General features: G+C 31.9%; 2 protein-coding genes across 2 annotated transcripts; one reads left to right on the forward strand and one right to left on the reverse strand.

The window, feature by feature from the left end:
- The first annotated feature begins 20,560 nt into the window (after window positions 1-20,560).
- Window positions 20,561-32,488, forward strand: LOC134724876 (uncharacterized). The gene is made up of 6 exons (XM_063588184.1): window positions 20,561-20,678; window positions 23,064-23,153; window positions 27,274-27,456; window positions 29,308-29,409; window positions 31,465-31,615; window positions 32,294-32,488. The coding sequence occupies exons 2-6, from the start codon at window positions 23,076-23,078 to the stop codon at window positions 32,446-32,448; spliced, it is 669 nt and encodes a 222-aa protein (XP_063444254.1). The 5' UTR covers window positions 20,561-20,678; window positions 23,064-23,075; the 3' UTR covers window positions 32,449-32,488.
- Window positions 32,489-55,103: 22,615 nt separating this feature from the next.
- Window positions 55,104-56,882, reverse strand: LOC134726941 (uncharacterized). Its single transcript, XM_063591338.1, has one exon. It carries the CDS (start codon window positions 56,864-56,866, stop codon window positions 55,397-55,399), a length of 1,470 nt encoding a protein of 489 aa, XP_063447408.1. The 5' UTR covers window positions 56,867-56,882; the 3' UTR covers window positions 55,104-55,396.
- Window positions 56,883-72,089: the final 15,207 nt, after the last annotated feature.

A 72,089-nucleotide genomic window follows, 5' to 3' on the forward strand; every position in this document is an offset into this window, starting at 1 on the left:
TAAAATATATGATGCGTTTCCCTCAGTTTAAGTTTGTTACCCGGATTTGTTTTTTTCCCAATCGATTTGTGAATTCGAACAGCGGTATACTACTGTTGCCTTTATTTAGACAAAAAACAAATTGAGTTTTGACGTCTATAAGCTCGTTGTATTTTTTATTCGTATTATTTGGCTGCACGAACCTGAAGTATGTTTTCCCAAAACAATTTACGACTTAAATTAATCGTGAAGAATATTGAAGTCGACATGACTTATGAATATTTTTACTGGTTATATTGTTTTTGAAATAAGCCTCTATTCTATTTCATCGTTTAATAACACTATTTATGATTTATTTTGAACATTTGTGTTATCATTTAGAAGTTTTGGAAATTGGGAATGTGTCAAAGAGACAACAACCCGACCAAAGGAAAAACAACAGCAGGTCTTCAATGAAGCGAGAAATTCCCGCACCCGGAGGCGTCCTTCAGCTGGTCCCTAAACATATATATACTAGTTCAGTAATAATGAACGCCATACTAATTTCCAAATTGTACACAAGAAACTAAAATTAGAATAATACAAGACTAACAAAGGCCAGAGGCTCCTGACTTGGAATAGGAGCAAAAATGCGGCGGGATTAAACATGTTTATGAGATCTCAACCCTCCCCCTATACCGCTAGTCAGTGTAGAAAAGTAAACGCATAACAATACGCACATTTAAAATTCAGTTCAAGAGAAGTCCGAGTCTAATGTCAGAAGATGTAACCAAAGAAAATAAACAAAATGACAATAATACATAGATAAAAACAGACTACTAGTAGTTATCTGACATGCCAGCTCCAGACTTCAATTAAACTGATTGAAAGATTATGATATCCTCATATGAATATCAGGCACAATCTTCCCGTTAGGGGTTTAGTATCATAACATCATAACATATATGAGAAGAACATAACCCGTGTCATGCCAACAACTGGTTTTTAAATAAATAAGTTCCGACGCAAAGACCCTATAAGTGAATCAATATTAACGCCAAAATATGCAATCTTGAATGACCTGACAACATTAGCGTAACTATATCCCTTCTAAATAAGTCTATTTAAAGGTTTTGTTAGTTTCTGAGGTGAATACTGACATTATTGTGCTTTATAAAGAATATTTCCATAAAAAAATTGGATGTGAAATATCTGAACGTAAAAAAAGTCTGCATATTGAGCTATATTTACGAATAATGTCCTTATACCGATGATAATATTTAGTAAATACTAGAAGTGTACAGTTCCCACTGAAAAATAAGTTTCTGCGACATTATACTTATTTTTTTCTAAATGGAAAATAGACACAAGGACGTATCAAGCATACTCAAAATTGCTTCCTTGGCATGGGCAGAAAAAGAAAAAAAACAGAAATGGAACAGTGCTTGTATTGCTTTTTTTGCATCTTTTTGTAGCTATTCTAGATACATGTAATCCAGTTTTTTTTCTGTGAGATTGGTTACCCTTTTTGTGTTATGTATCTTTTTTTTGGCATTTATAACGTTTTATATTTTGCTCTTGTTGAATGCTGGCAAGTTAGTCGTCCTCCAATGTGCGTATCATATAAAATATAAATTTTATTGTTTGTAGCCAGATTCCAGTGTGACATCATGCCTTATGACAAACAGTACACTTTTTACTCCAGAGAATTCATACAACTGGGGGAGAGCGAACATTGTTGTTACAAATGTAAGTTACTACACCAAATTATTCTATCATTTCTAGAATTATGAAATTTTCCAAATGAGAAGGTATAGGTAACGAAGACAGCACATTTTTAAACAACCATAAAATATTAATAACGGACAATATGTACAATGAAAATGTGATATTCAAATAATTTACGAAAACGTTAATGTTATAATTCAACATTAGTATTAAATCAAGAGATAATGAGATAAATGAGAAACGATCACCGAAATCATAGGAGAAAAACCGTGATCCATTATTAAAAATCCGAACTGCTCGCAAAACACATTTTTCAATACCCCCCCCCCCCCCCCCCCACAAACCCCCTCGTAAAGATAGATTTGGGAACTTATTTTTAACGACAAACGAAATACAATCTCTGAAACATATGATTAAAAAATATATCAATTATTTTTCGATAAATATTAAAATCAGTATTGGTAAATCTTTAAAAAATAAAAATAATTTCGCACAGTTCGAATCTATCAATTTTGTTCGTCAGCTGTGTTCTTAGTCGTTTTAATTAGAAAACCGTGTGTTCAATTTCAAAGTAAATAAAAATATCTTGGAACCAGGTTTGTTATTCCGTCGGAAGCGTGCTGTAAATCAAAAATGGCATTTATCCTATGTTAGTAACACAAGCAATTGTATTCAAAAAAATACTTATATCCTGTAAAATCACACATTATAATATTAATTATATAAGTACTTTTTCAATTAAAAGTGCCTGTGTCTCCGTACTCTTTTCTGTTCTGGAAGTTGTTTCATCAACCGATGAAATTTATGAAGATGTTAATCATTACGACAATACCTGCAATTCCAGAAAGGTCTCTTAAAACAGAAAGTAGAATAGAGCGTTGTAAAAGTGCCTGGACAAAGGATCTGTGTTTTAATAAGTTTGTAATAACTTATGAAGGGTATTTGAAACCAAATATTTGGAATCAGATTTTAGAAAACCAGCAATTTAACAGATATAACACCCCAAACACTCCAAAACCATCATTTTAACACCAGTGCAGCGTGGGGTATTCTTAAAATGTAACAAATTTTGCACCATTTTGTCAACTTATAATTTGTCAATATCAACATGATCAAAGTAAATTTCCAAAAAAAATGTCATTTTTTAGTGCGTCTTACATCTATGATTTTCTATAAATCTGAAAAGGGCAAAACAAGAAGATTATGCTAAAACTGAAAACGTAAGTCCAAGCAAATACATATAATTATGTAACTGTTTGATGTCAAACGATAAACTCATATGATAACTTTGGAAAACGAGGTTTTTAAGAATCATGGGAATAAATATACACCATTATGATGATAATTCATGCTGCCATTTGTTCATTGAATAGTAAAATTTGAATAATGTTATACTGATATATCTAAAAAGATTTGATTCAAAGATGGCTTTGCGTCTGTCTTATTTCAGCCAACGAACGGTTTAACAGATACATCGGCAAGTTACAACAATGGCATTCTGATGTGTTCGTTGACAAGAAGTACCACGAACTCTGACCCCAAGGTTTTTGATCTTACTCCTGACTACTATATACTGTTTGCAAAGGGGACAATCTCAGGAGGTACCTTACCATTTCTAGTTTATATTTCGTTTTTATATGTTTTTATTTATTTTTGTAAAGGTTGTGCGATGACTATAGCGTACATCTATGTTATGTATGCCCTGTATGCCAAATTTCCTATTGTTGATATAAATTACCACATAGGTAATAACTACTAGTATCACAAAACTGAAATTTGAGATTTGAAATTTACAAAATAAGTAATAACTCAGATCATATAACAAAGGCCATCGAAGTCAGTGTAAACCCGATTAATAACAGAACAACAGATTGTCAGTTATTATTTATATATAAATCATTAAACATGTTGAAAGTATGAGCGTCACTGATGAGTCTTATGTAGACAAAACGCGCGTCTGGCGTACTAAATTATAATCCTGGTACCTTTGATAACTAATTTCAGACGAATTCGATCGTAATCGCAAATGCTCAGATGACGAAAGGAGTTAGTACATGTAACATATATAGCTGTCGGAATACTTCTTTGAAAAAAGAAATTATTTTCTCCTATTTATAATGATTTTGGGTGAAAAATTAGAAGTAGGCATTATGCAATAATTTTGGTTTTCTGCATGTATTAATTAAGGATTTTCTTATCCAAGGAATAGTTTACCTTAGCCGTATTTGGCACAACCTTTTTGGAATTTTGGGTCCTAAATTCTTTTCAACTTTGTACTTCCTTGGCTTTTTAAACATTTTGATATGAGCGTCACTGATGAGTCTTAAGTAGACGAAACGTGCGTCTAGGGTATTAAATTATAACCCTGGTACCTTTGATTACTATCAATTGATATGTGGCTTATTGATTCTTTGCATTCTTTGTAAACAACAAGTAAATAGGATAGGTGAATTGGTGGATGATTATTTAATGATGGATTGAGAATGGCTGTTTAATTTCAAGCCAGCGGTCAATTAAATTAAAAAAATAGATTTTGTTTAGTGAAATGTTGTTGTCTTAGAACATAATTTATTTGAAAATTAAAAGGTAATTAAAAATTTTCACATACATAAGAAAAAAATTGAAATCAAATGGAATAAAAGGAATGTGGAATAAAAACTTTAAATTTAAAAAATAAAAATAAAAGAAATAAAAGATGCATCTATAGATATTTTCAAAATGACCGAAATGAACTGTCATTTAGAAAAAAAGTGATCTCTGTGAGATCTGACTAATTTTGAATACATGATTTATGTGTGATTGATGTTGATGCTGTTTGTTCTTTATCTTTATCTATATATGCTTGTCACCGTTATTATTGGTAAAAACTCAGTTCGTCCTAAAAATGCGTCAGTTTGTGCCCCAAGTTTTTAATGCGCGTCTGGAATTTCAGATCAAAGCATATGCGTTCACAGAGTTAAACGTTGCATTTTTATTAATCTTCCAACGAAAACAAAAGACTTTTCTAATTTTAAACAAACCGAGAAACATTTTTTTTATTCATTGCAAACAGAAAAATTGTAATATTACCTCAAAAGTTTATTAAAAGACTTTACTCACGTGCACAAATCACAATTACTGTTTAATTGACTACACTTAATTCTACTTACACTCTTTTTTATGGATTCTTACCTGTATTTTACCTATATTTTATCGGCAACTCAACGGATATTGACATGAAAGGAATAAACCACATAAACTTCTGACTCTGAGCCGATTAGTCGGGCTTTAATTATATAGAAAAAAAAGATGTGGTATGGGTGCCAATGACACAACTCTCTACCCAAGTCACAATTTGTAAATGTAGACCATCATAAATGTGGCCTTCCACGCGAAGCCTTGGTTAACATTGAACAGCAAGCTATAAAGGGCACCAGCAATGACTAGTGTTAAACCATTTAAACAGGACATCCAACGGTCTAATGGAGAACATTGAATGAACCACATCAACAAACGATAACCATTAAACATCATTGAACATCAGGTAACGGTATTGGACATGTGGAAACAAATACAACTGGTGTGATCGTTACATGAGGCGCCAACCTACACCCTTACCTGAGACAGTGGTGTAACAATACAACTTAAAAGGACACACTATAAAACATTAACTGAAAAAGGACTCAATTCATCAAAGTACGAATACTAACATATTTTACTTATAAGTTACAACATGAAAACCAAATTACCAAATAATTAGATTATAAGCTAAAACATATTAAAGCCAAACCAGTATGAATCAATTTAGCAAACAAACGGTCACTAATGAACCACTTAAAAAGAACATAATGAGAAGGATCTCTAACGTGCAAAGAGCGTTGTACGCCCTGAACACGGCAGCTCAGATTCAACGTACCTAAAGCCGTTTCACAGGCGAACAACTCATAATTGTAATATATAAGGTCATCTTTCTCTTATTTCGGTGATAAGGTCGTACGCGGAAATGCAGCATATATTAATTAAAGTTTGCTTGTGCTTCAAACCCAAAACCTCCCGCACGTCACGAGAACACAAAATCACGAGACCGCTGAGACAGTCGTTAAGTAAACAAATGAATTCGGTTTGGAATAGAGATATGTATTGAGTTTGTATTCTTATTCATGCTTTTTTTATTATTACATATCTGTTAATTACAAAGATTTTTTTATTTTGATACTGTTGTCTTAGTGCTGGTTAGATACTCGTGAAAATTGTCTTGTACAGCTGCTTGCAAGCATAGCTTTGAATATTTGTAAAAGTAATAAGTAAATTTTTTTTCTAATGATCACAATTCATATGTTTTACACTGCCAAAAAGTCTCTCTTTTGTACAAAAGGGCATAATATACTGGAATATAACTTGTTGTTTTTTTTTCTAAGTTGCAGGAAATTCCAAATCAAGGCATTCATTTACTGCAAAATCCAGTTCAGTTGTGGACTTACAGTCGACAAAGGATCTCAGTGGAGGTCCAGCTTCAGATGTGACGATGATAAAACCTTTCACATCAAGATTGGTCATGTTAAGCGTCACTGCAATTGTACTGTTCTCCATGTAAATACTATCATCGAATAGAAGAAGAGGGAAAATCAGTTTGCTCTTCAATATCACACCGAAATCAACCAGGGACACCAATATAGTCACAAGTGCTCTGCTCGAAGAAATATATTTTCTAATTGATTATATGGTGTGTGGTATTGACAAGGCCATATCATTTGCACTTTATAATAAACATGATTCTTAATTAGGTGATTTCGTTTTTCGTGGCATGACGTTATACAAAATTTCGGAGTTAAATAAAGTCTTATTTTATGATAGTATGATACTAAACCCCTAACGGGAGGGATTGTACCTGATATTCATATAATGAAGACATAATCTTTCAATCAGTTTAATTGAGGTCTGGAGCTGGCATGTCAGTTAACTGCTAGTAGTCTGTTGTTATTTATGTATTATTGTCATTTTATTTATTTTCTTTTGTTACATCTTTTGACATCGGACTCGGACTTCTCTTGCACTGAATTTTAATGTGCGTATTGTTATTCTTTTACTTTTCTACATTGGCTAGAGGTATAGGGGGAGGGTTGAGATCTCATTAACATGTTTAACCATGCCGCAATTTTGCGCCTGTCCCAAGTCAGGAGCCTCTGGCCTTTGTTAGTTTTGTATGATTTTATATTTTAGTTTCTTGTGTATAATTCGGAGTTTAGTATGACGTCAATTATCACTGTACTATTATGCATATTTTAGGGGCCAGCTGAAGGACACCTATGGGTGCGGGAATTCTCGCTACATTGAAGACCCATTGGTTGCCTTCGGCTGTTGTTTGCTCTTTGGTCGGGTGGTTGTCGCTTTGACATATTCACCATTTCCTTTCTCAATTCTATTTGAAACCGTCACTGATATAATAACATGATATAAACTCATCACAGATTCTTGAATTGAATATTTATATTTACGCGAGACGCACGTTTCGTATACAAAAGACTCATCAGTGACGCTCGAATTGAAAATTTAAAAAAAGAAGGCCAAATTAGTATACGAAGTTGAAGAGAATTGAGGACCCAACATTTCCAAAAGTTTTGCCAAATACAGTTAAGGTATTCCAGAGGAAGAAAAACCTTAGTATTTTAAAAATTCAAAGATTTGTTGACAGTTAATATATAATTATGAACATATCAATGATAACTTAAGTGCTCACTACTGGGCTGGTGATACCTTCGGGGAATTGAAACTTCACCAGCAATGGCATCGACCCAGTGGTTGTAAATAAACTCATCATATCAGACAGATTAGTGGTTTGATAGAGCTCTTGCAGTCGTGACTGATATTGATATCATCATGAATGGCTGATTCTTAAAGGTTGCCATGGACTGTACCGATACAATATATCTATATTTACTACTAGGTATATAATAGATAGTCGTAAACGTTGTTTTCAATCTTTGACCACGTTTTCTTTCTTTCACATTGATATATCATTTTTTATTGATATTTGAATTGAATAGATTTTTGTTTGTTTTTCTTGTTGTATATATATATATATATATATATATTATTATGTCATAAGTATACTCACAATTGTAAACGAGAAAGGTTTTATCTCAATAAAACGTTATACCATCTTGGATATTGTACATACTTTTTTTCAGAATATCATTATCATTATCAAGCTTTTTAAAATTTGGAAACATTGACAAACTATATAGAATCAATTCATTCCGTTAGATATGTTCAAAAAATGAGATGGAAATATAGCAGTATAGATTTATAGATATGTATGTACAAGTTTTAAGATCTATGATATCATATGTTTGATATATTTTAGAGGTATCTGCTACTTCTCAGTGTTAATCTGATGGCATTTAATTAACATCAAATTGATGTTTTCGTCATTTGAACAATATCTGAGTTTCAACTATTTTTCAAAGATCGGTGTATAGCTATTTTGTGATTAAAGCTATAGATGTAATAAATGTTATCCTGATTTAGAGTAATTTCTCGCAATTTGAGTGGCTGATATTGTCCTAATAAATTTCAGTACAATTTTTAATTACGTCAATAGGAATTATCTCCCTTATTTATTACGTCAATTGGGATTATCTCCCTTCTACCATGGACCTAATCATTTTTTTAAATGAGTTCCTTCATAGTCCTAATATTTTACTTTTTCACAGTTTTAGATTAAATATCTAAAATATATTTGGTTGATGTTGTCATTATACTGAATTTAAATATAATAATATGTAATATAAAAAAATCAGGATTAATTCGTTACACAGTGTTCAATTGTCCTAATACGGAATTTATCGCCTCACCCGATTTGAATTATATTGACCCGATAAATTCTCGTATTAGGACAATTACACACTGTGTAACTAATTTTATCAATAACGAAAAATCGTTGTCAGCATCAATAATCCAATTTGAATTGGAATATGAATAAACAGAAACATATACATATGACAGTTTTTATTCTAAAACCAGGTGTTGGCATAACACGGATTATCTTCTTCTCGTATATTTTATGATGGTATAACACAAAACCCCTAACAGCAGGGAATACATAATCTTCAAATCAGCATAATTGAGGTATGGAGCTGGCATGTCAGTTACTGCTGGTTGGCTGTTGTTATTTGTGTATTATTGCCATTTTGTTTATTTTCTTTTGTTTCATATTCTGACATCGAACTCGGACTTCCTTTAAACTGAGTTTTACTGTGCGTATTGTTGTGCGTTTGTTTTTCTACATTGGTTGAGATATAAAAAAAAACATGTTTGACCACGACGCAATTTTGCGCCTGGTCAAAGTCATGAGCCTCTGGCCTTTGTTAGTCTGGTATGATCTTTATTTTGAGTTCTTGTGTATAATTCAGAGTTTAGTATGACGTCCATCAGCACTGAACTATTTTGCATATTTATTTAGGGGCCAGCTGAAGGACTCTTCGAGGTGCGGGAGGTTCTCGCTACATTGAAGATCAATTTGTGGAATTTGACTGTTGTCTGCTCTGACACATTCCCCATTTCCATTCTAAATTTTATTTTATTTTGTTTCCACTCAGGATAATTTTCAAAATCGGAGATGTCGATATTCACATGCGAAATCTCATTTTTAAATTATATGTGTGCAGCAATTGTTTAGAATTAAAAAATTGTTTATCAAAATTAATTTATTTTAGAAAAAACCGGAATCATTAATGTGTATGTGTCTAATTAAAAAACAATTTGGGATGATTTTAAAACAAGATTTTCTTAAGATCATTTGCTAACATTAACGGACGACAATGACGGACGCTTAGTAATAACAATAGTTGACATGGTCTTTTGTCTCAGCTCAGTTAAAACAGCTAGCTATTATGCAGTGCAAAAACTACAACTGAAGATAAATGATGTATGGACCTATCAAAATATGTTTTCGACCTCACCTTTTTCCTGAACCAATATAGTCCCAACTGAATGATTTTTCCTTCTGATTTGTTACCAAGGCTTCAACTACGGAATATACGGTTTGCTTACTCGCCAAATCATTTCTTTGAAATTCTTTTGGTTGATGAAGAGCTAGAATGCATCATTTTGCCAAATATATAGTATTCATATAAATGCAGTTTTTCTTTTGATACTATGTCATTTGATTGGACAGTCAAACTCAAGATATAGAATAAACTGACAACTCAATGACTAGCACAGAAAAGGACCGACAGACAAATAATAATACGTGAGACACACCATAGAAAACTAATGAAAACTAAAGACAAAACAACATGAATCCCATAAAAGCTAGGATGATCTCATGTGCTCAAAATTAGTAAGGAGATGCTGCTCCACATGTAAATATTTGACAAATCTTGCAAGTCCGCGATGGGGATTCAAGTTTGTTAAACCACCTTATCAACGATGTAATTGGTTTAATGAGTCAATTTACTGTGAGAGTCCCTCAGACTTTGAAGGTAACTTATTCAGATGAAAACCACACGGTTTTATGTTTTTGATAACATCGGTGGCAGAGTGGTCTAAATAGTTACTATAGTAATCACTAGCCAATCAACACAGAGGTTGTGAGTTCGAGACCCGTTTTCTCCAGACAATCCGGCTTCCTCGACCAATAACAACTGACCGCTTCTAAATAGCATAAATGGGGTGCTTACAAGTGGCGTTAAAACACCAAAATTCAAATATCACGTTACTATTTGACGCCTGTAGTCATTCTGTTTTAGGTTGTTGTCTGCATCAGCTGACATTCAACAGCATTTGCTCTTGCTGTACTTGTAAAAGCATTTATTGTTTTACAGTAGTATATATATAATTATATTCAATTATGTATTATGAATTAGGCCGTTAGTTTTTTCTTGTGTTTTGATTTTATTTAGTTCCAACCGTACATGATCCTAATTGGTAGATAAGGCCAATACATCGTCCCCCCCCCCTTTCATCACATTGGTTTTTTGGTTCCTTATATAGCTGACTTCGCTGAATTGGTTTTAATCATTAGTGAAGGTTTTTTGGGGTCCTATAGTTATTCATTTCTGAATTATGTGGTCGCCTGTGGAGTTTTCTCATTGGCAATCATAACACATCTTCGTAATTTCGTATTAGTTTTTACGCTTGGTTTAGGTGCAATCATTCTAGTAATTCATTGGTCATATTTCTCTGTGGTCTATAATTAACTTCCCGACTTCTCTGGTTAACATTGCATTAAAGTTCAAGTCAGACAAATAATCAAATCATTCATTGTTCCTATTTCATATTAACTGTTAACATTGAAATTGTGGAAATAGTTTTTAAATTGGTGATTTTTTTTTATATATCTACCAACCATGTACTCAAGCTTTCGCAACAACTCATAAAGTCACCGTACGGATTCCAACAATTAGCAAAATTAAGATCCCCTGAATGGTTAGATAAAAAATATACTATTTGAACAAAATATGACGAAATGAAAAAGAAAAACGTTGAAGGTAACTACATAAATCAAAAGAAATTAATGAAATCTCAAAAGTAAAAAAAGAACAGTTACAATTCGTTTTTATCTATCATTGTTATTCATCTTATTTTTGAGTTGATCGGGCGCATATTGGCATTAGGGTCAGTTTCATCTTTGGCTTTTACAAGATATCTAGTTATCTTGTGGAAGCATGCTTGCCTCGAGTGCTGGGATATTGTTGTTTCTATCCCTGACCGGATTAGCTAAAACTTGAAACTTGTTGATGATTCGCAAAGCACACTGCATTCATGAATAAGAGCTGAAACTACCCGACCGGGATGTGTCAGGGTAAGTTAACTTGTCTTCCTGCTAACAATTAATATGTTTGTGACCTTGATGTATTATTTTTTTGGCCAATAAATTTCTATATCTATTAAGAACAGTAATATAAACGTTCATCTTGTAAACACCTTCTTTTACAATATACTGATTCATCAACTTTCTGTTCAGACATTTGATAAAGTCTGAGTAGAAGCTGCGAGCTCGCAAACACTCAATGAGTTAGGAAATGTATATCTAATATGCAGGTGAAGTTGGTATAATTATGTTAGGTATGTAGAAATTCATAATTTCAAAATTATAATCGTCCTGTTTGTAAAACAAAATTGATACTGAAATACACGCTTTTGTCAAATTCGAGGTATGATTTTAAAATGTTGCGGAGGAGTCCGTGTCTGTTTTAAATTTTTATTTTTCTAAATCTGGAAAATATATTAATGGAACCTTATAAAAAAAAAGATAATTTTCTTATTGGAAAGAACATCATCAATATATCTGAATGTGAAATTAAATATTCTGGCTTTTTGTAATATTCTAGTTTTTGACAAGTGTCTGAAGAGGTCGATAAGGAGAAATGCAAAGTTCGTTTTCATATAAAAGCCGACAATTTGTTAAAATTATCTACCACTAAATTCAACCAATATCCTTTCAATAAGAATTCAAAATACCGGTATATTGATCACGTGTTCCTCATTGTAGTATGTTTAACCTTTTTGTTAAAAAAAATGCCGTATGGTATCAAAAAGAAATAAATTTATAGCTTGTGCTGCCATTTTTATATCTTAAAGCATTGTTGATTATTTCTTCAGGATGATTTTTTAAATTTTGAAATATTGGATTAAATGGTTGAAATTCAGAGATTCTAATAGAATTAATTTCAGAGAAAGTTTGATATCTAAAATTATCTAGAAACCTAAAAAGCATATTTAACCAAATACATATAAAATGGTAATTTTTGAAATCTCAAGAAGACATTTTATATGAATTGATAGGGTTTAATATACATACTACAATCCACCACCACTCGCTGGAATAAATTCAGTTTTTTGTTCACATAATTGAAATTATTCAATTAAACGACAAATTAAAACTAAAGCTAGTGTATGTTACACAGGTAAACTATGAGGTAGGTGAGTACATCTCATGGATGTAATTTTTAATCACCTCGTTAATTGCGACGAGAACATGTTATAAAAGCTAACATATTCGAACTATGGCAATAACACTTCGCAAATGAAAATTTGCAGAGAGCTTCTGAAGGCTTCCTTTCACAGCTGATAAGAATTTTGTCTAGCTAATGGACAACTCCTTAGATCTGTGACGTATCGTTGTGTGAACGAGATTTTGAGAGTCTTATGTATCCAATACAAACATGAAAATTTATAAGATTTGCTGTTTTATATAATGTTCAATGAAGCCATTAAGAAATCAAGATTCGACAGAATCTCATCCCTGTCAAATGATTTTTCATTATGGATTAATGTTTGCAGAATTATCTAAATGCTCATTTATTCCAAATTCTTTTACAGACCAATAGTGGTAGTGCGATTTATATACACACACAATATTATCTGAAGATTTTTTAAATGGAATTATTGCTCTAGCTGCATTAGTTTATTGAGAGACCGCATTATTCATCTGCGTCTCATTTTTTTCTGTTCTTTTTTATATTTCTTTTTTTTTTGTGTTTTATTTTTATTCTCACGGGTTTATAGATGGATCCAAAGTAATCAAGAAATCATTTGAATGTTTTGTTATCGAAGTCTAATTTAAACATTGATCCATCTATTCAATAGATTTAAATAGACATTCAAAACCTTCCCGTCGTCTATTAATAGAAAAGGTCAAAAACAAGACGCATACTATTTTGAAATGTGTCAGTGATTAAGACTTGGGGAAATAACCGAGATACATCGAAATTAGGGTGTGATGATGAAAAGGCATTAAAGTAACTTATGAATAAGGATAATGAATTAAATAGTCTTGGTGACTGATTTTACATTTACCAAGTCGTTAGTTTATTTTATAACATTGAATTAAGAGATTTATTGATGAAAATGGTAACCCAAGTACTACTTAACGCTTTATAGAATTTAATATCAGTATCGACCAGAAATAAGTTAATTTTAAGAAGCTAATATGTAATTACTAATCGATTTACCTATGTAGTGTAGTAAATTTAAAAAATCTATATATAAACAAAAATATTTTGAAATAGCGTTTGAAGGTTGATTTGTATAATTATATTCACAAGTATGAGATTCCCACATATTTCCGACATGAATTCATATCGAAATTCTATTTTAATACTTATGCATTATATTTCGAATTTTTTTTATACAATTTAAGCTGCCTATAAAGACACATATTAAACGATCAAGATCAGGATTATTTATATTGTGTCACAAAATTGTATGAAAAGATAATGCATTTAAAAAAAAACTAAATTAGCGGGGAAAAAACCCTTTAAGGTCCAGAGGAAAGTCTTTACATTCATATGATAGTGAAATATGTTTAAGTCTATTTAAAGGTTCTATCAAATTAGATAATTTTTTTTGGTAAAATTTAAAAGATTTCTAATATTTCTGACAGTGAACTTGATTCGGCTGAAAATACACCAGCATCGTAAGGATTTGTCTTTTTCGAGATGAAGAGAAAAAGTGGATAGTGTTAACTATAAGACTACTCAAAGGATACCACTAGTGTTTTCATAGTACATGGATCTTAAAATGTTTTAATCCATCTAACATTTAACTTTTGATGCAAACTCTTGGTTGAAGTTTTTCACATAGTGAACCTGTACTCATTTCGTTCTCTTTCATTAGTTAAGTTAAAAAATAGAAAAGATATTACAACCTGGAACCTTTTTGGTCTGAAAATACGTCGGTACGATTAGTTTCATTTCAATGTAGAGATAATTATATATAGAACTACTGTACAAGTATTTGAAGAAGAGGGTAAACTAACAAAAAAGAAATGAAAAAGTATATGTTTCACCTATATTACTTGATAAAACTAATACTTTGAGTATATGTCTTCCTATCCACAGCAATTTTCTATGAGATATAAACGTACAAAGTAGGTGATTGCCACTTATATGGTGCACGAAACCTATAAAGTGTTCAATTCATTTTCATTGACATTTGAATTGACCAATATATTGAAAAAGTAAAAGTCACAGTGATCTATTTCATTGTTTTCACTTTAAATATATTTGGCCATGAATATGTTCACTCCTGTACAATAAATGGTTTTTTTTATGATTCCATTAGTCTTGACATAAAAAAATAACCTACTTTAAAGAAATTATTGAGAAGGTTGTGTGAAATATTTGCAATATTTTTCCGATCAACTATCAGGTATGACGGATTTAAATAACTACATGAAGTACACAAAGGTTATACAATATTTTGAAATAGCGTGTTAAAAGTTAATTAAACCTTAGATAGGGACTTATTAGTACTTATTTCACATTTTTCCTATTTAAATCCCTATCATTTTTTTTTATAAATATTTCGAAATACTAATTTTATATTTCTGACTTTCACAGTTGTAAACAAAAACAAATAAATTTAGTGCAATTGTGAGAAAAAAGATATTGCATTTTATTTTTTTTTAAATGGAGACAAACCCAGAAAAGGATTTTTGATTCAAGTTATAGTTCATCGATGTATCGAAGGAAAATTTAGTAGCATTTTTGTTATTATCAATTGGTATTTCTTAGTTCTTTCGAATGTTTCTGTCAGTTAACTCGATTGAGCTAAAAACCATACTATCATCGTTACATAGTGACTGTTTTCGAGATGTACAAAAAGATTGTGTCAAAACAAAACTGTAAACCAAATGATTTTCGCGGATTTTATAGTTCGCAATTCGCTCTTTAACTTCGCGGCGTTTCAATTTTACCATCACTAAATTTAAATGATAAAGTTCAATTAAAAAGATTCAAATTTAGCACATTCACCACGATATATGTTCGCGAAAATTAGTTAGTTTACTTTATTTAACGTTTATGAAGATACCATAATTGTTTTGGTAGTAATTTTATGTACTATCAAAACTATAAAGGTATCTTTCAAAATACTTTACATTCACATCGTAATATAATTTAAAAAAAACCAGAAGTGTATATCAAAGTAAGATATAAAAATACTAAAAGACATCAGGTACACTTAAACTACAAAATGTAATCAATGACGGAAAATTTTATTTGAAGATCGTCTCCTTTGTTTTATTTCTGCCTATTTCACTTTAGATCATTATGAAATGTAGAAAGATCAGAAAAAGAAAATATACTATTTTTCTTTTTTTTTCTTTTCGGGTAAATATGAATTAATGTGCATTTCATCCCGTCTTTGTGTTATTGTGCTATAGTTAATATTTGTACGCATTTTTGTGCCTCTTTAATTTGTTACATAATTGATAAGTGATTAAGATTATAACACAATTTTGACTGCTTTACCACTATTTGTGACATTTTCACCTATTTTGTCTGTTTGTTTTATTCACAAATCTTTGTCAATATAACGAAACTTGATACGACTGTCATACAAGTGACAGGTTTAGCTAGCTATAAAACCAGGAGTAATCCACTATTTACTACATAACAAAATTCCTGTACAAAGTCAGAAAATATGACAACTGTAATCCATTCGTTTCATGATTTCGAGCTTTTGATTATGGACTTTCCGTTTGGATTTTCCCTTGTGATTTTTCATTTTTAGATTAAACTGTATTTTTATTAGTGTCATTCTGATTTTGTATCGAAAATTCTGACATTGAGAATCTATAGCAACCGGCATGACGAATAACAACAACAAATGTTAAAGTTGAATGACATGCTTGACCTTTATCTCTACCCTTTCAAATGGTAAATTTACCGCTGAATTTAAAAAGACCTTCATATTAACCGCTTCATATTTTCGATATTATGAAATAAGTTCCATTTTTGAGATTAACATCTTTTAGTGATACTAATGTTCATAGAAAATAGTATTAAAAAAGTCAAAGAAAAAAACAAAACTTGTTTATTCTTATCATGGTGTGCTACCAAGTGTGACAGATTTTAATAACTAGTAAACAAATATTATAATGATATTTTGAAATGGCTTGTTTAATTAAGTTAATTTGACCTATAGGCACTCATTTGTAATGACACCAAATATTTCCACATAAATGAATTTCAAAACTTTATATATTTTCAAGTCCCGTCTCTAGTTTCAATCCCAAATTTTGTAAATGATTAAACTTAAAGTAATATATGACATAATGCTCATACTTGAGGAATTAACGGCAATCACAAAAATGGAAATTTTGATATCCCAAAAAATTTATGAAGCATTTTTTTCATTTGTCTTAGGATTTTAATTTAACTAAAACAAAATAATAAACGAAGTTCTCGTCATTAACTGGTTCAATATTTAAACACAGGCATTTATTTGTTTAACTTTCTTTTATCAGATAACAAGTTTTTTTGATAACTTACAAGGTATTAAAGAAGCATTGAAGGGAAAGAGAAAAAAACTGAATAAAAAAGTTTTGTTACATTTGATTTTTTCATACTTGTTTCATTTGTTCTTTCACATTAAACAACATTTTTTATTAGCCAAAAACCAAAATATTTTAAACGTTCCTGACAAGCAACTTGATTTAGTTAGATATACAATACCATAGTTAAAAAACCTGGTGTCAAAAGTATTAGACGTTTAAAAATATACCGGAGTTTTAATAGTACATGGATTTTTAAATACTTTACATCCGCTTTGTAATATCATATTCAACTACAGAAAAAAATGTAAATTTAAAGTAAAAGACTCACAAAACCAAAGGACATTTACATCAACAGTTATAAATAATAATAAAGAAACAACACGATCTCCACTAAAAATCGGGAGTGAAATCAGGTGCTTCGGAAGGGTAAGCATTTCCTGCACCGTATAAGGCACCCGTCGTGTTATTTCTTTGTTCAATTCGGTAATGATGGAGGGTTATTATGACGGAGGAAGAATATCAGATATGGTTTCTGACACACTTTTGTCATAATGGCCAATCAGCTCATGATGGCGACCGTAATAGTTCTTGAGTGATGACCTTAATTTGATTGATTCATAGCCCTGTCTTAGCAACTTTTGAGAAAGCAGTATATTCCTCGTTCAACAAAATCAACGTACTTTCTATAGTCAACTTTCCAATTTTTACATCTATATAATTTCGATTTTTTAAATTTAGTTGACATGATTTACAGTTTCAAATTTGAATAAAAAATAATATGCACAAAAACTCGCTTTTCTTCATTGTCGAAATGCGGCGAGATAAATGATGCATGACTGAAGTAGTAAACACTAAAAGGTTAGTCTAATTGCCATATCCTGCTTCCAGTTTCTTTTCACAAATTTTATCAAAGTGATATTTGAATTTTTAATCTTTTTGGGGATATCAAAAAAATACATCGAAATGGTATTTTTGATATTGCAGAAAATTTATAAAGTGTTGTTTTTTTTCGATTGCATTGACATTTTATATAAACAATAAGAAAGAATAACGAACAAAATTGAAACGATATTTACGACATTTATACTATGTTATCTATATATTTGTTTATTTTGAATATTTGTGATAAAAATGGCCACTACATGCTTTCTATGATTTTGATGTGTATCATAACATAATTTGCTGAAACTAATGTTAACAGAAAAGTGCATTAAAGAACGGAGTTGGGGGACAACTGTATTGTTAGTATACCTAACTAGCAGATGCAAATGATTTAAATTACTAGTAAACAAAGATAATGATTATATCTTTAAATAGGTTGTTTAATTTAAATTGGTTATCTATATATGGGCACTCAAATGTAATGACACCAAAACATTTCCATTCGAATGAATTTCGAAAGGCGTATACATACTTCAATAATCGTTAACAACAAACCACGCAATTTGAATCAAAAGATTAAGTTCTTTTGCGAAAAATAGAAGATAGTGCATTTCAGACAATTGAAACACCTACAAAAGAACAAAACACTTCAAGGTCTATTAATTAGTTCAAAGTTTTGGTTCATCTTGTTTTTTTTATTAATTGGGTTTGCATATCTTCTTTAAAATTACAATTTTTAAGTTTCATTTACAAGGGAACAATAGATCTTTCAAAAATGTGTTTAATTTGATTTTGATTGAGCTAAAAACACAAATCCATCGATTTTTTTCAATACGAATAAAAGAGGTGGCAAAATTGAAATGATTGCGATATAATATTCAAAATGCATAAATGTATACAATAATTACAAATACGATCCGGGTATATTCACCGATACTTAAAATAAACTTTTTCTAAAAGGTTACAAATTCAAAACTATGAGTATACATTTGAATATTGTGTTTTATTAAAATAAAAATTGTGATATCAGTAAGTGCATACCAAACTAAATAGTATTGCTATACAAACACACAAAAACATGACTACAATGTGTCGATACCTACATTTTTGCATTGCTAAGGTATGGAAAGGGTCAGCGCCTTCAAACATGCCTACCCCGCAACATTCTCTTAATGGCTGTTCCAATTAAGGAGCTTGTAATTCAGTTGTTTGCTGAATATTATAATTGTTTTTCGTTCATTTTTTGTATATTATTCAGACTGTTAGTTCTTTCTCTTATGAACTGTTTTTCATGTGTCATTTTGGGGTCTTTAAAAAGTGACTATGTAATAGGGGTTTTGTCATTGTTGAAGGCCGTATCGTAACTTCGTTGTCATTTCGTCTCTGGTGCAGAATTGTCTCATTATCAATCATGCCATATCTTCTTATTTCTATATTTACCTCGATCTTGCACCAAATACAGAAATGGATACAAAAGTTAAAAAATCTAAAATAACGAAATATAAACATCGTAAAAAGGCTGGATGGAAGATCGTTGCCATTTTATCGGGATATGCTAATTTCCATTTCACTAATAAATATAATCTTAAAAAGCAATATAAAAATAACTATATTTTTGGGAGGGGGATGTCAGTGTGAAAAAAACATCAAAACTTGATTCCTTTTGTGTCGGATTGAGATTAACATTTTCTTGTGTTTCATGCGATATTTGTTCCGGTACATATCCATCCTATCCTGTTTACCTTTATAAATTAGTTTGCTGAAATCATTAGATGATTTAGCCATTAACAATAAAAAGAGGATTTTAAATAAGTTAAACCGAATTGCCAATCAATTATTTTCAATGTGAGTTATAGTTAAACTAGACGGTGTACTTAAGGACCGTTTGTTTCGATAAGGCAAACTGTCGACCTGTCGATCTGATCACTGAGTCATTTTGTAAATTAAATTGGAATACGAAAATTCTCATTTTATACATTGAATACATTAACCTGTTACACGTCTAGCATAAACGAGGAAAATTATTTCAGAAACTGTTTCATTCGTGCAATAGAAAATATTTCAGATCACATAAATCGTTACAAAGCAACACAACATGTACAATGCTTAAAGTGCAATAATTTATTTTTTCATAAGGGAAAAGATATTTTTAAAACTATATCAAAAACAATATATATGGTATGTCATACGTCTAGGCACAAGATTTGAGCATAATTGCATACTTTCAGATACTTATTCAAGCAAACATGGTTTACTTAGTATTGCTGTTAAATCCAAAAGGTATTTTTGAATTTTACAACATATCATGTTAATTAATTATGAAAAATGCTGGATTTTTTTACGAGACAATCTAAAATGAATTTTGAGTCCACAAATCTGCTTCACATGAAGATAAAACCATATGTATTGATTTTTTCATTGAAGTGTTCAGCCAGATCTGGAACTTTGATTTACCTATGCATACACACCAGTCTTTGTTAGATTTATAAAATTTAAATATAGGTTAATGATGATTATCGACCGTATCATATGCATGTTTTGTATTTTTAATATTATAAACATAGATTATCAGAACAAACTGTTCAATACTAACGCACGCGCAAGCTAATATAATGGAATCATTTTTTTTCTGAAGTCGATCAATCTTTTCCGTAAGAACTATTATTAGTTTTGCTAAATATAAATAAAATGGAAGTTTGTTTTTGGCGTTTAAAAAATCAATGAACTGAAAACCATGGTATTTAAGAAATAAGAAATTTATTCAAACAATCATTCACCTGTATCTTTTGGTGAGCTCGTACATGCATCCTTAAACTGTTTAAAGAATTAACGTTAACAAATTAAGGTAAGTCACTTATTAACAACCAGCATTGACTTTAAAGCAATGCGGAGACGAGGCTTTGGCGTGATTAAATGTTTCAATACTTTTTGCAAATAACCCTGCCTGATATGCAGAACATAATTTCACTCAAAAAATTAATTGCTCTTCATTATTTTAAACACACAGCAAGTTCACATCATTTGTATGCAATGTTATTACCTCATAATTAAGTCAAAGATATGCTACAACGTGTTTGCTAATGAAATAAAATATATTAACTAGACAAAAAATGTCATACTTCAAATTAATTCAAAAGCGATACAGGTACAGTAACAAAATGTTCTGTTACATTTTAACAATAAGAAGACCGTTGTTTTTCTTTGAAATTATTATCATTATCAGTTAGGCATTAGATATTATAACAATGGAATTTTTACGGATGAAAAGAAATTGAACGAAAAAATTCATTGAAAAGACATTAAGAAATTTTACTAAATTATACACACAATGATGTCCAATAAATCAGTAAACGAAAAACATTAAACAAAATGTTCAAAATTTTGGTAGATATGTTTGCAGTCATAGTTTCAAACGAGTTGGTTGACCGTTATGGAATAACCGTTTCACAAATGATATCGGATATGTTCCTTACATCGTAACTACAATCCCCTTCCCTTTCATGAATTTGACCTACCAAATTAGACTTTTTACCGGATTTGTAATCACATAAGCAACACGACGGGTGCCGCATGTGGAGCAGGATCTGCTTACCCTTCCGGAGCACCTGAGATCACCCCTAGTTTTTGGTGGGGTTCGTGTTGTTTATTCTTTAGTTTTCTATGTTGTGTCATGTGTACTATTGTTTGTCTTTTTTCATTTTTAGCCATGGCGTTGTCAGTTTGTTTTAGATTTACGAGTTTGACTGTCCCTTTGGTATCTTTGGTCCCTCTTTCATAATTATGGGATTTTGGATCCTCAATTCTATTAAACTTTGTACTTGTTTGGCTTTAAAAATATTTTGGATAAGAGCGTCACTGATAAGTCTTATGTAGACGTAACCCGCGTCTGGCGTTCTTAATTATATTTCTGGTACCTTTGATAACTATTATTATCTACAGACGATTTGCAGAAAAATCATGTCAATACAGAAGGACTGTTTTTTTCTCGTCTGCTATAATTTATTGGAAGTGCCAGTCCACATGCAGCGGTACTGCAATATATAAATCCCGATTATACCGATTTTTCAGTCGTCCTATTATATAAGGATTATCTATGGTACATATGTGTACATTTGTATATTTTCTACCACTTTCATCTTGATCTTTTGAAATTTTTCATTCAATTTTAAAGACCTTAACATCTGACAAACATATTCTTTCGTAATCCATCGTTGTTTGGTAGACCATTATGGAATATCTAGATTGTAACCACAATAGCGTTGTCTTTCACTCGCTGATATGAGAGAAGCAAAATATATCAATAGTCATTCAAACTTAGTAAAAAAGAAACTGACAATACCATGGCAAACGAAAAAAAATAAAGACAAACAACTGTTCAAAAAATGCAACATAGAAAGTTAAAGACTGCGCAACACGAACCCAATCAAAACTTGGTTTAATCTCAGGTGGTCTGAAAGGAATGGCAGATATTGCTTCTCATGTAAATACCCATCCTTACAACATTAGAAAAAAACTCGGGTTTAAAAAAAAGCGCGTCTTGCGTTATAAATCATAAACCTGGAGTGGTTAATGAGTTTTATCACAAATTTTTACTGCACTGGCCAATGCGTAGCAAAGAGATTGCTTACAGTTCTGAAACATCTTAAATCAGTCCGATTGTCTAAAGGAATTCGTGTTGCTGTTTTTTTTATTAATCTGCTGTGCTGTATTTATCATAATCCTATTAAAGATTTTTTCTAGGCAACGGTCTTTTTATCTTTTTGTCAGGAGAAAAACAACGTTCAAATTATGTATTAGATCAATATTGCGACGAATACTTTAGAATTGCCCTGGTCAAAGGGTTTTACAACATACATTATTTGTCTATTCGTCTATTTCATTTATTTGCATATCTATTATATCTTCTCTAAGATCTTTAGTTGTCATTTTCCTTGTAGTATCTTTTCCTCTTTCTGTTTTGTATGAACAACATTTCTCCAATTGTTTGACAAATATTGTATAATATTTATGTTTTCAATTGTTAATAACAATCTTTAGTCTACAATGTTTAATTTAATGTTTGTTTCTACCTTTGACTAAAATTTCATAAGAACTTGTATGTTTACTGTTTTTATATCTTAACAAAAAAAAAATTCAAGTTATTTAAAAATGTGTATGATCGATCTGACCGACTTTTATTTAATTAACTAGTGACAATTACATTATTTGAATGAAACCTTGTTTATTTTAGATAGAAGTCATTATGACAGCAATCAAAACAACTTCTGCTGTCCTTGTAAAATGTTTATTATGTTTGCTCATTACTGTCAATCTTGTAAATGTAAGTAAATAATCAGTTATAGTTTACGCTTTGTTAGAATATAGGTTATTTAGTTTTCAAATCTTTAGTCCATAAAAAACCCACTGTTGATCGCGTTTATTTGTGTTGTAGCTCAAGATGAGCGATATTATATCTTACTAGATGTAATTATTTTTATAACAAAGAAACAAAAAAACACGTCAAATTATTGATATGTTCATAATTATAAATTAACTGTTAACATACATTTGATTTTTTTTAATACTAAGGCTTTTCTACCTCAGGTATAGATTGCTGTCGGTGTTGACATGAATATCAATTATATGGTAATTTTTATAAATTTTCTGTTTACAAAACTTTGAATTTTTCGAAAAACTAAGGATTTTCTTACCCCAGGAGTAGATTACCGTAGCCATATTTGACACAACTTTTTGGAATTTTGGATCCTCAATGCTCTTCAACTTTGTATTTATTTGGCTTTTTAACTATTTTGATCTGAGCGTCACTGATGAGTCTTATGCAGACGAAACGCGCGTCTGGCGTATAAAATTATAATCCTGTTACTTTTGATAACTATATAGATTACCCTAGATGTATTTGGCAAAACTTTGAGGAATGTTTGGTCCTAAATTCTCTTCAACTTCTTACTTTCTTTAGCCTTTTAACAATTTTTGATTCGATCATCACTGATTAGTCTTTTGTAGACTAAACGCGCGTCAGGCGTAAACATAAATTTTGAATCCTAGAGTATATGATGAGTTTATTAATGTGCTGAAATTTTTTGAAATATTTTGGTCATCAGTTATAATGTTGAGACATTATAATTATCGCCAACCTTTTTTTTAAGTCGTTTACATGTTTTAGGAGATGGGGCAATTACAGATTAATTTTAGATGTAGCGCCGAGCGAAGCTAGGTTACATATTCTTATTTCTAGACATGTATGAATATATCGAGGGGAAAACATGACATTAAAAAAAAATTGCAATCAAATGGAGAAGAATACACTCTCATCTCCCCTCATATCCGACAATGGTAAAAAAAAGTATATCATCATGAACGTTATCAAATTGTTTTATGTTTTGTTAATTTTTTCGTTAAATATCATCGTTTATACTTTCAATCTTGAAAAGTTTGGCTGTATGCTTTTGTACGAAATCATTCGTAAGAAGAATTCAAGATCTACAGCCCGTAACAGAGAAGTGATAGAATTGATGTTTCTTTACCGTCAAAATTAGCTACGTTATCGACAAACTTAATTGAGTAGTTACCGAACTATTGGTACTTTAACGTTAAAAAGATTGACAAACTTTCATGTGGCGATAATCAATTTTACTACCGATAATATTGAAAATAATTCTAATGATATGAAACAAATAATGTCCATGCACCGTTTCGATTGGGCGAAAAGTAGTCATTTCTCCAAAGTCAGAACAGAAAAGATTTATGGAAGGACGTCTTGATAGTATTATTTACTTTACAATTTTTCCCAAAACTAAAAGAAATATACTGGTAAACAATTAAAAAGGTGTTTGATAGGAATGAAGTCCTTTATTTTTTCGGACTACAATGTGTACCGTATGCGTGATGGATTTGAATTCAATCAATAACTTTGAAATGTTTTCTCATATGTATACACAAAAGGACTGGTATTTGTAAATCTGTTAGAATATGTCTTCGTCCGTTTCACATGCCAAACTATTTTCTAGTACAGTTTAAACGGGAAAATTGTGTTGAGAATTTTTTCTAATTTGACAAAATAACGAGCAAAACTATTTCTTGCAATGGCACACACAGAGAATATTTTTTTAGTAAAGATCAGTAAAAAAAAAATTCTCCAAAATATACCATGGCCAGGACCTGACAGGTTTTAGCAGTGTACAAATGAAAAACGTCCGGAAAACTGCGCTTTCTGTCATTTTGAGGGATCATGCAACATTTCACCTATTGCCCATGAACAACATAAGTTCTCAATTACTAAAAAAAGATAATTTCAAATCGGAGTAAACAAATTAACTTTCTTATATACAGTTGAATTTGTCTATAGGTTACACAAAGCTGGTTCTTAAAACGTTTGTATCAGGGAAAACATTTTTCTTTGACTTTTAAAACATGTAGGGGAAACGGATTTCCTAACCATTCACATATAATATTCCGTATTTCTGTTTTTTGTTCGATAACGTAAATTATACGACTTTTTTATGACTACGTGAACTTGTGCAATTATTTTTGCTGGTCTGTAGGAAGTCAATTTACAATTGTGCAGTGAACGGAGGCACTCATACACAACCTTATAATTCTGTTTGGAAACAAAAATAAATTCCCAATATATAAATATACATGTATTATATGTCGTGTACATGATTGTATTTTGTGATATAACTACCGCATAGAAAAAGTATCATGGATTTCGAGGCTTTCATATTCAAGGTTTTGAATTCTACCTTTGTTGAAAACCTGTGGATACCTCTTCAGTTCCTTAAAACATCAATTATGTTTTTGTAAATTGAGTGCCGTCTCCCTGAACATGCTAACACTTAAGTCATATCTTTGAATTTTCATATTTTTTCCCCTGTTTGTCTCTGTTGTCTTGATTGTTGGAACGATTAGTGGTATCTAACAATATTTACGAAAACCTTCTGAGAATTATGAATATTTCTTCTTTGTCAGGTATGGGTCATTACCAATGATAAAATGAAATGCCGTACATCACATCTTATAGAGGTTTAAATTTCAAATATTCGTCAATAACTTAAGAAATAGAGCAATTTTGTCTTCAACATTTCAAATGTTAAAGGATACATTTGTATTCGCACGACGAAGCCATTGTTTATGACAGAACACACATTCTAGATTATGTATTTTTGTGTCCGTCAGTTCGAAAGTATTTGATCATTTCAACTCCTTTGTATTTCATAATATGTCATGAACAAAGCTCATTGTTGAAGGCCGTACGGTGACCTATAGTTGTTAATGTCTATGTCGTTTTGGTCTTTTGTTGATAGTTGTCTCATTGGCAATCCTACCACATCTTCTTTTTATATATAAAGACAAATGTTCAATTGAATAATGTTTACCTAGTAACAAATGATAGAAATTTCGGAGATCCCGTATTTGATCCTTTACCGTTAAAACGAAAATGCCAATGACAGAGGTTGATTATAAAAAATGTTTTACTGTGTTAAAAAAAACCTTCGACTTAAACAATGAAACTTACACGTTTGACATGAAATATTTTGTCGATGAACAAAATTAAATTATGTCACTTCTGAAATAAGTTTGTCGACAACGTAACTTATTCTGACGGTAAAGAAACTCGAATTCGATCACTACTCTGTTACGGGCTGTATCATAGATACAGAAAGTATGTCGAAACTAATATTCCAATTTTCTAACTTCATTTTTCATTAAGTTGCAAAAGGACTTAAATTTTGTTTCACGACATATCAAAACAACGAATGTTTAATAAATCACAATTATTTATCGAGAGATGAGACATATCGTATTGCACGATATTTAGTGGTAACACATGTAATTAATTTAAGACAATATGGAAACAAACTGTGTCCTTCTTTTTCCAATGATTGCAAAAAGTGTTCTTTTATTTCAAAGTAACGTCATCGTTCATGGTCGTTTTTTTCTTTTTCGAGACGTCACAATAGGAAATTTAGAGGAAAGCAGGAAATTTTGACATCATGATTAGATTTTGCCAATGAAGAACTGATATCAAACAAACCAGTCGTTAAATAATAAAAAAAAAAAGTCAGAACAAGGATGATTCAGCTTAGAATTAGAGAAGATCCAACTTTATAACAAACTTATTTTTTATTACTTTGGATAAGGACAACATACATTCACGTAAATTTCTATAACATGATGATGTTTGGGTTTGTTTTGTTCACATATATAATAGAAGAAAACAAACAATCATTTACATAAATCTTCGGAAAGTTTCGAGGAAATATCTTCTAGAAATCATAAAAAAACATATTTTCAATGCAGATTCAGATTCGATATTTTGATAAAGTCCCGCCATATATACCAACCAAACCTTTTAATTCAACAGTACGTCAAGCAATGTACACTAATATTTTTTCAGACAACTGACAAATATAAATTTGTGTCTGTCTCGTTTTGTGTAGGGTTTTTCTAAAGACAGCACCTGTGGTGGGACACATGGATGCTTTGGAGACTGTGATGGAGGTTGCTCCTTCTTACTGACTTGGATGTCTTCCGGTTCCGGTGTTTCTTTTAAGATGAAAGCCTCGTTATCGTCTAGTGCTGATCAATGGGCAGGTTTTGGAATATCAACATCAGCATCGATGGTAATATATGATACTTAATGATAAGTTTGATTTGTAATGAACATCAGTACTCGTTGCTCTTGGCCTAATGTTTTCAGGCAACATATTTGTGTAAAGTGTAGAATCTTTAACATCTGTTTACGTACAGCAAGATGAGGGCTAAAATCAAAACTTTAAATCACAGATTTGTCATTCATTGTGCCTAAAACTTCAAAAAAGTACTGTTTGATATCTAATCGCCATAAACCGAGAAGATTCTCTTCTCTGAAAAGCATTTTTTTTAAATTTCAACAACACATTTTCAAAGAATATGTTGAAGTATCCAATTGGTTTTTTTGGGAGAGGGGGCAATTTGCCATGAACTGTGACGTGCATTTTTGGAATAAAACTATTTAAATTGTGATATACACCTGTACACAAATTGAGTCAAATTGTACCAAAGCAATAACAAACTTAATGCACTCAAAAAATGTGGTAAGTTCTGACAAAATTCCCCAACATATCAATTGAATTGAACTATGTATTAAATCACTGTTTCTAAAGAGGTTGCTTATAGTTATGTTGAAAACACCTTTTTAATGATCCTATGTCTAGAAGATAATGGCAGATTTATGTATGGTGTTTGAAAAACTGATTGGTCTTATCTGGTCTTGTCTTATATTACAGTTATTATCATTTTTTTTATGTGTATGTAAAAGTTCAGATAATATTTAAAAGCAACTATAGCATATGAGTGTTTTGTTTGCACAAAATATTTCTATCAGAAATAAACCGACATGGTTAGGTACTACGACCAGTGAAACCATTACAATATTCTTGTAATGGTTAGAAAATAAATAATATAATACCTTTACAACATGTAAAAACTCTGTTCCAATTTGATATTCTTGTACGTGTCTATTTATAAAACAGATCTATTTTATTTTTTAGAAATTAACCTTTGATAACAAAACGTCACTTAAGGATGTTTGCTAAGTCTGTTAAAAAATAACATTATGAATTGAAAGTATATAAATAAAGAAACGTAAAACGCAGAACAAAATGGAGGGTCCGCGTGCTCGTTTTCAAGATATGAGCCATTAAAAATTTCTCTCTAGATTATTCATATATTCAACATTGACACCTAATTTGTTTCAAAAACTATCATAAAATGACAAGAATTTTATAAAATTTAAAAAATATGGCTTTTTAAATGTATGCAATAAAATTATGAAGAGAAAAGTAGGGGTTTGTGGGAAATATTTTTTAATGACAATACAGGGATAAAACCAGAGGATTTCGAAAATCTGGCAAAATAAATCTAAAATGGAGGAGCAAAAATCCTTAAAATTCAAAAGTGTACCACATAAATCATATTAAACTTTTTGTGACGTTGATCCATAGCCGTAAAACCAGGTTAAAAAAAAGTAAATTCTGAATTCAAATGATAAAACACACCAAACGAATAGACAACAACTGTCATATTCTTACAGCCATTTTCAAATGTAGAAAACGGCAGATTGAACCTGGTTTTACAGCGCTAAACCTCTCTTTTGTATGACAGTCGCATTACATTCCGTTATATTTACAACGATGCGTGAACAAAACAGACATAATTGGTAAAATAGTCAAAATATGGGTTCAATCGTCTCAAAGTCATACGAGTCGATCATAATAAATAAAAAAAACTATAGCATTTTATTTGCTTATCAATTTTCTATTGTTTTCTAGCTGATATAAAAACTGTTAAAGCTCCTTTTTAATCAAATTTGTTTAATTCTCAATGTTGTCTTTTTTCTTAAGTAAATCTCATTTCACATTTTTCTATGATTTAGCTAATACTTCGATCCCTAAAGTGCATCGTTAAAATAATGTAATTATTATTGGTTGTAGCAAAATGCCAGTGTGTCAGCATGCCTTATGACAAGTGGTTCGTTGGCTCCAGAGAATTCTTATAATGCTGCATCAGGAAATGCAAATTCGGCTGTATCAAATGTAAGATTCTATAGAATTCTTAATTTTACAAAAACAGAAATGCCTCAATTTGCCATCAAAGTATTAATGAATGCTCTATTGTTATAGATTTGAGGTGGCATGGCCTTTTTTAATCTTTATTTAGCTAGGTCAGCTAACTGGTAGCCAGACTTCAAATACTATATATCATAATGTAAGTTGATAATCATACCAAAATAGGTAACCATGTATATTAATATGGGTCTTTTAAAATTAATTACAACCCCCAAAATATATTCAAAACAAATGATTTGTCATGATTTAACATTAAGTAACATATTGCCTATTTCGATGCAAATGACAATGATGATTATGTGAAAAAAGGTATATTTTCTGTTACTGATATGACATATTTTGCAACATAAACTGCTGGTAAAGTCAAATTCATCGAACGGATTTTTATAGACAGACAGAGTACATTTTCAGTCATATATGTATATTAACTCATCATAGATACCAGGATTGATTTTTTTATTCATGCCAAACGCTCGTTTCGACTACAAAAGCTTTATCAGTGACGCTCAAATAAAGAAATGTTAAAAAAACAAATAAAGTGCGAAGTTAAGTAGCAATATTATTAATCAAACACTGCAATTATTACAGCTAATAATCGATTTCGTCAAAAACTTTATCAATAACAATATGTGTATTTTAAACAAAAAGAATGATGCTCCAAACCACATATATACATTCCAAAGAATCAATGTTAGAGTTAATAAAAATCTTGGTACCAAGCTTGTGATTCCGACGTGTTGTAAATCAATTGATATTAATCACTGTCGTGCTCGATATCAAATGTTTGAAATTTCTAGAACTTGTTCAAGAAAATAAAATTGCAATTATTATGTGTGCGTCTTACATGTATATCCATAAACATGCAAATTGACTTCTATAACTCGTAAGATTGGACCTGAAAATGGCAAAAACAATAGGATACTGCTAAACCAAACACTAAAGCGAGACTACATGCTAAATACGTTTTAGAACGATTAAAATATTTGTTTATTTTTTGTTTAAGAGATTATAAAAGAAATATGGGAACTTATACTAGTACATCAATATGAAAAGATAGGTAATGTTGTCATTTGTTCATTGAAAACTGTAACTTAAATAAATATGATGTTAATAATTAAACTCATTATAGAAACCAGGACTAAAATTTTACACTTAAATTGTTCTAAATAATAAGAATGTTCTTATCCCAAGCAGAAACCCCTAGCTGTATTTGGCACAACCTTTTAGAACTTTTGATCCCCAGTGCTGTACAACTTTGTACTTTTTTTTTTACTTTCGACCTTTCATATCTGGGCGTCACTGGTAAATCTTGTGTAAACGAGGCGCGAGTCTGGTGTATTGAATTTAAACCTGGTGCCGTTTGTAAGCAATTATTTATTTGTTGTCTTTGGCTCATATGTTCTCCTATTTACTTGTATTGAAGTCCTGTAAGGTTATGTTGTCATTGTAATGTTATATTCAACATTGCCATTAAAAAGGGAGATTTGGCATGCCACAAAACAAGGTTCAACCCACCATTTTTTTTCTTTATAAATGTCCTGTAACAAGTCAGGAGCATGGCCATTGTTATATTATAGTTCGTTTCTGTGTGTGTAAATTTTAACGTTATGTTTCCGTTGTTTCGTTCGTTTGAGTGTGAATTCACATTACTATAAGACGTGTCACGGTACTTATCTATCCCAAATTCATGTATTTGGTTTTGATGTTATTCTCATCTGATTTTGTCTAATGCTTAGTCCGTTACATCTTAATGTTGTGTCGTTGTTCTCTTCTTATATTTAATGCGTTTCCCTCAGTTTTATTTTGTTACCCCGATTTAGTTTTTGTCCATCGATTTACGAGTTTTGAACAGCGGTAAACTACTGTTGCCTTTATTTATGTCAAACACGCGTTTCGTCTACAATAGACTCAACAGTGACGCTCGAATAAAAAAAATTTTAAAAGGCAAATTAAAGTACGAAGTTAAACTGATATTTCTTTAAAAAAAATCTCAACGATGGCTTTGTGTCCGTCTTATTTCAGCCAACACTTGGTTTGTCAGGTTTATCGGCAGATTTTACCAACAACATTATGACATGTGAGTTGACAAGAAGCAACACGAACGCTGATCCTGAGGTTTTTGACCTTACTACTGACTACTATATACTGTTTGCAAAAGGGACAGTCTCAGGAGGTGAGTTACTATGTCTCTGTTTATACTTCGTTTCTTTAAATACTAGAAAAATAAAGGACGCCCGTTCTCACTATTTTTATTTTCTGCATGTTTTAATTCAGAGGCGTCAAAGTAATACATTTTTAGAAGACAAAGAGTAGGTTTATTTTATGGATGGAGGGATTTTTCTTTTCGTGATGGATGAAGAGTGGCTGTTTTACATCCAAGCAGCGCTACATTAAATGTAGATTGAAGAGGATAATGTTTCAGTTCGAGTAGAATATGAACCCTGTTTAAACTAGAGTGACAAGCTGCACCGGGTTTTTACATACTAGTTAACAAGATAACAGTTTGCCTACCCTGACACATTATTGTAATCTTGACCAACCAATTAGGCGTTGTTCTTATTACATTTATAATGTCGTGTGCTTAACGGAAAAGTTTTCAACTTCAGTTTATGTTTCTTTTCTGGATGTTGAACCCATTCATTTTGCACTCTTAGCAAGCAGCCATCACGGAACCACAATAGTGGTTTGATATTTTGACATTTTTGTCTTTGTTCTGATGATGTACTCGTTAAAACAAATTTCCTGAGCTTTTCACTTCATTTTATTCCTGCTCAATTATAATCTTTCTACTCTACACCAGGTCATAATGTATTAAAACAATGTTAATTTGATACTTTTTTTTTGATTTCAGGAACCAAAAATCAGCATACATTTACCGACAAAACTAATGTATTGGTGGACTTTCAGTCAACACAGGATCTTGCTGGAGGTGTGGCGGTGATAAAACCTTTCACGTCAATATTGATCATGTTAAGCGTCTCTCAAATTGTACTGTTTTCCATGTAAATACTATCAACAAATATAATTACATCTGATTGATAACGAATATCATTTAGCTTTTTAATATTACGCACACATCAACATGAGACACCAATACAACTCATTCAACTCTGCTCGAGGAATCTTATTGGTTGCTGGTTGATACAGTGTGCGCTATTGAAAAATCCATATCATATTTATTTTTTATTTACCATAGAGGTAATTGGCTCACTCAAAATGATTACATATCAAGGTTACGCTAACAAACACATATTCAGCCGTGTCTAATATTGATGACATGACGTCTGTAACAGTTGATAGAAGTCCTGTGTGTGTTAAACGTTCTTCTACAGAAGCTATTTTCCCGCGTAATTAGTTTGTTTACATTTTTGACAGTTTAATCAGGGTCAGGTAACACTGATTAAACAATGCATTTGTTTCTACTTTTTTAACGTTTAACCAACTATAACAACCGGCACACAACTTTTACAACACTTTAGTAAGAAAGAAATGCACTCCATCTTAAGTAGCTATGTCGCAAAGGCGGAGTTTTCGTAAATGCTAACAAATTATTAGACATAAAATTGTTTTCATGCTTTGCCATTATATATTTTTTAAACTAGATTTAGATATATTATTATATAGTAACAGACCTGAAAGCTGTGAACAAATTTACATATTACATGTATATATTATTAATGTACACATAATATTGTTCTTTTAGGTTTCTATATCAAAATGTGATTTTTAACAAATAAAATAGTTCTTAAAAAAGTAATATTTCTTATGTTGTTATTTTGTTGTGTTTTTTTTTTCTTTTCCCCATTGATTCTTTATTATTGAAAAATAAATAACTGTTCTTCGGTAGAAAAGGGTCATTTAACTTAAATATGCTGTTAAAAAATGATACGGCGAATGCTTATTTAAGAACATGTATAGATAAATGTGAATTCGATATCTAAATAAGATATGTAAATGAGATAGAAAAGCACCCTTTGTGTGCGGATACTACAAGTGGTACATATATCAATGACAATAACCAGATAAATTGTAATTAGAAAATAGCATTATGTTGTTGTTCAAAACAGATTTACAACCTTGAACGATAATCCAGATGTATCTTCATCTCGCACCTAATTGAGCGTTGTATAAAAAAACCTTATAATTCATACATATAATGAAAAAAACATTTTATGTTTTGACACGAATGCCTTTTGGTGTATGCAAAACCGTTGTAATGACACTAATGTTAGGGAATCTGTTACATGTATGATTTTGTAAGTGCCAATTTACAAATAAAGACATACCACCTACCTTGACACATTATTCTGACTCCGATCCATCCATTCTTTTCTCGTTTCTTTAATGCTGGGTGCTTGGCAAAGAACCCAACATTTCGAAGATACGAGATTCTGCATAGCCAAAATTTATTAAAACTGACCCTTCAGATTAAAACGACGCAATATAATTTTGATTATTGATAGATGTAACAAATGTCATTTTTTTCAATAGTCAGTACATAAGGTATGCATGTTTGCTGAACTTGAGAAACACACTGACAGGAATATTTATTGATTGCTATATACATTCCTGATTCACAATTCAAAAATTTGAATTATAGTGTGTTTGTAAAAGTGTTTTGTGTGAATTTCATAACACAAACTTCTCTAACAGTTTATATTTGACGCCTGAACAACAATTGTTCCAGTTACCAAATTCACCAAGTTCGGATACTTGCAAAAAAACACGGAAACTGCTACAACCAAATACCAAAGTAAATATTAGAACAAAATACAACAGCGAGGGTCATTTACTTTTGACAAGGTATTTTAAACAGGGGCGGGTTCAGGTAAGGGCGTAATGGGCGAACGCCCCCTTTCAAAATAAAAAAAAAAATCGTTATCTGGATAGGCTTTTGTAGTATCATAGTGTTTCAATATCCATTAGTGAGTAACTAAGTGACATCATCGGACCTACATTTTGCCATCAAGTTCAAACACTAAATTTATTCAAGTACCACCTATCGGACCTTAACAGTGTCATGATTGCTTTAATCTAGTACTGTTGTACAATAACGTCAATTTTCTATATTCAATCATGTATTCCCCATAATAGCTAACACACGGCCACTGAAAGCTTTATTTTTGTAGAGCCCAGGTGGTCGTATGGTCGAGTGGGACAGCTGCAGTGCAGGCGATTTCGTGTCACGATATCACAGTAGCATGGGTTCGAATCCCGGCGAGGGAAGAACAAAAAATTTGCGAAAGCAAATTTACAGATCTAACATTGTTGGGTTGATGTTTAGACGAGTTGTTTATACATAATGTACACAGCCATGTATCACCATCATTGATGGCGATCCGATGGATAAACCTGTTGTAGATTTGTCACTGACTCAGACGTACTTATAAATATAATTATTTTCTGTGACTGTATCTTACATTAATTTGTAGGATCCTTTACTATAGAAAATTGTGCTGATCTGTAACAATAACATCTCCATGCCTGATATATCATGTACTGTAGTACGCCATTAGATTATAACTGACGAGGAAAGGAAACACACGGCCACTGAAAGCTTAATTTCTGTAGAGCCCAGTTGGTCGTGTGGTCTAGCGGGACGGCTGCAGTGCAGGCGATTTGGTGTCAACATATCACAGTAGCATGGGTTCGAATCCCGGCTAGGGAAGAACAAAAAAATTTGCGAAAGCAAATTTACAGATCAAACATTGTTGGGTTGATGTTTAGACGAGTTGTTTAAACATAATGTACACAGCCATGTCTCACCATCATTGATGGCGATCCGATGGATAAATCTGTTGTAGAGTTGTCACTGACTCAGACGTACTTATAAATATAATTATTTTCTGTGACTGTATCTAACATTAATTTGTAGGATCCTTTACTATAGAAAATTGAGCTGATATGTAACAATAACATCTCCATGTCTTATATATCATGTACTGTAGTACGCCATTAGATTAAAACTGACAAGGAAAGGTAACACACGGCCACTGTGATAGAGGGAAGAACAAAAAAATTGCGAATACAGTCACAGAAAATAATTATATTTATAAGTACGTCTGAGTCAGTGACAACTCTACAACAGATTTATCCATCGGATCGCCATCAATGATGGTGATACATGGCTGTGTACATTATGTATATACAACTCGTCTAAACATCAACCCAGCAATGTTAGATCTGTAAATTTGCTTTCGCAAACTTTTGGTTCTTCCCTCGCCGAGATTCGAACCCATGCTACTGCGATATCGTGACACCAAATCGCCTGCACTGCAGCCGTCTTGCTAGACCACACGACCACCTAGGCTCTACAAAAATAAAGCTTCAGTGGCCGTGTGTTACCTTTCCCCGTCAATTTTAATCTAATGCCGTACTACAGTACATGATATATAAGGCATGGAGATGTTATTGTTACAGATCAGCTCAATTTTCTATAGTAAAGGATCCTAAACATTAATGTTAAATACAGTGTTTTAATGTTCTTATAAGGTTAAAGGTGAATAATCCTCCTAGACTGGAGCACATAAATAGATTAAGAATATAATCAAACGAACTATATAAATAACGGAACGGCGTAAGAGAATACTGTACTTGCTACAACTAAACACTGTATCAAGCTACAGAACAAATATAAGAGCCATACATGTACAAATAACAATTGGTGTTTTTTTTATTTTCAAACTATCATGAAGTGGCTGCGCAGTGGAAGTATGTAAACGTTGCGTACTCGATATGATTAGATAAATTCAACATTTACAAGCTGCAACTATATAAGACAAAAAATTTTACTTACAAGAAAAACCAAATAATTTTCTAAATGAAATGTGTTAAAAGTAATATCTAAAATGATAAAGAAACCACAGAGAACGCCCTTTAACATAGGTTACATATATCAAAGTTAGTAATGTTAAACCATTTTTTAGAATGTCTATAATATTTAGTACCAACAATTAGAAACTAAAAGTAGCATACCACTATTCATGTGTCTTTATCATACCGTTGTGCCAGTGACAAAAATTTAATGTTTGTCGGTCTATCAAAATTTGGCAACATATGAAGTTATCTTTATGATCATAATACAATGCTTTGTACATCTTTTAGTTTGTTGGTTTTTGTTTCCCACACTTCCTATATTTCATAATATCTGCATACATTTTAAGTGCCAGTATTTTGACGTTCCATTCTCTTTTTGATCCAGTTTAACACATTTTATTTGTACCCAAGAGTTTTGAAACCTTTTGTCATTGACCGGCTTTGGGATGTAAACCATCGAGGAAAACTTCTAAAGGGATCGGCACTCCAGTTTGTTGATATCTTCATTCAGGCTTTTTAACATCTGTATTAAATTTACACCATGTCTGCTTTGGTCAAGAATCCATTTCCTGTTATTAAGAGCGGATGCCTTGGAAAGAGCAGTTTTATTGTCCTATAGTATTTTTGTTAATGTGTACTTCTCCTGTTCGGCTATGGACGCGACTCTTTTAGCTGATAACTATGGGAATTTTATAGGTACAGTGCATCATAAGCCTATGAAGGCTGGATGACATAAAATATTGTTTCATAATTGTATTATAATGTTATATCAGGCTGCACTTAAATAAAACAATATATATATATACTGCATGACCCTCTTTTCTAATGACTCTGCAATCCTATGATTATGTCAAATCGTCTTCTATTGATTACATGCATGGGGTTCTACTAGGCATTTTGCCTGTTATGTGCAAGGAATATATTTATTGTCATCTGACAGTATTTCTCTTGTCGATTTACAGAAAAGTCAGAGCCTTTTATCATATTTTGTACATATGTTTCCATCTTTATATGGAGAACGATACGTAACATTGAATATGCACTCCTTGCTTAATCTTACACAATGTGTTAAAGATCTAGGCCCATTGTTGGTATATTCTTGTTTTCCGGATAAAATGTACTTTGTTTGGTAAACTTGTGAATGAAGTAAAGTTTGTTCCACTTAAAATATTGTCTTACAAGAGAATTTCATTGCGGGGAAACACACTACATTCAACTGCTTATATAAGAGTGCAAGTGAGAAACACATACATACACTATTAAATATTATGATTCGGTTCAAAAACAATTCAAGTACGGATGCATAGCTCACTATATTCTTGCGAAGAAATATGAATGTGTCAAAGAAATATGTATGTGTAATACTACATTGATAGCTGTTATTGGAGAGTTGGCGTGTACGGGATTATCTATCATTAATCCAATTTTTTTAAGTGTAGATGTACCTCATATCAATATTGTACAGAAAACAAACAATGTTCACTTGGTTGATGTTACGAAAATACTTAATGTTGTTGTATTCATAGACATTTTTGGAGATGATGGAAAAACGTTTGTTTGTGATTTTCCAAATGTAAAAGAATCTGATTGAAGCAAAATGTACATGATGTACATATATAAATAATATTCTCTAACTAAATCTACTAAAAAAATGTAAAGTATGAGATTTGTTTTGTTTTGTTTTTGACAAATGCATATGGGATGGTTATTTGAAAGGAAGTAAAATAACAAATAAGGGTTAAGATTTTAATTTCAAAGGATATAAATTTTAATTATAAATAACAATACATATTACATACATGTACAAGCAAATCATGTCTTGTGGAAATTAGTTGTTACTATTCCAAGAGTTTGTGATTAACTTTCTTGCAGACTTCTTGCAAACATAGAAATATTGTTAAAGGGTGCTGCAATCTTTCCACGAACAGAGATTTTTTGTTAACATAGAAATATTTTTAAAGCTTGCTGCAATCTTTCTGCGAATAGAGATTTTCTGTTAAACTTTCTTGCAGACTTCTTGCAAACATAGAAATTTTGTTAAAGCTTGCTGCAATCTTTCCGCGAATAGAGATTTTCTGTTAAACTTTCTTGCAGACTTCTTGCAAACATAGAAATATGGTTAAAGCTTGCCGCAATCTTTCCGCGAATAGAGATTTTCTGTTAAATATTTTTGCGGACTTCTTGCGAACATAAAAATATTTTTAAAGCTTGCTGCAATCTTTCCGCGAATAGAGATTTTCTGTTAAACTTTCTTGCAGACTTCTTGCAAACATAGAAATTTTGTTAAAGCTTGCTGCAATCTTTCCGCGAATAGAGATTTTCTGTTAAACTTTCTTGCAGACTTCTTGCAAACATAGAAATATGGTTAAAGCTTGCCGCAATCTTTCCGCGAATAGAGATTTTCTGTTAAATATTTTTGCGGACTTCTTGCGAACATAAAAATATTTTTAAAGCTTGCTGCAATCTTTCTGCGAACAAACCTGTTATATTTAAAGTTTCCTGCAATGTTTCTGCAAATAGTAAGTTTTTCTGCGAGTTAGCGGCAAGCTTGCTGCAAAAAGCTGCGATGTTCGCAAGAAGATCGCAGCTAGCTGCGAACTCCTGCAAACATTAAAATTTTGTTCCTGCGAAAAAACCTGCCGCAAACAAAACCATTCTGTAAGGGTGGTCAACCACACAACATCCACAAACTAGAACATCGCAGATTATGCAAACGAATCAAAAGGACTCATTATGATCAGCGCATTTTGATTTAACTTCCGGAGTAAAACACAATAGCTTCATTAAATTTGTGATTCTTTGATAGTTTTTGTCTTGAATGTATTATTTACATCGTTCGAAATAAAACTGTTCGAAGTCTAAGCAATAAAATGAACCGGGTACACTTACACACATTTCACATGTCTTTGAAGCTGCTTGTGTCATATTGACAGTACCCATGATAAAGAAGAAAGGCAAATATATATCCAGTCAGGATTCTACTCTGTCAAAACTATCTCGTCATTACGCCAGTTAATTTTCACAATCGTAGAAATGGAAGCCTTTGTAGGGATGACGTGCAGCCAATTTTGCTCTTGAAAACCGACAAATTTATCCGCATAGCACCATTAGCATGATTAGGATCCTTATATACCAGTTGTATTTTGAAAGACAAATATATATACTAGCTAATGAGCATCAGTAAATAATCTTGTCTGCATTGATTCAACTAAAACTATTGTCTAATCGGTTGTCAGGTGGAATTGTTGAAAATTCATAAACATTTAAAAAAAAAATCCAGGCCTTATATAATACATGATTTCGCAAAAACAAAACAATCATTTTTATGGAATTAAAAATTATTTTTCTCGTATGCATTCATCATGTTTTTATCATTCATAGTGAGGGTTCACGATATCCTAAAATGTTTTATTCAGTTATTTCCATGATCTTTTCACAACAAGTGAAATGGAATTTATCATAAGGATTACTGGAGGTGTGTTTATGTTGTCTTCCACATTTACTACATGTATAATATATCTCTCTATTCATTGCTGGAGTAGGATTTTGTGGAAGAGGATACATAATTGGTCCAGAACATATTATTGAATTAGAATACATTGATGTAGGACAATACATGTACATTGACGGAATCGAGCTTTCCTTGTCTCTTTCCATTTTGGTTTCAAATAATTCACACCTCCCTAAGAGTTGAAGTATGTCATTTTCTTTGACTATCCTTGTGGTGTATGTAGCTGATGGGAATTCCGGAAGGTGGCAAACCTGGAGTTCATCGATGTCTTTCTTCAGGGTTTTCAACATTTTTAACAAACTTCCATCATGTCGACTTTGCTCCTCAATACTTAGTTTCCTGTTGTTCAAAGCGTATGCATTTCCAAAAGCAATTGTATGGTTGGAAAGTATTGATGATAATCGTTTGCTTTCAATTCGTGCCTTATTCTGAATGTACGCAATTTTTTTAGCAGTATACTGATCAATCATGAGTTTTATTTTGTTACCTTCTTCTGTTATTGTTTTAATAACAGTTTCAACTTGACCATTAAACAATGAAATCGCGTGTTTCAACGTTGTCACGTTTCCGCTCGATTTATCCATCTTCGTTAAAATTTCTTTTTCGATTTTGGTTTTAATCTGTTCAATGGTGTCTTTGAGTTTAGATAGTTTATGTCCGTTGTGTTTCTCTGTTACATAACACACACAAACAGGAAAATCACACGCTATGCAAACGAATGAGATGACTTCATTGTGATCGGTGCATTTTGATTTTACTTCTGGGATGAAATCTGAAGCGTCCTTTAATTCGTGACTAGCGGATATCTTTTGTCTTGAATGTAATGCTTTACAACTTTCACAAAAGCACTGCTCACAGTCCAAACAATACTATGAACCGGCTGCACTTACACATATTTCACAAGTCTTTGAAGCTGCTTGTGCAATGTTACGATTGTTCGAACAAACTTACACAAACAGGTGAATATATGGTGATAGAGTAAGATAATAGATTATCTAAGATTGTCATCTGATTTGTAAGCAGGTTAATTACATATCAACGTCGTTAAACTGGAGAAAGATTGACAAGTGATTTTGTGCAGTGGTTTTAGGTCAGTTATCTGATTAAAAGATGGATGAAAGATACCACAGGGACATCTAAACTCAAAGATCGAAAATAAACTGACAACGCAATGTTGAAAAATGCATCACTTAGATCTCTCATATTGACCTTTAATTGGTGATTCGATGCAGGAAAGTAGATAACTAATGTGAATTTTCATGTAAAAGAACAAAGGAGTAGGGGCATTAAGGCCCAATTTTGGCCCAAGAAAATAAAATGTTTGATAACTATTTCAAATTGGCACATAATGTTTAGAAATGCATAGGGTCAAGAAATATAAATGAAAAACATTAGGATTTTTATCTGATGACGTCACAATTACGTCATAATGTATACTATTTTCACAAAAACGATAAAAATACAGAATTTATGCAGTTTTCTATCTTTATTTCCGTTGAGGAAACATAGTGCGCAGCCGAGAAACAAAAAAATAATTTAACAGAAGCTTTATTATAACTATTGGCATAATCTCACCAAATATAAAGTTGTTTCTTGAGTGCGCACATACTTTTTCAATCTAAAATATACTTCAAATTTGATGAAAAAACAAGGAAAAACACGAAATTTAACAAAATATGCTAATTTAGTCATGATTTGTTGCCATGGTAACTTGTTCGATGTCAAATTTGTTTTGTTTTTCTTAGTACCTTATTACTTAGTCAAGTTTTCAGTAGTTTAAGAATATGTATGATAACTTTTAAATTTGCAGTAATTTTTGGGCCAAATAAGGGCCTTATTGCCCCTACTCCTAAGATCTTAAAAACGTTTCAAGAGTAGATTATTTTTGCTTGATTTTTTAATGTTTATAAATTGGAATTTTTTGAAGTATAGGTTTCTCTAAAATAGTGCATTTTCTGAAGGATTTTATAGGAAATTACAGCTGAAAAAAAAACCGGTGACCTGACATTTAACTCTTGAAACATTCAAAGCATTTTCAAAAGCTATCGTATTTATATGGCAATACTATCATTTTGTTAAGCTTCTAATCACATAATGATGATTTTTCCTGTATAATTAGGTCTTTCCACTTTTCTGTGGAAAGACCTATTGTTTTTCTTCTGATTATTAGGTCTTTCCACTTTTCTGTGGAAAGACCTATTGTTTTTCTTTTGATTATTTTTTTTTTTTTCTTCCGCCTAATTTTGTTCTTGCGATAAACATTTTTTTCGCAAAAAGTCGCTTAGATATTTGGTATATGATATCGAACAGTTTATGCGCTTTTGAAATTTACCCTGCGTAAACGAATACTTTTCTTTGTAGGAGTTATCTCCCCAAACACTGTTTTCCTTGTGAGCACAACTCCTTCGCAACAGTAAAATATTATGACAAATTTATTTTACAAAATTGCTCGTTATATCCTTCGCATGATTTGTCCTATTTTGACCGAAGTGAATTGAACACTCCATATGAGAGTTATTTCCCCTTCTGCATTTGATATAAGTGAATTGCATTTCTAACTGGTAAACCATAATTGATAGAGACCTAGGATCTTTTGATTTGAGGTCCTTGGTCCAAAAAAATGAAAATTAGGTCAAGGTCAAAGGTCAAGGTCATATTCTAATTTTTGAATTTGGCTCATTTCCACTCATTTCCAGAAACCATATAAGATATTGACAAATTATTTTTTCTAAATTGTTTGTTGCGACATGTCGTAACACGTAAATTTTGATTGCAAGGGTACGTTGAATGTGAAAGGGAGTTTTCTCCCCTTTGGTATTTAAAAATACGTGTATAGTGATATAACTCATTAACTAAACATAATTAAGACCTATGGTCTTTTGATTTGAGGTTTTTGGTTAATGACCTTGAAATTGATCTCAAGGTCATAGATTAATTTTACGTTCTAGATTTTGACCTTTGCTTTTACCTCATGTGTATACATGATAAAGCCATGAGACTTTTGGCAAACGGTATCAAAACATTTAACCTTGAAAAATCAACCGGAAGTGACCTTGTGTAAACCGGAAGTAGCTATTTATTGTACTTTATTAATATAAAAGTATATAGAACAAGATATTTTTGGAATCAGTGTCAAGTTAATAGTCAAATATTATCGAAAATAGCGTTTTTCAAACCGGAAGTAAGAAATTATCTCCCTTATCTAAACAAATATTGTTTAGAAACCATATAATTTTGGAATCAGCGTACAATAAGCTATCATTTGACGATTGAAATGACATTTTAAACCTAATTTTACACCTTTCATATTAAAATAAATTGTTTTGGTGGAAAGACCTTCAATTGTTCTCTGAACAATTGGTTTTTAATTATTATTTTTTTTTTTCCGCCAACTTTTGTTCTTGCGATAAATGTTGGTTTCGCAAAATGTCGCTTAGATATTTCTCATGTTGTATTGTATAGTTTATGCGCTTTTAAATTTCACCCTGCTAAGCCTAATCATTTTCTATGTAAGAGTTATCTCCCTGTTCACTGTTTATAATCATAGTGTATCTACTTCGTAACAAAAAAAGATAGCGACAAAATTCTTTTTACAAATTGTTCGTTACATCCCCTAGGTCCTAATTTACAAAATGAGGTCAAGGTCAAAGGTCAAGATCAAGTTCTCAATTGTGACTTTTGCTTGTTTTTGCATTTTCTCTGACACTTCCAAAGATAAATATAAAAGAACAAGTGCAAAATGTCTGCTTAATTGTAATGAAGATATGCTACATTTAGTCTTAAACCATTTAATGGCATCTTATAGGAGTTGGTGCCCCTGAAATGTCTTGATATGAGGTTATTTGATTATAACTTCAACTAAGTTCATTAAAAAGACATTTGACCTTATACAAAAGATTAAGTGATAAATGACATTGAAAAATGGTTACCGGAAATGACCTTGAGAAAACCGGAAGAAGCTGTTTTGCAATTTTTTCACATAAAAGTACTAAGAATCCATATATTTTGTCATATAGTTACATAAACTGATTAGTGAAGTCTAAAAATTATTTCCAACAAACCGGAAGTGGCCATTTATCTTCCATTCTATACACAAAAGTATATAGAAACTATATATTTTTGGAATCAGTGTGATAGAAGCTATCATATGAGACCAGAAGTGACATTCATTTCACCGGAAGTAGCATATTATCTCCCTTATATAACTCAAAAATATAATTAAACCATTATTTATCGCATCAGTATGAAAAAACTACCTTATCCAAATTTCTTTGTTGTGGAAAGACTTTCAATTGTTCTCTGAACAATAGGTTTTTAATTAGGTCTTTCCACCTTTCTTGTGGAAAGACCTATTGAATTCGTTCTGATAATTTTTTTTCTCTTCCGCCTAATTTTTTTCTTGCGGTGTAAAAATGTTTCAAAAGATGTCGCTTAGTTTTTTTGTATATGATATTATTCAGTCTATACGCTTTTGAAACTGACCCTGTTTAACCGAACACTTTTCTTTGTAAGAGTTATCTCCCCAAACACTGTTTTTCTTGTTGTCAGATCTCCTCCGCAACCATAAAGGAAAGCGACAAATTTATTTTTCCAAATTGCTCATTATATCCTCAGGATGTTACATTTTATTTTCACCGAAGCTTTACAAAGACTCCATATGAGAGTTATTTCCCCTTTTGTAATGAAATAAATGAAATAAATTTGTTACTGGAAAACCATTAGTGATATAGGCCTAGGGTCTTCAATTTGAGGTCCTTGGTCCAAAAAAATTAAAATGAGGTCAAGGTCAAGGTCATGTTCAAAAATATGATTTTGGCTTGTTATCTCTTCTTTTCAGAAATCCTATAAGATACCGACAAAATATTTTCACAAAATGTGTGTTACGACATGGCGTAACACGCAAATTTTAGTTAAAAGGGTACATAAACATTTGATGCGACTTTTCCCCCTTTTATATCTTATTTTAGTTGTATGGTAATATAACTCATCATCATTATAAAGTAAAGGCTTAGGGTCTTTTGATTTAAGATCCTTGGTCCAAAAAAACGAAAATTAGGTCAAGGTCAAAGGTCAAGGTCAAATTCCAAATTTTGATTTTGGCTTATTTTCACTCTTTTTCATTAACCTTATAAGATTTCAACAAATTATTTTTACTAAATTGTTAGTTGCGACATGTTGTAACTTATAAATTTTGATTGGAAGGATGCGAAGAGATTAAATGGGATTTTTGCCCCTGTTATATTTAGAATTATGCGTAAAGTGATATTACTCATGAACCATACATAATACAGACCTAGGGTCTTTTAATTTGGGATCCTTGGTTTATGACCTTGAAATTGTGGTCAAAGTCATAGGTTAATTGGACGTTCTTGATTTTGACCGTTGATTGAAATTCATATTTATATATCATTTAGCCATAGGAACTGACATTTTCAACTGAATTTTAATATTTTCATATCAAAATAGATACTTATTGGTGGAAAGACCTTCAATTGTTCTTTGAACAATTGGTTTTTAATTATTATTTTTTTTTCTTCCGCCAAATTTTTTCTTGCGATAAACATTTGTTTTGCAATATGTCGCTTAGATAATTGGTATATGATATCGAACAGTTTATGCGCTTTTGAAATTTACCCTGCGTAAACCAATAATTTTCTTTGTAGGAGTTATCTCCCCAAACACTGTTTTCCTCCTTTCGCAACCGTAAAATATTATGACAAATTTATTTTACAAAATTGCTCGTTATATCCTTCGCATGATTTGTCCTATTTTGACCGAAATGATATGAACGCTCCATATGAGAGTTATTTCCCCTTATGCATTTGATATAAGTGATATGCATTTCTATCTTGTAAAAAGTAAAATCACAAAAATACTGAACTCAGAGGAAAATCAATTTGGAAAGTCCATAATCACATGGCAAAATAAAAAAACAAAACGCATCAAAAACGAATGGACAAGAACTGTCATATTCCTGACTTGGTACAGGCATTTTCAAATGTAGAAAATGGTGGATTAAACCTGGTTCTATAGCGCTAACCCTCTCACTTTAATAACAGTCTCATCAAATTCCGCTACATTTACATGATGCGTTAAATAAACCATAAGTGCTAGAGACCAAGGGTCTTTTGATTTGAGGTCCTTGGTCCAAAAAAATGAAAGTTAGGTCAAGGTCAAAGGTCAAGGTCATATTCTAATTTTTGAATTTTGCTTCTTTCCACTCATTTTCAGAAACCGTATAAGATATCTACAAATTATTTTTTCTGAATTGTTATTTGCGACATGTCGTAACAAGAAAATTTTGATTACAAGGGTATGTTAAACGTAAAAGGGAGTTTTCTCCCCTTTGGTATTTAAAAATATGCGTATGGTGATATAACTCATTAACCAAACATAATTAAAATCTATGGTCTTTTGATTTGAGGTTCTTGGTTAATGACCTTGAAATTGATCTCAAGGTCATAGCTTAATTTGACGTTCTAGATTCTGACCTTTGCTTTTACCTCATGAGTATACATGATAAAGTCATAAGACTTTTGGCAAACGGTATCAAACCATTTAACCTTGAAAAAACAATCGGAAGTGACCTTGTGTAAACCGGAAGTAGCTATTTATTGTACTTTATTAATATAAAAGTATATAGAACAAGATATTTTTAGAATCAGTGTCAAGTAAATAGTCAGGTGGCAGGTACCAGTTTTGGTGTACCAGAACATGTGTCCCACGCAGAAATTTTGTAATAGTTAAGCATTGAGGTATATAATTGCATCATGTGGACTAAAAAAATAAATGAATGTAAATTCTAGGCTAGTGTACTACACAAGTAAGTAGTTGCATACATAGGTTGGGGATTTCCTTCACACATGGGTCCAATCAGATGTCAAAATTGGGGTCTCCTCACTGGACGGCATCCTATCAAAGTGGGGAAAATATTCATTTTTTTGTAAACAAAAATATCTTGAGATTTTGATGGTAAGGACAAGGCTCTAATTCACTAAATATCCTTTATCTCTTGAATTTTGCCTAAAATTCTTGTCGGCTTTTAGCAGGATTTTGCAGGTGATCAATAGATTGGTATCAGAGCATCACATTTTTTGCCTTATTTGCAATGCATTTATAAATTTTTAAATCTCCATGCTGGACAGACACCCACATTTAAAGGTTTTCTATATATTTACATAAGCACGCACACATCTTAGTTTCTTGAAACCATACATTTTATTTGTATATAAGCTTGAATGAATTTTCAAGAAAATAAAATCATAAATCCATGAAATTCTAAAGATTTATTGTAAAATAACTGGTTTCTGCCACCTCAAATATTATCGGAAATAGCATTTTTCAAACCGGAAGTAAGAAATGATCTCCCTTATTTAATAATATTGTATAGAAACCATATATTTTGGGAATTAGCATACAATAAGCTATCAATTGAGGATCGAAATGACATTTTAAACTTAATTTTACACCTTTCATATTAAAATACTGGGGTTTTTTTTGTGGAAAGACCTTCAATTGTTCTCTGAACAATTGGTTTTTAATTAATACTATATTTTTTTTTGTCACAATCTGTTGTTATGAATAGAATCACTCGTGCATAATCAGTGAGTTCACTTTAACTTTCATTTAGATTTGAACCTTTTGGTTCACCGACTTATTTCCTGTCTTTTCATCGAACAAAATATTTACGTTAGCATCAATATCTTTTTTCAAACATTTCCAGCAATATACTATTCATATCAGTACACCAAGGGATTAGACATTTAACTTCAAAAGAGGGATGTTTCTCCTCAAATAGATATTTTGATCACAAATTTTATGAGAAAAAATATTTATTATGGTCAAGCAGATGACAAATGTTTAACATGATTCCTGATTTTCCTAATACCGTTAATAGTGCTAATTTAAACAGAAAGTTTAACATTAGGGTGATGTCGTTGGAAAGTAAATAGTTGATATACTCAAAAAAGAATATACCGCCTCCTTTATGAAGCAAAAAATTTTCAGTCAATAATTGTTTTCTTCAATAAATGGACATGAAAAGTATTTTGGATAATGCTGGAAGTAAAGAAATTATGATACTGACGTGTATATTTCAATAAAAATAAGACAGGAAATAAGTAAATAAAAATCAAATCTTATCAAAAGATAAAATCCCTATCAACTCACCGATGTACGATTGATCCTATAAACAAAAGGTGTTCATGTAATACAAGTCCAAATAAGCAGCAAATTTAAAAGACAATAATTTAACTTATGTCATCAATTTTGGGCGGTAAGCTGCGATTAGATCATAATGTAACATGTGTTTAATCCCGATCAACACTTGCAGATCTAGAGCGAGCATGCATTTAAAAGAAATAAAGTATATGCCTGAATATCTATAATACTAAAATTACGAGGTCCAATTTGTCAGCCGTCATCAAGTAAAAACGACAAATCCAAGAATTCAACTTTATATATAACTAATATCGGACAATAGTGTTGATTAAAAACTACACCACTCCAGACCTTTTTGTTTTCCACATAATTAATATTGCCAATAATAATCAAATTCCGGGTCGAATCCGATACCGATATCAATATTATAATATATATTCACCTGTTACCTATTACCTTATCTGTACGTTCCGCATCTGACAGGCGCACCACCAAAAGTAATATTTAGGATGCTACATACAGTTTATTAGACGGGTCATAATCACAAGGTTGACACTACTAAATTCAATCATTGTCAATTTGTTCCCTATTGTAATATTTTAATTAGTAAGACTTTCTAAGATGACCATACGAATACTAAAAATCTGTGAGGCGTAGTTTTCAATATGTTAGCGGGCAAGACGTAAAACAGCGAATCAAAGAGTTCAACTGTATTAATTTTATAACATATGTAGGACAATGCTGCTGATTAAAAAAATACTCCATTCAAGGGCCTTTTGATTTCCAATAAAATAATATTACCAATAATTGATAAGTTCCAGGTCGACAGTTTTAAGCAGAAAGATTTTAAAAGCAGAGAAGACTGTGCATCTTATAATCGGCATGACTTTATGTGATGACAATACCAATAGTATTATACTACAATAAGACTTACGCATGGTTATATACTTTAATTCAGTCACGGACCCGAGATTTCACGGGTGTGTTCTAGTATATAATATTAAGACAAAATCCATTTATTCATAAACATTTCATTCACTAGTGAAGTAGGACATTAATTCTTTTGATTCATTTTTATTGTTATCGAATTTATATCAGTGGCGGATCCAGGTCAAAGTTCAGGACAAAACAGGGGGTCAAACTGTATGTCCCCATTTAAATACATTGATCGTCCAAAAAAGGGTCGTTCCAACCCCCGGGACCCCCACCACTGAATATTAAATTCATGTACTTTGCAACAAACGCGCGATTTCTACGATTTTTTTAAACGGGGAATGGGAGGACAGAATGGCACATCCTGCCTTTTTTCGTCAAAAATAAAGATCACAGCCTGTTTATTTTAAAATAAATTACCCCCCCCCTTCCCCCCTTCCCCGCTTTCCGTGTCATATATAAAAATCAAACCTGTTTATTTCCTATCTACCACTAAACTATTTATTTAATACATGTATATTACTTTCTTACGAAGGTGCATTTTTAAAAGTATTAAACGTGTACAAGATTCATCATTATTTACTTGAAATGGTTCTTTTTTTTATCAACTTATTAGATTCTTGATTTTTTTTACTTGAAAAAATATCTCGGTTAAAGTGAAATGAAAAAAAAATGTGTTTATACTATAATAACTTACATTTACTGCTTTATGGCCATCTAAGTTTCCCAAATGTTTAGTCTTGCAAAATGTATTATTACTTTCTTGAAACGTCGTACAAGTGAGATAAAAACAAAAGCAACAAAGGAAACAGGCCGGTAACAACCAGCCGAATAGTGTTTTCTGGATTTGTAGTCAGGTCACTGAACTGACTAGTCGTGTAGAAAAACTATACGGCAACGGTTGTACCGGTCTGTTTTTTTGTTACCTTTGTATTTTATCTAACACTTATTCAACCAAAGAGCTATGGCCATTTTCCTTCATACTTTTCATTCGATAAGATAGGCAAATCATGTTTTAAATAGCCCGATAGATGCTTATTATAGTACGTGAAAATACGTCACATCATCTATTTTCATACCTTGAACAGGTGTAACATAAAATATTGTCCTCCATGAAATATTGTCTGTTGGACAAAGTTTCATATGAAATATTGTCTGTTGGACAAAGTTTCATATGAAATATTGTCTTAAGACACAATTTCATAATGAAATTATGAAATATTGTGCTTGTCTATGAAATTTTGTCACCACCTGGAAGACAATATTTCACTGTGAAATTTTGTCAATTACAATATTTCACTGTGAAATTTTGTCAATTACAATATTTCACTGTGAAATTTTGTCAATTACAATATTTCAATATGAAATTTTGTCCGTGACAATATTTCACTATGAAATTCTGTCCATGACAATATATCATTATGAAAACGTGTCTGCTATCAATATTTTATATTAAATTTTGTCAACAGCACGTACAATATTTCATGGATAATATTAATATTTCCTAAAGAATACTGTCGTGTCCATAATAAAAATTCTTGTTCAAATTAATAAACGTTATATTACACAAACATGCAGCATTCAGATTTTTCTAATTTGTCTTCATGAATCACAAGTGTTTTCATAACTTCATTTGATTTCTTATCAAAACTTTTGAAATAAATTCCATTGTTCTGTATGCAAAGGAATTAGACTTTCTTCTAATTACTCTCTTCTGATTTTCTGAAATTCCTTCCAGTAAAACTTTTAGACTGAGAAACTCAAAAAGTATTTTATACTCCTTGCCATCCATGATGACAAAAGTTTTCTATTTTCACCTGTATCTATTTATTATTATTTTCTTTTTTGTTATTGTCAATTGAAGAAAACCCTTTAATGATATTTTTAACGATCATGATATATGATGATAACCTTCCCTTCATAAGACAAAATTTCATATTTATCAGTCTATGGAAATATTGTCTTAATATAAACAAAATTAATGATTACTTCCCTTTAGCAGGACAAAATTTCATACTATTCATATATGAATTATTGTAATCAAACAGACCAAATTCCACTATGAAAATTTGTCCATCTCAAGACATAATTCTATAGATGAGGACATAATTTCATAGAACATAGTCATGATATATTGTCTTGTTGGACAATATTTCATAGGACATTATTTTGCTTTACACAGATACTCCTATAAAAAAAAAAAGCAAAGACTATTGAAATGTTTTATATTGATTTTAATTTTTATTGTTAACACCCTTTATGCGAATAAGGTACCATACCACGTAACTTGTCAAGAAGCAAAATAATATCGGACAAATTCAAATGAGATGCTGTTTTTTTTCAGATCTTATTTACATCCCAGCTCCTTTGTTCTAACAGAGGTGATCTGAGCCGGATCATCCTACCAGATCACCCAAGTTTGAGTTTTTATGTGTTGCATGCTTTCCTTTGTTCTGTAACATTTTGGCGGGCATGTCAAATCCACTATAAAGCTTATAATCAGTTATACGGAAAAAGCTGTAGAATTTTCGTAGAAAAAATACAGTGTCTATGCTGGCATTCAAACTCAAGACCTATAGCAAATTTGCCCACGGCACATACCACTACACCAGGACATCTGGATACCAACTATTAGTAATTTAACACACTTAAAGGCAGCAAGATAGTTTTTATAAGTGGGGCGAGTTGGTCGACCTTTATTCAGTGGGGTTTAAACCCTTATCGTTAATAAGTAAGTTGTCAGATTGATTGTTTAATTTGATTTTACACTTTTTTAAAGTGGGCGAGTCGGTAAACAAGAGTGGGTCGATTATTTTATTAAGTGGCGATCTAGTGCGGGCGATTGGCCAGTGGGGCGAGTTGACATTGTTTAATATCTACTCACCGTGTTCGGGGGGTAATTTGTATATAATGTTTGTTCTTTTGTTGTTATTTTTGTATGATGTATTGTGTTCATTTATATATGCCTTCAACCCCGTTGTGGTATAATTGTGCATTTATTCAATAAACTCATATAAGGTAATAAAGGGTATACATTGTACAGTAAAAAATAAAGTATATGTATAATGCACAGGCACTTGTCTCAGAAAAAAAATTCCTATATACCTTATGTTATAATAAGGTATATAGGAAAAAGAAATTCTGAGACAAGTGCCTGTGGTATAATGGTAGTGTGGCGTTCTAAACGAGATTTTATGAATTTTTTAAGCCTCGGTCACACCTTACCGGATAGCTCGAACGGACGCCTAACGGATTAAAAAAAAGTTATCCGTTAACAAAATTTTTATCCGTCGGGAGTCCGTTGGTGTACTAACGGACATGTAACGAATTCCTAACGGACACACAACGGACATTGAACGTACGTGAAACAGATACGTACCGGCCAGAACGGACGTCGAAAGTACATCCAACGAACGAGTACCGGATAAAACGGACACCTAACGGAAGCGTAACGGATAAAACGGATGAACAAAATATTCTGAAAATTAAAGGCAATATACCATCTAAAAATTAAAGGCAATAAACCATGAGAAATTTCAATTAGCATTTGTCCGTTTTACATCCGGTAGGGATCCGTTTTATCCGTTATCCTTCCGTAAATGTCCGTTTCACATCCGTTTTATCCGTTAGGTGACCGTTAGGCGTCCGGTAGACGTCCGTTGGAGAATTGGTCTACCGGATCTCCAACGGATGCATAACGGACACGTAACGGATACAAAACGGACGAGTACCGTACAAAACGGACGTCTAACGGACGCCTAACGGACGTTCAACGGACATTTCATCCGTTGGACGTCCGTTCAAAGTTTTGAACATGCTCAAAATTTTTCACCGGACAGAACGGACGTCAACGGATAAAACGGACGCTTAACGGAAGCCTAACGGATATGGACGGACGCCTAACGGATAAGAATGGACATGAACGGATTGAAAAAAAGTTATCCGTTTGGCGTCCGTTCGAGCTATCCGGTAAGGTGTGACCGAGGCTTTATGGTTTTTCGTCTAATTTTAAACAGCTGGGATTTAAAATAGTTATACCACTCGGACTTGGTGTGTCAGAGTTAGATCACCCTCTTGCCTCCGGCCATCGGGGTGATCTGTCACTGACAAACCGCGTCCTCGTGGGATAACTATAATATTACGTATACATCTGTATTTGTCATGGTCTTTTAAGGTTTTATAGTATATAAGATAAAATAAGATAATATACACTTTAACCGGAGAACATCTTACATCAGTTGGTCATAAACCACCTTGTGTTAAAAACTTATGTAATATGACCTTTCCTGGCATTTTAACAAATGGACCCTTAGTTGTGATACAGATGCAACAGCTTCTTGATGATTTATCTACAATCACGATTTGAAGTGTAATAAATTTGTTCTGAGGTGTTGTGATATTTTCTGATGACTTAGGTACCGATGCAGGGACGATGGTAAATTTTTTAGTACTAGTATCTATACAATTAGTGAATTGGCGACAAAACTGACTGCTGTTAACTGCATTTGTTACATTAATGAACCATGTTCAAAAAAGGTTTCGAAAAATTGTTTGTGATGTTTTGAAACTTGTATACATTTTATAGTACATTCTAGTATATATTTCATTTATTAAAATAAACCACAGAGAAAAGTATTACAACAACTGTTAAAATCTAACCAAAAGGTTGATTAAATTCCTAAGAGGTTTATGTTTCTAATTAAGCTATTATAATCATATATTATTTGTCTTTTTACAAGTATATCTATACAAATGATGAATGTATTGTTATATCATTGACAAGTTTATCATGCAAAGGTGGATAACTCCAGGTCCACATCACAGAGTTTAAATTACATATAAAAACAATTGGAAATAGATATTTATTCTTAGATATTTTACCCCTCTTATTTCAAATAAGGAATTAAGAAAATCTTTGAATTCAGATTTATCATCGTTTGACATTGTCCAGATTAATAGAAAAAAAATATGAAGTTTTCTTAAGTTGTGATACTTATGAAAAATGTTGTTGATACATAGTTGTTATAAATTTATTGTATTGAAGGTATGTTAATAGAAATGAGCTTCGTCTTCAATCGTTATAATTGAGCATATCTGACATATTCTACCTTAACAAGAAATTCCAACCAATATTCAACAGATTTTCCGTAACTATCCTACTCGATTCCGAAGCTGTAGTAACAAATCTACACGGAGCACTTCGTTTTTGTTGGATTTAATGTTGCAACAACTGACATACTTAAACATTGTTTTTTTCAAATATAACTAGAATCCACACCAGACTGAGTGATGTATATGAAAAGCTACTTGTTCAAACATTAAATGAAGAAAAAAATCTGCAACTGCCTAATTTAAGCTTCCGTTACAGATGTTCGACATATTCATGTAGATGGCTAGATAAAAAAAATTGAGAATGGAAATGGGGATTGTGTCAAAGAGACAACAACCCGACCATAGAAAAACAACAGCAGAAGGTCACCAATAGGTCTTCAATGTAGTGAGAAATTCCCGCACCCGGAGGCGTCCTTCAGCTGGCCCCTAAACAAATATATACTAGTTCAGTGATAATGAACGCAATACTAATTTCCAAATTTTCCAACAAAGTTTACTTTATTTTAATTGCTTCTTTCCAGCAATTTCTCGACATATTTTCAGTAGGCAAAGTGACCTCAGTGTGACTCATCTCGTAAAAATCCAGTGATCGCAATACGCATGGATGTCCTTAAAGAAACTGATATCTGATTGTACATGTTAAACACGTGCTCAATATTCCTACCTTTTTTGTTTATTGTTGACAAACAGGTGACAATCGTTAACTTTAATTACCTGCCATATTTTCACAACAATAGTGACCGATTGAAAAATAAGTTGACGATTATACGAAATTTAGGCCCAAAAAATGATAAAATCGTGCACATAAGACTTAGTTTATGATGTTTGTATGCATTGGTTCAAGAATTAGATTAACTTTATTTTTCACCGTTCACTCGTTTATTATGACTTAAAGCAAAAACAAAATAACAGGTCACCGATTCAGACTTTTAAGAGCCTCTTGTTTATTAATTGAGAAAATATTGTTTTCATATACATGTTATATTACAGACATATCATAGTGCAGAGGTATTTAACATTCAAAACAGATTCAAACAAATACATTGGACTCGAACATCAGAGTAGGGACGTGCTTTTTTCAAAATGCGGAATTGGTTTATTAAAATTGGTATCGTTAAGAATTAGTAATAAAGATATCATTAACAATACAAATTTTACTACACCAGAAGCAAAACTCGACATTTAAGTTTCTTCAGTGTTCCTTGAAGCCAAAACCTTACTATGATAAAGTGGTACATATTCACAAATTTGCGATCCTTTATTCTTAGTTTCAATTGCAGTGAGGGAAGTTAAAATTATAAAATTAGAATAATGCGAAGAACTGTTTCATACTTAAATTTTATACTACGAATTATATTAAGGGAAATGAATGCATGGAAATTATTCGTTATACGTCTTGTCAAATTTATTCTTATTCCGATATTATTCTACAAAGAAACTATAGAATAATATAAAGCATTCAAAATGATAAAACATTACAAACGGAACCCAGAAATGATTATACTTAATCCATGTAACAACGTCAAAGGTGCTTGGTGTGTATAACATGTTGATATACTTGTGACCGTACGCAAACGTATAGAAGATCCATATTGCCAAATTTTTGATTGACAAGATTAGAAACACGTTTTGAATTGAAAAGAAATTGTTCGTTAAATTTACCTTTCGATAATGTTTCTTCTGCAATATAAATATTGTCTGAAGCACAGTTGCAATTGACCTCACAGTGGAAAAGACAACGGTTCGTTGTACGGCATAGTAGGCACATGTGGCAACAGAACTTGTCAAAATAATAAAATGATGCATGTTCATAAGTTTTCGATTCTTTACTCTTGGTTTCAATTGCCCAGATAGAGAATAAAAACAAATAAAAATAAGAATAAGTCGAAGAAATGCTACGCCTGTGAAAACATAGTGAATTCCCAACGGTAGTTTTTTCCCAATTTCTGAAAACATGTAAAAAGCAATAACAACACTTGAAATAAGTGTACATAGCGATCCTATTATGACTATAGTTACGGATTGTAGATTCCAAGGTGTCCTACCATTTAAAGTGTCATCAGGTAGCAACAATTCGCGTTCTCCAACTTCTTCAGGGAATACTACGCATTCGTTTATGCCATTGTCGGTGTTATGTGGCATTTGTTTTGGCCAAAATTCTGATAAACAAATCAGGCTAAGCAAACAATATTCCAACAAAACAGGATCAAGAAAGGAGTTAAAAATATATCTGGCTTCATTAGAAATGAAAACGGTACTGTTGCCACAGAAAAGATCGGTTTCGTTTCTCAGTTTTGTTACATCTTCGTAAAACATGTCAATATTTCTACTCATCCATAATGAAATATTTGTCAAGAAAATCATTAGTATTCCATAGTATAAAACTATTTTATTTGCAAATCGATATTTTGAAAAATACTGTATGAAAATTGTTTGTCCAATAGTGAAAACCCATATTAGAATGTAATATACAGATAATAGCAACAACTCAGATGAAACGCCGCATTCAAATTCCGTTATCAGATCAACCACCTGATAAATAATATTTCCACAACAAAACATCCACAAGAAAAATAATTTAAGTCGGTTGCTAACCTTTACTTCTTTTTCTAAACGCCATGTTCTACATAATGATAAAATAAATGAGCATAATATCAAAGTTAATATTCCAATGCATAACAGTACAATAAGCAAGATTCGCAGTGGGAAATCATGATGTATGTAATTATTCATTAATTCTATAATTATTGCAATTGTTGTTGTTAAAAGCACACATACAGAAATGCTGCCGTCATGTGAGGAAAATCCTATAGTCCGTCTTTTCTTCACAAGACCTGCAGTAAAAGGCAAAACAAAAATTGCCTTTAGAGCATTAAGACAATTGCTTGCCATTTCCCATTCAATTGTGTGTCTTTCAAAAAATCAACGACTAATATATGATATCATATATAGGATATTTATTTCCGTATTGTTTAAAGTTGCCTTTAATGGCAAGGTTAAATAACCTCATTCACAATTTTCTGAAAGTAAATAACTAACTATAGAAAACAATTGACATACTTTTTATATGAATACAAACTGAGGAAATCATCATACAGCTCAAAAGCAAAAAAGTACGGAGCAAAAAAACAATTAACATGAATCGAATTAACACAATGCACCGACATAATGATACTAAAATTTACTAAATGATAGTTCAGAACCAATTTTGAATTCATATATAATTCGTGTCTTCCAATCTTTTTTTGTTCGTTTAAGAGCTATTTATTAATTTGGGAAACTCGAACCTGCATATTTCGATAAAAACACGGAAAGGTCTTCAAAGTTTCCATTTCATTGCAATAGCTCATAAGCACGCCTGGTAAACCATCTAATCTCAACCAAAATGTTGAGACGGAAAAAAGTATTCTGGCACTTCCTGTTGAGTCTTTCTGGTTCAAAATATCCCAAATAAACACAGGGTAGGTCGACTTTTTGTCAATATACTGTAAATCGATGATTTTTTTTGTAAAATAGGAGAATGTCATGCCATAGATAATTGAATTAGGATTTGTTTCGTGTATAACACGGACCAATATGATTTAAAATGACATCGGAATGACTTTTCTCCTGCAGGTAAATGTGGCCAGTGCAGTCAGCTATTGACAAAATGACAGTGAAATCATTGATAAACTAACGTATATTTCAGTAAATTAGTATTTTTCTAAAACCTTATAAACATAAAATTACAGTTTGCTCTTTTTCGTTACTAAACTAATTTCATTAAGCTAAATATGTTATGAAGAAGATCATGTTGAGATTTTCTGGTATCGGTTGAGATATTCTGGAACAATGTTGAGATCTTCTGGTGATTGAAATTTTCTACTAATAATGTTGTAATTGATATCTTCAGCGCTAGAATTTATTCCTACATCGCTATACTTGACATTCCAAAAGCTAGCTTTTCGAAATCTACATCGCTATACTTTACATTTGCAGTGCTGGGGTTAACATCAGCACTAAACTTTATTTACAGAACTGAGTTTTAAAAATCGTTAACACTGGACAATTTGCATCCCCTGCGTTATATTTACATAATCAGTGCTTAACTTTGAATCTTCAACACTAGACCTTTATTTTGCCTCATACCGTGGTAAAGGATTCCTACTTTATAAAGAATACATAGACGTGCCGCAGGAATGGGTCTCTTTATTCATAGTCAAATTATATATCAACGGGTAGCAATTTCACAAAGTAAAATGTCAGTGGGTCAGTTATTTTTCTATTCCATTTTTTTTCTATGTTTATAATCAACATGAACAGGAGTAAAACTGCGCAGATTGTAGTATTGATGTTTTAATGAGTCATTAAAATACTCATTGTCTAACTAAATGCATATTCAGGACGAGTACATGAAATGTAAACATGAATGGTATATGAACATAAACCCTCCTTTGTACTGGATTGACACGCGGTCGCCGTGTGTGCTTTTGAAAATGAAATTGATATATACGTCCACTTGTATGTTTGTCCATCTGATGAATTAAGCATTTTCCAACTGATTTTTATAGTTCGTTCCTATGTTAAACTGTTATTCTACTGTCCAATGTTAGGGGAGAGTTTGTGTTCCTGGTAACTCCTAAACCAAATAAATGTTTTACAACAATTATCACTCTTTATTTGATTACCAAGCTCGATGTGTGATCTTCTACAATGAGCGTTTAGCTGAACTTTTGTTTTAAATTTCAAATATTAATACTGACACTCGTGTTTGGTTTACCCCATATGTTGTGTGTTTTCGTGGTGAATTCTGGACTCCCTTCTCGTAAAGTTTTGATCACAAAATTTGCAAGCGACTCCAGTATGGGGCGCCGAATGGGACTCTTGTGGTTTTGTACTCGAAATTCACTTTTGTAAGGACAAAAGTGACTTTTGTTCAACAAAAATGAGTTCAGTTTAACAAAATTTGTATCATACTTTAAAATTTTGTCATACAAAGTTTGTATCATACTACAAATTTAAAATTTTGTCATACAAAATTATCTATCAGCGGACAAAAGTCACTTTAGTCATGACAAAATTCATTTTTGATACACAGACTTGAGTTTTGTTAACTTATTTGAAAATTGGGCGACAAAAGTCAATTTTGTATTCAAATTAGTTTAGTTTGGATTCTGTGACCTAATTTGCATACAAAATCGACTTTTGTTACACAAAATTGAATTTTGTCTCAACAAAATTGACAAAATTGACTTTTGTCTCAACAAAATTGACAAAATTGACTTTTGTCTCAACAAAATTGACAAAATTGAATTTTGTCTTAACAAAATTGATTTTTGTCTCACGAAAGTCAATTTTGTCTCACAAAATTGATTTTTGTCTCACAATAGTTAATTTTGTCTCACAAAAGTCAATTTTGTCTCACAAAAGTCAATTTTGTCTCACAAAAGTCAATTTTGTCTCACTAAAGTTAATTTTGTCTCACAAAATTGAATCTTATCTCACACAATTGACTTTTGTGATTTAATTTCAATATCAGGTAACAATAGTCAATTTTGTATGCAAATATGATTATATTTTCATACCTTTTAGACAAAATTTACTTTTGTCATGACAAATATGAATTTTGTCATGACAAAAATAAATTTTGTCTACACAAAATTGAAGTTCTCATAAAACAAGTCTGTAGCACATAGTTTTGTAAGACAAAAATGATTTTGTTATGACAGAATTGAATTTTGTATAAAACCACAAGAGTCCCATTTGGCGCGGAAAATTCGTTATTCTCATGTTTTTTTTTTCTGCTACAACGTCCTCATTGCGCTTCTATACAACGATCCTGCTACGATTATACCAAGTTCTCTTCTCACCACGATTATTCTGCGCATAATTTCTTGTGGACAGGCCCCCCCTTTTTTTAACCAAAATCCAGTATTTTTTTCGTTTTGTATTGATTTCAATAATTTTATCGTTTTTCTGTATCATTGGAACAAAAACATACTAGTAGAAGGAGTAATATATATATAGCGGTAGAGACAGAGGTCCTCGGGCGTTATCCTGATCCAGAAAAAATGTTGGACCGACCAATCCAACCTGAATCACAACATATTGCTGGTCAATGTAGATCAAATTACGATGTTTTAATGAAAGATAGTGGAAATGACACAATGAAATGTGCCATGCATGGTTGGGCTCGTTGGAAAAAAGAGACATGAGGTCCAAAATAGATAAAAAAAAAAACCTGGAGAGCTTACATGTCTTTATGTGAAAATGACAATGAGCACGACTAAAGAGCTGGAAATAGTCGTAGTAATATGATCGTAGTTAGGTCTTACGAAGAGCGTGATGAAGACACCGGGCTTGATCGTACTAGAATCGACTTTTGTAAAGGATACGGTCTTCAGCAGCTAAGCATAACCGTAGAATAGTCGTAGTGGTTGGGTCGCATTAATAAGGTATAGTCTAGTGGTTGTATTAAGGTAGTAGTAACATCGACGTTATATCGTAGCGCAGTACATGTATCTGCGACTTGAATCGCGCTAAAGATACGATGGCACAGCGATCTTTGTGGACTACGACCTTAACGCGCTCCTATAGCTACTTAGACATAATTTCGCAACGACAAATCACGATTGTTTTGAACATGTTGGCTACTCTATATACGATCTTCAAGACCTCAAGACCGTACCACGACAATACTGCGATCTACACAATCGCAGTACAATCGTCAAAAGCATTATTTTTTTATAGAGATCGAAGTACGATCATGGCCTAGTGTGACGGGGCCTGGGGTATACTGTAAATATTGCTGAATATTACCAAATATTAAGGATGTGCCCTGAATGCAGTTGTGAACAAACAATCTAAGTTATAATCATTTTTAAACCTAGAAAAGTGGGTCTGTTCGTTTGTTTAGTTTTTAACTATTTACTTTCTTTATAAATGTAAGCATTTTCATAGGCGGATTTAGGGGGGGGCGGGCCCTGCCCCCCTTTTTGGGAAATTATTGGTTGATTATATAGGGAATCACTGAAGCGTGACTGGAGCGGGTCCCCTCTTAGGTAAGTCAGTGGGCCCCCACTTATGAAAATTTCTGGATCCACCACTAATTTTCGACATTCAATAAAGTCGGTAAGGAATCGAAATCATCTAAAACATAATAATAAAAAATATTATAAAATAATCTTATTTATACTTGCAAAGCATGCATTTTTCTATCGGCAATTCTTGAAATTGTATCAGTATTTAGATTTTAACTTACCACAGACAGAAAACATATATCAAGTTAACCGCAAAAAGGTAAACTCGAATAGTACCGCTCACTGATATAGTTTCGTTGTTCATTTTGGGAAATAACTTTATTTTTACAATAGAAATTACATTTAATTATTTAAATTAAACTTTAGCATAGCTATTTTAGAGTTTTTGTCTTTAAATAGTAATATTGTACGCGTGTTGGATTGCTAGTCGTAGTTAAGTTTAACTTCGAAACCTCAGTGCCCATATTTTAACAATAATATACTTAATGACACAAAGTAACCAGAAAGACTCAACATTGTGACAGAAAGACTCAACCAGTACCTTTATATCTCAACCATTTAGAATTTTTCATTTTCCTGCTTAGAAAAGGCTTGACAAAAACTACTTTTGCAATTTACAGACGTGGTTATCGTAAAGCATAAAAAACACACACACATAATTGACATATTTTCTTGCTAGGTCATTAAAATCATAGCAGTTTTATCGGATTCAAAGAAAGTAAACATGATAATCCGCAGGAGAAAAGTGATTGTGACTTCAATTTCAGATATTTTGAACCAAACAGAGACATATTAGCTACAATTTTCATTTATCTATGGCATGACATTCTCCTATTTTACATAAAAGTCATTGATTTTCAGTAAATTGACGAAAAGTCGACCTACCCTTTGTTTATTTTGAATATTTTGAACCAGAAAGACTCAACAGGAAGTGCCAGAATACTTTTTTCCGTCTCAACATTTTGGTTGAGATTAGATGGTTTACCAGGCGTGATAAGGAATAATTTGATTTGTATGATGTACAAATGTATATATATGGAAGTGTTTACCGACCTTGACTGGCTTTTCAGACCTCGCACGGTCGGTATGTACAAATGGATGCCTTTTTTACATTTTAGTTTTTTTTATTATCAGATTATCTTTATCTCATTATCATTTCCAACATATGAGACGATGAATGAATGAATGTAACCTTATGCTCTATTTTTAGCCATGGTTGCCATGTGTTATGCCTCACTGTGAAAACAAAAACAGTTTAATAAGAAGAAACCATGAGATTAAATGACCCCAAAGTTTGCTTGAAATCTATTGGTAGTTATAAATAGTTTTATACGATAATCTGTTCATCCTTCTTGCCTAGAACCAAGAGAGTTAAATATTTGTACTGAAGCATCTCTCCATACCTATATAGTGTAAAATATATAGTGGTAACAATTCCAATGTTCTGGAAAACCTGTTAAGAGTGAAAGGTGCATTCGATAGACCCCTTTTGAGTTTGTCCGTCACCGGAAAAAAACCCAATCCGCACCTTTATGACGTCATTTACAAGATAGAGGGGTTTGCCTGTATCACTGTATTATAAACGTTCATCAAGCGTCTTAGTGATCGTCATTATGGAGGATTAAAAATAGAAATAAAGTTTGTTCTATAGGTACTTGTTTACAATTCCCTCATGACAGCAGTGCTGATTGTCAATTGTGAGAATTGAATTTGCCGAATCAATCGTGTAATGTAGCACCCTACTTTCCAACCACATGAATAACATTGGCACGTAAGCGAAGATGCCCCTAAACGCAAGAGGTTTAACGCACGAATGAAGTTCACTAAAACCAAAGTTTTTGACGGAAATGCATCGAACTTGAAAGTTTTCAATTGTTTCGGTTGTATAACATTCTTTGTAGATCTAGTTTTATGTTTCTGATTTTTTTTTTTGGCAAATTACAGTCTCTAATTATCGGCTTTTGATATAATAAACATTTACTAAAATAAGTGAAAATCGTTATTTTAGGGCATACGATACAGTTTTGAACCTATATTTACAAGTTTGTTTCAAGTGATGAAAATTTGCATATAGGCTATTTTTTACCTGATTAATACAAATATGTTATAAAAAATATACCTTCATGTGCTACTTTATGAGTAAATTAGGTCGAAATTGTGTATATTTGCCCAAAATTCAGATATGTGTCCGTATTTTCTTTTTCGAAAGAAAGACATAACTTTTTTGTTTTATAAGATAAACACAAATTGTTTTTTGTTCGATAATCGATAATTTCTGTATTTTATAAGTATCATTAAAAATTATATAATTTTGATAAAATAAAACTCATATTGATTAAATTTTCATGAATAGAGGAAAAAACGTAATTTTTTGCTGCATGTTTATCAAAATTATAAAAATTCGCTATTTTCAGTTTTATAAATTTTGAATCACATAATCTCCTTGCCAAATGAAACAAATTGCCGTTTTGAAAAATAGGGGTCCATGCACTCGTTTTCAAATCAAATCAGTTTGAATGATAAAAATCATTCGAAAAATGCATCTTTTCCCAATATGTCACAGTTTGACGTCGCGAAAATAACATTTTACGTTAGCAACGTCATTACCTCCCCTGTAACTGTATCGTACATGTATGCCCTTAAGCGCAGTAACTCGGACTCTTGTGACTGTATTGAACTGGCATTGAGGGAAAGGTGTTTTTTATTCATGTTGGTAGGCTAATTGTGACGTTGAAATTAAAACTAACAGTAAATCTTCATAGCTGTATTATAGTTTTGTTTTCGCGAGACTACACTTCGTCTTCATTTTTTTTTTACACCTTACCTTTTTGATATATGCTTAATTTTGACCGAACACATCTCCAAACACACAAAATGCTTGGAAACTAGCAGTCTTTGTCATAATGGTAAAACAATGAAGTGCATAAAATCGAAAAGTGCAATTAAATATCGCTAATGTAAACTTGTTTACTCGGTGATTTAAACTATGCACTCAGGTTGGTTGATTAACAATGACAATATAAGATTACTTATACCCCGTTCACACTATGCAGTTCTAAACCGGGTTCGATAAGAATTAGTTACAGTGGACAGATGAAGGTTACAATTTTGGCGCTAACATTTCTATTTTGTTAAAAGTTAAAATCCCAAACCGGGTTTATGTTTATCAAGTGTAACTTGGGTAGTAAAGTCCGGTTAATTTATCCGGGTTCGACCCGGTGCATATGTTATAGTGTGAACACGGTATAAGTCTTTACCTTGAACTCTTAATTATAATAAAAATCGTTTAAGTTATTCTCATAAAGTTTCAACGGTACATAGATACATTCATACAGCGATGCGAACAAACTTATTTATATTGACACCATACATATAAACATACACGCAAGCGTATACCAATTATAAGTAAGTACCCACCCACACAGTAATCTCTATGTACAATATATACAAAATAAGGGTTTGTTATTGACTATAGAACAAATAAATTATTTGTTTTGCGTATAAATTCACATTGTTTGTATTAATTATGACTTGTTACCTCAATAGCTTCACTCACCGATTGATTGATTTTTACCTTAAGTCCTGCTACAAATATTTTCTGCATATTCAACTGGAAAATGAAAAACCACAAAATTTCGGCGTACTGAATCATATCAGTTATATCAACAAGTTTTATTGGTGCATAAACAAAAGATATTTTTACATTAGTTCTGTATTATCTTAGTTCTTTAAATCTTCGGTACATTTCGTAATAAAAAATAAAACATTTAAAATGAAAGAAAACTTTAAAAGGAAAAAAAATATTATAAAGTAATGCATACGTTCTCTTGCTATAGAAAACAATTTCGTTACCTCCAGGCATACTGTGTGATTCTGAAAGAAATGAACCATCAATCCAGCTTCCTAAATGTATAAAGCCTAACATTAAACATAAATTTTCCACTGAGATGAAAAATAATTTGTCTGTTCTATTAAACTTTACACATTTATCTGCCTCTAAAATGAGAATACACTGTAAAAAGCAACATACGATGAACGACAACTCCATATAAATGGATAAAATTCGTGTTGATGATTCCACGTTATCATTTCTATGAATGTCATTAAACAGGCATAAAGTCACAAAAAACATATATCCACTTGATCCAAATAACAGAAAAAATTGTCCAGATGAATGAGAAATGCTATTGTTACCATGACGACATTCAATAGATAATAAATGTAAACACTTTATTGTTAAACAAATTAGAACTGTATTCGAAAAAGAATTACCAACAAGGATTTCAACAGATCTTTCAAATTCCTCGTTTATTTGAAGGATTCTAAAAACTATGACGGGACACAAAACCATGATTCCCATTAAGGCATAAATAACCGAAAACTTTATTCCTGATCTTGTAGACCTGTATTGAAATAAAAGTGGTAAAGTTTCCATTGTTTCGTATTCGGTATGTGAATCCTCGATACTTATTTGAGTATGTTCATCAGTTTGTTGCTTTGACCATATGCCAAGTAATAAAAGGTTTGCAAGTAATGAGTACTCTAAGACCATCGGTTCCATAATAAGTCTAGATCTTCTATACAGCACGAATTGTTTGATGATTTACTACTAGCATCATGCAAGTTAAAAATGCTGTAATGAGTCCATACTGATATGTTTGTTATAAATAGAACCGACAGAGTAAAATAAAGCAAGGACCATCGGTAGTATCTCTGATGTGATATTAGTCGAATAAAAAGTGTTTGCGTTATAAAATACACAATTAAAACTATCCTGAATAAAACTCTATGTCTTATATATTTATGACAAACCGATTCATAAATATATAGAATAATTTGATTGGCAATACTCCCAACACCAAACAAGTATATGAATTTTAATTTCATGCCATGGGTGTGGTCCGTTATATTTCTTAAAATAACATGGTGTCCACGCACAGACAAAACTATAACAGCGAAAGATGAAAGTATTGATATTATGCACAACACAATTAAAGATATCAAACCAATTAAAGTATATTTGTTCTTTCCGTTATATTCTACTGATGTCACAAACATAATACAACACAAGCATGATGCTGAAATAACTCCAAACACGAGAAAAAGTACATTTTTCTCACAGAAACGCATTTTACTCTTGTCTAGTCCTGTATTACAAATTACTTCAATACAGTATCACTTATAAGCAGTTCAATCTCTAAGATAATATAGAAGTCAAATCCGTTCAAAAAAGCCTTCTCTAATTTTACTTAAAACTTTAAACACCCCGCTATTGTGTATATCAACAGTAATCCAAATGAAATAAATTTACTGACATACAAATTGTAGGACTTCCCAGTTAGATTCAATGGATCATTGATATATTATGCAATGGATAACACGATTTCACCTAAAAAAAAATAATTTAAAATTGTTATGGTGTAACGTTTATCAACGGAAATCCCTGCTCAAAACATGATACATATATGTTGACCTGAATTAAATTTTGTAAACGATATGAAAACCTTTAATTTACATAAGTACTGAAATACATATCACTCATAAGTATTTCAATCTTTATCGACGGAGTAAAAAAATGCATTCTCTATTTTTACTTAAGACTTTAAAAACCCGTGTTATTATGTATTTTATTTGTGTTATGTACTGAACGACTTTAGAAACGCAACGCTCATTTTGTTATTTCTTTTTTTACAAATCGTGTTTGATTCTCTTACAAGTTCTATTCATGCTTATCATACTTTGTTCTCCTTACAAAAAATCAAAATCTTACTTACCTGTGGTTATTGAGCATTGACAAGGAAGCTATTAAACCAAGAATTTCAAATGGTGAAGTTGGAATCATCCCTTCGTAAATTTTACGGACGCCATCACGAGTTGGTTGATCGTTATGGAATAACCGTTTCACAAAAGATATCGGATATGTTCCTTACGTCGTAACTACAATCCCCTTCCCTTTCATGAATTTGACCTACCGAATTATACTATTTACCGGATTTGTAATCACATAAGCAACACGACGGGTGCCGCATGTGGAGCAGGATCTGCTTACCCTTCCGGAGCACCTGAGATCACCCCTAGTTTTTGGTGGGGTTCGTGTTGTTTATTCTTTAGTTTTCTATGTTATGTCATGTGTACTATTGTTTTCTGTTTGTCTTTTTCATTTTTAGCCATGGCGTTGTAAGTTTGTTTTAGATATACGAGTTTGACTGTCCCTTTGGTATCTTTCGTCCCTCTTTTAAAATCACACGAAATTCTTAAAGCGAAACTTTTTACCAATGAAAGATTGATTCAGGTTTTTTGCTTTGTGAAACAGTTCTTTCAATCATTTGCCTCATTTAAATCAGTTTAAAAATGTTGCATCTCCATTTTGCCAAGACGGAGAAAAAAAACTGAATTAGCCCTTAAGAATACTTCAAACAAGAAAACGTAAACGTCGTGCAACCATACTGTATGACTTCAGAAACTCGTCTTACTGTCCTTCCGACAATGGTACAAGTGGACCAGATTTGTTGCTGGCCATCAATGAACAGATCAATGTGTGGTGACCATAAAACGTTAAAAGAATTTTATTACGCAACGTCATTTGCCAGACGTGTTTACGGCCGCAACGCAAATCAAATTGACGAGTGTCATTGAGTACAGATTCATGCCATTAATGTTTCCCATCAACTGAATTGCCAAAGAATCGACTGAAGGAAAACCTTTAAAGCTCTCAAGTTCCAACCGCTTCATTGCCAAAACCAATTAATGGGTTGAACAAATGAAAAATCAGAAGGTGTAAAACAGAACTCAAAACATGTCATACAGAATGTGTTGACCTTTCTGACAATCATTTTGACGGTTGTAACAGGCATTCATCGCTTTTGACGGAGACACATTCATTAAAAAATAACACAAAAATAATCTAGAGTTGCGTTTCTAAAGTCAGTCAGTATATATATCCATTCAAATTGACACAAATGAATAAATATGTGGGTACTGTCCATTTGACTTCAATACATTTGCAGAAAAAAAATCTTAAAAATTCATTTTTATAAATTTATAATGTTTTCCTTAGTGCAGTCGGGAATGCGGTTCGATAAAATTGCTCCCCTTGTTAATTTCGCTCTCCTGTCAAATCATGAAATTTCACTACCTCCATTGGTAGACGCTATAACGATGGGTGTCGTCAAGAAAAGTACGATTACTGGAATCAGCTAGGAATTAGACGATCGCCATTGGTATAGGTGAGTTGTTTAGTAGTTATTGCTTTGGGATAAATGCATGTTTAGAATTAATTCATAATCAGGAATAGCTGGAAGGGAACGAAACGTGTTGCTTCGTGAACACGGAAACCGATGGAAGATTTTTTTTTAAATCTAGAAACGATCGTTCTGAGTGTGCCACCTACACATTCAAACATGTACACACGCACAATATTCCCTATGTATGTAATGTGTTTTCATATTTATGTGATATAGGGCAAAAAAAGGTAGCAGTTTTTTGTGTCTTGTTGTTAAGCATTTCCAAGGGAGATAATGTTATTTTCACGGTGTGTTTGATAGGTTTGTTACATTGTAACATTATATAATACACAGTCATAAAGTGGTTTAAAATAGCATTCCACACTTAATTAACTGGATTTCAGTTATTCTTTTTACCGTAGTGCTATAATATACGACTTTGGAGGTTCATATATATCACTCATATTCAACGTTTTTATATCGGATTTTTTTTACTATTCATGTTGAACGGTTCATAGTAAAAAAAAATCCGTTAAAAACGTTGAATGTAAATGATATGAACCTCAGAAGTTATATATATTGTCTTTTAATATAAGACCGGAGGTTCATATCATTTACATTCAACATTTTATTTATCGGATTTTTGTTTACTATCAATGTTGAACGGTTCAACGGTTCAACATTGGAAGTTAAAAAAAAATCCGATAAACATATTGAATGTAAATGATATGAACTCTGAAGTCTTAGGGACGACATCAAAAGATCGATGTAGGATAAAAAAAAATTAAATCAAATAGTTTGGGGGTGGGGTTAAAATTCTGCAAGTTTTGTATACCTAAAATCGATTTTTACATATATCCCTATTGGTCAATCAATTTTTCCCAAATTAAGTTGAGAGAGGGGGTAGGGGGTCAGTGAAAAATCTATGTGAATTAAGTTTTTTTTATCCTACATTGAACTTTTGATGTCGCCCCTTACATTATAGTACTATCGCGTATTAGTTCTTTATCCTAACTAAAACAAAATGGTGATGTATATGACCAAAAAAATGGGGGCGGGGGGGGGGGGGGGGGTGGGGTGCTTTAAAATACACCATAAAACCATAACAATCCTACATTAATTTATGTGTATACAGAATGAGAGAGATATTTCGTATTCTAAAACTAATTTTTCTCACATGTTTGTTAGATATGTTGTAAAAACTGACAAATGTTTAGTACGCATATCCATCCTCTCTTTTTTTCATTTTTTTAGTTAAAGATCCAGCTCTGAATAATATGCAATAACTGCATAACCTAACATTGATAATTTAGCTAGCAATAAATTCAGTGTATTTTTCCTACAAGTGAAGACCAATGAAAACATTTAATATGATTTGAAAACATGGTCAATTTAGTAGGATCTTGTGGTTTCGTAGACATAAATGATAATTCAACATTTTCGATTTATATTTTTCTATATTTCATATTCTTGGTTTTTGTTTGTTTGCAGTGTCGAAACGGGTGATAGACAGCACTTTTATCAAGAAGTTATGTGAAAATTCTGCTTTACATCTGACAGTCAGCAATTATTCTGAAGTACACATGTCGACCAGAGGCATGGAACAGAGAGGAGAGGTTTTAACGTACCAGATGCTAATCTGAGATTCCGATTTGAACTAAAGAAAGCAATATATAAAGATATGTAGGAGAAATAAGCTATATAAATAAAATTATGCCACAATAGGAACTCGGTTTTTTTTTACAGAATTTGTCAAACGCATCCATAACATAAGAGATGTGAATGCATCCATTCATAGTCTTGTAATACTGATTGTAATAATTTATATAATTTCTGAGATGATATACTTTAGCAGTGCTATTGGTTTTACTTTTCTCTTTGTTCAAAGAACTTGATCATCTGAACTCTTTTTTTTTTAAATTGGAGCCCTGTTCAAGAACATATGCTTAAATTTTGGATTTTTTTAAAATCCATATTTTTTTAAAAATAAAACAGGTTGAACATTCTACATAAAAAATGTGCCAGTCAACCGTAAATGTTAACACCCAAAAATATCTTTAATATATTCATTTGAGTTTTTGATTTGTCAATGTCAAGCAAACTCGATATTTTCCATAATATCATAATAGTTCCGTTTTTATCATTAAAACAACAAAGGACTAACTCTTGTACAAAACTGTAACAGATTATCAAAGACTGTCTAGTAAGTACAATTTAACCCAAGCCGTTAGTTGATTGTAAGTGTTTGGTGCAGAGACCGAAGTCTTGAGACAATAACATGGATTAATATAAGTTGCAAAACTTGTTTCCCAATCCACTCTAAATAAATATGTTTAAACATGGAAGTAAGTATGTATAAGAACAACGTTTTCAAGAACATAGGGGGAGGGGCTTTCGTCGGAAAAATATAGAGAATCACTGAACACTGGAGCGGGAACTCCTTAGCTTTTTCAGCTATGTTACCACATGACACAAAAACCAACGGCAATCAACAAATAACACGCAAAGAGTCACAAGAAATAAAAAAAAACAATCAACTACCGACTTATTATACTGTATGATCGAACACAAACATAGCAAAACTATGACACCAAAGAAATAAGACGAAAACTAAATTACAAGATCAATACATGATGTATAAAAAAATAATTCCGAAAGTACAGTTGGTTAACACAAACAAAAGGAATACAACGATATAAATCTATGCTACCCCAAAAACTCAACTTTACAATGGTTAACCAATCCTAGTTACTGTACAACTAAGATGTAACAAAATGTGTAACAAAACCTTTTTAAATAATACAGAAATTATAACTGTCAGTGTAATTGTAATTGTTTAAGAAGAAAACTTGTGAAACATGCAAGGATTTTTAAAACAAAACCCGTTTTAATCACTAAAAAGTCATGTGATGTTACATATGTAGGACGGGATGTGTTCGATGCGTAAACTAATTAACAAAACCCCGCCATATAACATCCAACTTTGAAATTACGTACACATGTCAAATTTAGGTGTGCCACTTTGGGAATGGTCTTAAACGATTGACAATTCATTTTTCAATTTTTGTAATTTTCCCCAGATTATTTCTTTGTCGGGCAAAAAAAAGTAGCAGTTTATAAGGAGACCCCCTAAATAACGTAACAAATTGACTTATGGTCGTTTTGAAAAGATTTTTTGCAAGTTGCATTGTTAACAATTGTACAATATGAAAAGTAATCAACGTGAATGCAAATATTTATAATGACTTTACGGAAAGTAACTTTTGTGACTTCTTGACAACCGTATACAAGGTTCATTTCCCTTTTCTACCTTCTAAACACAAGAGGACGAATTCTTTTGTTCTATTCAAACCGCATATCGAACTGAATGTATGTTAATATATGATACATACGAACTCTGACCATCAATTTCATAACTTTTGGTCAATAATTAAAAAAAGGAACGCGCGTCTGGTGTATTAAATTATAATCCTGATACCTTTGATAACTATTTACAACACTGGATGGATGTCAATGCTGGTGGACGTTTCGTCCCCAAGGGTATCACCAGCCCAGTAGTCAGCTTTTCGGTGTTGACATGAATATCAATTATGTGGTCATTTTTATAAATTTCCTGTTACAAAACTTTGAATTTCAAAAAACTAAGGATTTTTTTATCCCAGGAATAGATTACCTTGGCCGTATTTGGCACAACTTTTTTGGAATTTTGGGTCCTTAATGCTCTTCAACTTTTTATTTGTTTGGATTTACAAGTCAGGAGCCTGTAATTCAGTGGTTGTCGTTTGTTTATGTTACATATTTGTTTTTCGTTCATTTTTTTACATAAATAAGGCCGCTAGTTGTCTCGCTTGAATTGTTTTACATGATTTATCG

This window comes from Mytilus trossulus, chromosome 7, assembly GCF_036588685.1.
Source record: "Mytilus trossulus isolate FHL-02 chromosome 7, PNRI_Mtr1.1.1.hap1, whole genome shotgun sequence".
Taxonomy (NCBI): Eukaryota; Metazoa; Mollusca; class Bivalvia; order Mytilida; family Mytilidae; genus Mytilus; species Mytilus trossulus.

Coding starts and splice junctions, on each gene's coding strand:
- LOC134724876 (XM_063588184.1), top strand. CDS start 23,076: ATGACAGCAATCAAAACAACTTCTGCTGTCCTTGTAAAATGTTTATTA. Junction 27,457..29,307: donor TATCAACATCAGCATCGATG/GTAATATATGAT, acceptor TATTGGTTGTAG/CAAAATGCCAGTGTGTCAGC. Junction 31,616..32,293: donor AAAAGGGACAGTCTCAGGAG/GTGAGTTACTAT, acceptor TTTTGATTTCAG/GAACCAAAAATCAGCATACA.
- LOC134726941 (XM_063591338.1), bottom strand. CDS start 56,866: ATGGCAAGCAATTGTCTTAATGCTCTAAAGGCAATTTTTGTTTTGCCT.